Source organism: Microcaecilia unicolor, chromosome 3 (assembly GCF_901765095.1).
Source record: "Microcaecilia unicolor chromosome 3, aMicUni1.1, whole genome shotgun sequence".
In the NCBI taxonomy this organism is placed as follows: domain Eukaryota; kingdom Metazoa; phylum Chordata; class Amphibia; order Gymnophiona; family Siphonopidae; genus Microcaecilia; species Microcaecilia unicolor.
Window position 1 is genome coordinate 500,370,284 of NC_044033.1, and position 72,089 is coordinate 500,442,372.

Sequence of the window (72,089 nt, forward strand, 5' to 3'; positions counted from 1 at the left end):
GTAAAGAGATCAGAGATCAGTGTGCTGTAGTATTTCTCTATTAGCCAGACAATGATTTTAATTCCTGCTTAGTTTATTAATAACATTTGTAAATTTGTGATATTGGTAAATTAAGGGCCTGGTTTACAAAACCTCTCACAGATCAAAATACCGCTTATAAAATATTGGTATGCTCAAATCCACAAAGCAGTAGTACAGTGTCTGCGTTAAACAGGGGAAAAGTCTCAAATAATACAGCCTCCCATTTTGTTCTTGGGATTGCATGCAGAAAAAGTCATCATCGACTGAAAAAACCCAGAATTAATAGATTCTTTTTATTATTTTATTTTATTTTATGTTCATTTTGTGCTTCTTCGTTATTTTATGCTCATTGTATGCTCAAAATGTTTCTGGGTCAAACATTCAACTAGACCATAAAACTTATCTTGTCTATTTGTGATGGACTCCAGCTTGCGCGTTGATTCCAACGGTCCCGTTTCGTTGTTCTTCTTCAGGGAACCACACCGCAAGTATCCGATAATCAGTATTTATCGCTGGAGAGCCTGTACTCACACTGATGTCTTTTACAAAGACACACTACCAATTCTTGGTGCAACAAATGAGAGGAAGCCCATTCAATTCCTATGAGTTTCCTCTGATTTGCCATGCGGGAATTGTAAAATAAGCCCTAAAGTTGTTACTATGATTTCTATTTTGCAACATAGATATTGTGCAATCTTTTTTTCTTAGATAGCCTAGTATGTATATACTGAATGCATATTCTTTGGGGAAATCCTGAAAACCCAAATGGGTGAGGACTGACGATGGAGACTTATATACCCTCATACCATTTTATAATAGTCACTTTCCAAGTGTTAAACATTCTTTACAGAAAATGCTCTATCATATTACCCTCTATATGAAGAAGAAATATAAAAATTATTTACAATAGTTATTTTATGGGTTCTTATTTTAAAACACTTTGGACATTGATATGTGTAAAAAGCAAAGCCTTCAGAACTCTATGGTTGTCTTCCCATGTCTGTACACCACCTCTTCTAAAAATATAACAAACATATTGCATAAATCTACTTGACAAGCTGAAATTATAATGCATGCTACCATTAGTTGACCTCAGCATATGGAAAGTAATCATTGGATTATTTGCCTATTCTCGAACAACACAGAATTATCTGTGAGGTTGAACTTGACTTTGGTTAGATGAACCATATGGCTGCCAGATGAAAACTATACATTTGTTTTGAATTAATGCCCACAACTCTAAACACTGTAAGCATTCTGGTAACAACTGAACATTAAAAAAAATACTACAGGTTTAAATATTTTGTTGCTTGAGAAAAAATACACGGGCTTTATTTTTTTAAGTTATACAGAAAGTGGCTACATTTTGTTGCTCTAGGTATAACGTTTCTGCCTGCCCACACCGTCCTAAACCTGTTTCCAATGTAAGATCTTCATGAGTATAGCCCGTGGCTGTGGGTTATAGAGATAATTCTATAACTTGGCACCTCAAATTAAGTGTCACAATTTAATTTAATTTAATTTGACATTTATAACCCACTTTATCGATAAGTTCTAAGCGGTTTGCATTTAACAGTGTATTGCTATACTGGCATTTAGGTATACTTCAGATGTTATAGAATACAGGTGTAAACGTGCTTGTTGCATCAAAAGTTGAATGCAATCACTTCTGTTAAGTCAGTGGCTGGTGTAAACAAGCACACCTAAGTGCGCCACGCAACTTGTGCAACTGATACAGACCCTTTTACTAAGGTGCTCCAAAAAATGTCTTGCACTGTTGTAGACGCATGTATTGGATGCGCGTAGGTCCATTTTTCAGCATGCCTGCAAAAAAAGACTTTTTGGCCAAGAATGGACATGCAGCAAAATGAAAATTGGCACGTGTCCATTTTGAGCCTGAGACCTTACCGCAGCCCATTGCTTTAGCAGTAAGGTCTCACGCTTTAATCAGGCTGTAATCATCAGCACGAATACAATGCCAATGACTACCCAGTTAGCCCCGTGCACTGGAAATTTTCCGGGACATGTAGTGGGTGCACGTAAAAAATTAAATTACCGCCTGGGCCGCACGGTATCTGGGAGATAATTCCGAATTGGCGCATGTTGGGCGTACGTAGGCGCCTACACGGTTTAGTAAAAGGCCCCCATATTTTCCTATAAGTTGTGCATGAAGCTTGGTGCCACGCCCATGACTCACCCATGCTCTACCCGTGCAAATGCTCCCTTGCAGTTACACACCACAGCACGTACACACTACTCTGTAGTAGTATCTGCCAATGAATGTGGCACTTATACACACAACATGCATGTAACTACACATACCCATTTATAAAGTTGCCTCCTGTATGGATAAAATTAAGCTTATAACTGCCAAATTATTATTTTTAAGAAAACCTTATTTTGTCAATAATGATGCCAATCTTATAAGCCTTTAAGTATCAGGTCTATAGCATTGAAACATGTACTTTTGTTGTAGGTAAATAGAAAATATAATACTGCCTAGGTCCTAACAATGAAACCAGCACACCGTTTGTAATAAGAAACAGAAAATGAGCTACAGTGTTATGTGAATATCTGTATGCGAATGTCATTAGTCTTGGTTAATGTAGACGTATACGTTTATTTTTTTTTATGTAACACTCCTTGCCTTGGCACTTCTGGGTCTGGGGTCTGAGTGGGCTGGAGCCCCCACGAAGGGCAGACTCTGTTGCACTCTCATTCAGGGCAGTTCACACTGTTTAAAATAAAAAAAAAAAACATGGGAAAAAGAACACCATCAACTGAGAGAAAAGAGAAGAAAGCATTAAAAGGTGTCAGTTATTACTGTTATAACAATAGCATTTTCTACAAGAATTATAGTATTCTTAGCCTATATTTTTGGTAACTTTTTTGCATCATGGCATCAAAGAGGCCAGTTTTGGAAATATTAATGAGAATACTCATTTTTGTGTAATAAAAGAGAGTTGATTGAAGGCTTGTATTGTGCTTGATTTCTAATTATAGACTTTTTAGAAGAGCAGTAAAAACTTTTTTGTTTCAAAAATATGTATTACGTAATGGGTTTTGAAATGGAGTTTTCTTTGATAATGTGCTTAATTGTAGCTCCTGATTGATTGTCTGGTCTCTTTAACCTGTAATCCATGTAGAACTTGTTTTCAGTAGCAGTGGCATAGCCAAGGGTGGGATCGGGTGGGCCCAGGCCCATCCACTTTGGGTTCAGGTCCACCCAGTAGCAGCACATCTATAATGCGGCTGGCAGGGATTCTCAAGCCCCACCAGTCGAAAACTTCCAACTGTCCCTCTTGCATACCTTTTAAATAGCAGATCTTTGCCTGCAGCAAGCAGTGACTGATACATACTGTTCGCACCGGCCCCAAGGCCTTCCCTCTGATGTATTCCCGCCTATGCGGAAACAGGAAGTTGCATCAGAGGAAAGGCTGTGGGGCTAGCATGAGCAGTGTGTATTAGTTGCTGCTCGCTGTTGGTGAAAATCTGCTATTTAAAAGGTATTCAGGGAAGGGCAGATGTTTGAGAGACCATATGGATGCAGGCAAGAGAGGGAGAGACCAAATCACGTGAGTGACAAAGCGGAGTTCTTCTGCCCACCCATCTTGGGCCCAGGCCCACCCAAATTTGGGAGTCTGACTACGCCCCTGTTCAGTAGCCACAGAATATAAGACCTCATATGTTATGTTATGTTGTGTTATATATGTTTGTAAAAGCAGCAATGCCTCCAGTGATTTAATTTTTCACATAACATGTTTGAGATGATGACAGTCTCTCAGATTCTCTGCTAATGATCATTTCTACACTGGTAATGTTCCAAAAAGACCTCTTTCTGGAGTTCAGAATAATAATACGCAAAGACAAGTCCAAAATTTGTACTACTCAAAAATTAATGTTTCCCACAAACATAATCCCTCAATTTCTGTCTCACTTCTGAATAACAATTTAGAAAACAATGGCATACACTACCCCTTCTGAGTTACAATCAGTACAACCTCTCAATTTGTGTCACAAATTGAGGGATTTAACTCAAAAGGCTTGGGGTATGGCATTATTAGCCCTTATTGATATCTATCTATCTATCTATCTATCTATCTATCTATCTATCTATCTATCTATCTATAGATATAGGACAGACTATCTGGAAGATAAAATCACATCCTGGGTAAAAAATGAATCAATCTGCCATTCTTTCAAAAAGTACACTCAATGAAATTACATGGAAATACTTTTAAAACAAATAGGAGGAATTTTTTCACTCAAAGAATAGTTAAGCTCAGGAATTCATTGCTGGAGGATGTGGTAAAAGCAATTAGTGTATCTGGGTTTAAAAAAGGTTTGGACAAGTTCCTGGAGGAAAAGTCTACAGTCTTTATTGAGATGGACATGGGGGAAGCCAGCTTGCCCCAGGATTGTTTGCATGGAATTTTGCCACTATTTGGGTTTCTGCCAAGTACTTGTGACCTAGATTGGCCACTGCTGGAAGCAGGATACTGGGCTAGATGGACCATCGGTCTGACCAAGTATGGCTATTCTTATGTTCATGTCTTCAAATAGCTGGCCTCCCACTTAGTCACCTTTCCCCTCTCCAGTCGGTTCAAAACTCTGCTGCCCGTCTCATCTTCCGCCAGGGTCGCTTTACTCATACTACCCCTCTCCTCAAGACCCTTCACTGGCTCCCTATCCGTTTTCGCATCCTGTTCAAACTTCTTCTACTAACCTATAAATGTATTCACTCTGCTGCTCCCCAGTATCTCTCCACACTCGTCCTTCCCTACACCCCTTCCCGTGCACTCCGCTCCATGGATAAATCCTTCTTATCTGTTCCCTTCTCCACTACTGCCAACTCCAGACTTTGCGCCTTCTGTCTCGCTGCACCCTACGCCTGGAATAAACTTCCTGAGCCCCTACGTCTTGCCCCATCCTTGGCCACCTTTAAATCTAGACTGAAAGCCCACCTCTTTAACATTGCTTTTGACTCGTAACCACTTGTAACCACTCGCCTCCACCCACCCTCCTCTCTTCCTTCCCGTTCACATTAATTGATTTGATTTGCTTACTTTATTTATTTTTTGTCTATTAGATTGTAAGCTCTTTGAGCAGGGATGTCTTTCTTCTATGTTTGTGCAGCGCTGCGTATGCCTTGTAGCGCTATAGAAATGCTAAATAGTAGTAGTAGTAGTAGTAGTAATTCAGCATTCAGCATTCATTGCTCATATATGAAATATTAGGTATGCACCACTAATCTTAAATAAATACCACCTCTCCCAACATGAATTCATATTTCAAGTATCTGCATTAGGGTTGAGGCACCTAAATAAATAAAAGTCATTAGATAATCCATTATAAGCAACAAGTCTGTTTTCAAAAATAAACGTACTTATTTGTGTCAATACCATAAATTAGAGCAAAATTCACTCCAGCCTTTCAGTGCCAAGAAGAAATGGCTGCTGCATTTCCAAGAGATTTAAACCTTCAGCAATGTATAGCATATGTCATTTTGTGACACTGGCTTGATCCGCCCATCTAACACAAATGTCATTCATTCATTCAAGTGATTTATTTAGCCTGTTCAGAGCTACTGTATCCAAATTATCTATCCAACACTGCTGCTTATAATTAAGACACTTCTCATAATTCCCACCCTCCCTATCGAAACAAAGTCCATAATTCACCATTTTATGTCTCCAAATGAACGTTTCTTTTTGATCCAATGGTGGACCAAAGGAATAGTCTCACATCAATGTTGATCCAAGACTTATTTTTATTCAAGTGTATTTTACTTGATCTCTTTGTCCGACTAACATAAATCACATCACAGTAAATAGTTAAGTTCTGGAACTCGTTGCTGGAGAATATAGTAACAGAGGTTAGCATATCTGGGTTTAAGAAAGCTTTGGACAGGTTCCTGGAGGAAAAGTCCGTAGTCGGTTATTGAGATAGACATAGGGGAAGTCACTGTTTGCCTTGGGATTGGTAGCATGGAATGTTACTACTATTTGAGTTTCTGCCAGGTACCTGTGACTTGCATTAGCTACTGTTGGACGCAGGATACTGGGCTAGATGGCCCATTGGTCTGACCCAGTACGGTTATTCTTATGTTCTTATATACATGTTTATGTTTCATATACCTTCAAGCTTATACAAATCATGGTGGTTAACAATTATAAAAATACATATCATGTAGCAGAAAATAACTCTAATATCAAAAAGGAAAGATCTAAACCACAATTAAACAGATCAAGCAGTTCACCATAATGTGTATGTCTAATAGCACTATAGTAGTAGTTTTTGATGACCGGCATTGAATACCGGTTAATTTGTGTCCAGTTTGAACATAACTGGCTAAGTCAATATTCAGACTTAGCCAGTTACGTTCAAACTGGGAGAGGACAATGTTGAGATCCCATGACACAGTGGGAAATTTGACAGGGAGCTTTGTCAGCATCAAATCTCTCATAAAACGAGCAACTAGAGGCTGTTCAGAGATTTGCTTACTTTTTACATGGAGATGGTAAGCACTAATTGCACTGAGACTGACCCTTACAGAATTGGTTTTCAAAACATACTCAGAGAGGTGGAGGAGGTATTCAAGCAGTTTTTATGTATGACAAGTAAGAGGGTCTAGAGCCTTGCCTTCACACTAGACAGCAAACCTCTTCCACTTAAAAGAATAACACATCTTAGTGGAGTCTTTCCTGGAAGCAAGCAAGATTCTGGAGATACCCTCAGGCAGATTCAAGGACTGAAACTCTATGCCCTCAACATACAGGCTGTGAGGGCCAGAGACTGGAGTCTGGGGTGCAGAAGAGATCCCTTGTTCTGTGTGATGAGGATTTGAAAACAATCCAATCCCCACAGTTCTTTAGAGGACAACTCCAGAAAAAGAGGAAACCAGATCTGCCTCTGTCAATAAGGGGCAATTAGGATCAACATTGTCCTCATCCAGCTGATGAAAGCTCCTTTTCAGCTGCTTGACTCCTGTCATCTGACCTGGAAAGTTGTGTTTTTGGTGGCGGTCACTTCAGCTTGCAGAGTCAGTGAGCTTCAGGCCCTAATAGCTGATCCACCTTATAGAAAGTTCCATCATAATAGAGCAGTTCTTCGCACACACCCTAAGTTCCTTCCTAAGGTGGTGTCGGAGTTCCATATTAACCAGTCAATTGTTCTGCCAACATTTTTCCCAAAACCACACGCCCCTCCTGGCAAAAATGTACTGTATACCTTAAACTGTAAGCAAGCTTTAGCCTTCTATCTGGAATGGACTAAAGCCCATAGACAGTCCACCCAGCTTTTTGTTTCTTTTGTCCCAAACAGGATGGGTGTAGGCATTGGCAAGCACACAGTTTCCAGTTGGCTAGCAGATTGCATGTTCTTCACTTATGCCCAGGTTGGGCTGACTCTTGACGGTCATGTCAAGGCTCATAATGTCAGTAGCCCACTTGAGGTCATCCTCCATAGAGATTTGTTAGGCTGCAACGTGGTCTTCAGTCCACACATTCATATGAATTTAATATGATGAAGTAGAAGCTGAGGTATATTTCAAACCCTGATGCAGTAGCAAAAACATGGGCCCTGTTGGTGAGGGTCCTACAATGGCTTAAATAAGCTATTAAATAAGCTAAGTAGTCATATATATATATATATATATTTTGCCTTGAAATTTTAATATGTTAAAAAATGAATAAGTTAAAATAAACAATGATTAAAGAGGAAGACCGATGACTATATCAGTGAGTCATCAGACTGAGTCTTGGTGTGAAAGAACAACAGTTATGGAACACCATGAGTGGGCATAATCGAAAGAGACGCTCAAGTTTTGCTGAGGATGTCCTCGCAAAATGTCCCGGTGGAGGGGCGGGGAAACCCGTATTATCGAAACAAGATAGACATCCATCTTTCATTTCAATAAATCTTGACATTTAGGTCATCCTTAGAGATGGTCTCTCCCTAGACTTGGTCATTTTTTATTTTCGGCAATAATGGAAACCAAGGATGCCCATCTCAGAAATGACCAAATGCAAGTCCTTTGGTCATGGGAGGAGCCAGCATTCATAGTGCACTGGTCCCCCCTGACTTGCCAGGACACCAACCGGGCACCATAAGGGGCACTGCAGTGGACTTCACAAATTGCTCCCAAGTACATAGCTCCCTTCCCTTGTGTGCTGAGCCCCTCAAAACCCACTACCCACAACTGTACACCACTACCATAGCCCTTAGGAATAAGGGGGGCACTTACATGTGGGTACAGTGGGTTTCTTGTGGGTTTTGGAGGGCTCACATTTACCACCACAAGTGTAACAGGTAGGGGGGGATGGGCCTGGGTCCGCATGCCTGAAGTGCACTGCACCCAATAAACTGCTCCAGGGACCTGCATACTGCTGTGATGGACCTGAGCATGACATTTGAGGCTGGCACAAAATATTTTTAAAGATGTTTTTTGAGGGTGGGAAGGGGTTAGTGACCACTGGGGGAGTAAGGGGAGGTGATCCCCGCTTCTTTCCAGTGGTCATCTGGTCAGTTTGGGCACCTTTTTGTGCCTTGGTCCTAAGAAAAACAGGACCAGGTAAAGTCGTCCAAGTGCTCGTCAGGGACATCCTTTTTTTCCCCATTATGGGTCGAGGACACCCATGTGTTCGGCACGTCCAAGTCCCGCCTTTGCTATGCCTCCGACACGCCCCTGTGAACTTTGATCATCCCCACAATGGAAAGCAGTTGGGGATGCCAAAAATCGGCTTTCGATTATACCGATTTGGGTGACCCTGTGAGAAGGATGCCCATCTTCCGATTTGTGTCAAAAGATGGGCATCCTTCTCTTTTGAAAATGAGCCCTCATGCCACTCAAACTTAGACTCTGTTTTCAAAATTCAAGAGGCAACTGAAGACCTGGCTATTTCAATGTACCTATGACCTCCCTAACAACCTTGCAGTACTTAATCATCTACTTGCGCTCTCTCATCTTCCTTTACTTCTCTCCCCTTCCCTCTGTGTCCTACTTCCCTCTACCCACTTTATACTCTGTTAGAGAGCTTATTCTAAACTGCTTACCTACACTATAGGGCTCATTTTCAAAGCAAATGGACATCTTGAAATGCCTAAAAAAATTGTCCATCTGCTAAAAAGTCCAGATCCCAATTTTTTAAAGTCAGAATTTGGACGTTTCACACTGCAGTTTATGCATATACAAAGGGGGCGTGTTTGGGTGAGACTAGGGAGGGCCCAAAAGTAGGGCATCCAACAGCAATTATTGAAAAGGAAAAAATGTCCATGACTTGAAAAAATAAAACATTTTTTTAAATCTAGTCCTGTTTCAGTCACATCCAAGTTACAAAAATGTGCTCTGCTTGAGCAGCTGACTTCTGAAGAGATTAAGCCATGACCCCTCATTAATCCCCCTGGTGGCTGCTGTCCCCTCCCTCTCCCCTGGAAGTGAAACCAGAAAGGAAAACCAGGCTCCATGCCAGCATCAGGTATTATAGCCATTCTGAACAAAGCCAGAAGCAGGTCAGAGGAGTAGCCTAGTAGTTAATGCAATGGACTTGTAAACCAAGGGGTACAGGTTCAAATTCCACTGTAGCTCTATTAATTTTTGCTAAGATTGGTGCAAGACAGATGTCCCTGTAACTTGTCCCCCCCCCCCCCCCCCCCCCCCCCCAATTTATAATTTAAATGTTTCAGTTTGTAAAACGGTTGTTCAGGATGGATGTCTCCAATATAAGGACGTCCTTCTCACATATTTTTGAACAGGAAATCTGGGCATATTTCCTGTTCAAGTCTATCTTGGATTTTTTTCTGAATTGGATTTTTTTAAAATGCTCCTCCATATGTGTAATTGATGGTATATTAAATATATTTATTTGTTTAATTTTACAAGCACTTCACAATTATGATGGCAATGGGACATGATGAAGGAGAGATGGAGAAAGCATGAGGTCCCTTGAGTCTGATGCACAGTTACATAGGTAATAGTTGGGAAAACACTGATCCACCCAGGTTGTCCAGACACTCCCATTCACACTGCAAAGGATACATTCCAACTGTCAGTCTTTGAACTGTGGAACTCATTGCTGAAGGATATGGTAACAGCAGTTAGCATATCTGGGCTTAAAAAAGGTTTGGACAAGTTCCTGGAGGAAACATCTGTAATCTGTTAATTGAGATGGACATCAGTTGCCCCAGGATTGGTAGCATGGAATGCTGCTACTAATTGGGTTTCCTCCAGGTACTTGTGACCTGGCTTGGCCACTGTTGGAAGCAGGATACTGGGCTAGATGGACCATTGTTCTGACCAAGTATGGCTATTCTTATGTTTTTATGTTCTTATGTATTCACGTGACCAAATATAGCCACTAAATTGGGGCTGAAAATTGCGGATAGCCGGTTACATTGCCTGATATAGCCGGCTATCCACTAGTTGCTAACTGGCGATATTCAGCTGGAGGTAACCAGGTATCCCCCGCTGAATATCACTGGCTAGCCGATTATGAGGCATGTAACCGGCCAGATGCCAATCCTAGCCGGTTGAATGCTTTTGAAATGGGGGGGAAGGGGGTTGTTCCTAAAATATAAAAACATGAATAGACCAAACTGAAAATTCCCAGAAACAACATGAGAAACTAAATAAAGCAACCATTTTAGGCTGCATACCTCTAGTCACTTCACTGGCTTCCTATCCGTTTCTGCCTACAGTTCAAACTCCTCTTATTGACCTATAAGTGCATTCACTCTGCAGCTCCTCAGTACCTCTCCACTCATCTCTCCCTACATTCCTCCCCGGGAACTCCGTTCACTGGGTAAATCTCTCTTATCTGCACCCTTCTCCTCCACCGCTGACTCCAGACTCCGTTCCTTTTATCTTGCTGCACCATATGCCTGGAATAGACTTCCTGAGCTGGTACGTCAAGCTCCATCTCTGGCCGTCTTCAAATCAAAGCTAAAAGCCCACCTTTTTGATGCTGCTTTTAACTCCTAACCCTTGTTCACTTGTTCAGAACCCTTATTTTATCATCCTCACTGTTAATATTCCCTTATCTCTTGTTTGTTCTGTTTGTCTGTCCTAATTAGATTGTAAGCTCTGTCGAGCAGGGACTGTCTGTTCATGTTCAGGTGTACAGCACTGCGTACATCTAGTAGCGCTATAGAAATGATGAGTAGTAGTAGTAGTAGTACAAATAGGGCTCCTTTTACTAAGGTGCGGTAGGACTAACGTGGGACTACTGCGCACTAAAAGGGCACTACCATGAGAGTCACCAAGACATCCCATAGTAGTTTTCTGCTCAGTGCATGCTAATCCTGTGCTGAAAACTATTTTTTATTTTCCAACACAGGAAGCATGCCCATGGATGGAGAGTAGGCATGCCTGCTCTAATCAGACATTACTGTCTGCTACCTGATTAGCATGGGAGTAGCACAGGAGCTCTTACCACATCCTAAATAGGTGGGGAAAAATTAGCATGTGGCCATTACAAAAAAATATGGCAGGATGGCCATTTTACTGCCGCACCAAAAGTAGTCATAGCGCACAGAAAACTCATGGGCTGACACCAGTGCGGGCCACTTTTTAGTGTGACTCGGTAAAAGGACTCCTTAGTCAATGACAGAAGAAATTCCTCATTCCCATTTGAGCTAATACTTTTCCCTCCCTCTTCCAATGAGACATTATTCCTACTCTTAGCATCCAAAGGAGAAAAAATTGATTACCCTCTGGTACAAAGACAACCTATCACTCATCATTTTATGCATCTACTTGAATCCACTTCTGATTTGTTTACAATTTATTCAGAGAACTGAGGACTTGAAAATTTCATGTAGTTGTTTACAGGAGATTTTTTTTCCCCCCATTAGAAGCACAAACTTCAAAAATATCTCAATGTCAAAGGAAAACGTCCTTTATAAAATAACTCATGGAAGTACAGTATGAGAAGCTTTCAGCTTTAGGCATCAATGAATGCTCTCAGTTTTCCTAATTTGCATATGTTGGAAGGTATCTTAAATTAAAAGCCAGCTGATAATAATTGCATAGAAAACAGAGAAAATCCAGATTTTGCTGTGTGAGGAAGTTTCTGAATAAGACATCAAGTCTCCTGCCATCGGAGAATAATTTATTGATACTTGTCAAAGGGAAGTATCAGTCTAACAGAAATCAAGACAAAAGGAATGGTTGATGAATTTCCTTTGAAGTGCCTTTTATAAAAGTCCTTGGTAATACATATTGATGAACTCCAAATTGTCTTGCCTGAAGGGAAAAGAAAGTAGACTGCTTTACACTGTTATAAATATTCATCAAAAGGAGCAAGACTTATGTTTCCATGCGTGAGTTGAATGATTATAGTTGTATGATTGCCTCAGTATCTAGATAATTAGTAAAACAGCCCGTGACAGTTGGAGAACTTTAAATTTGGTATTTAACCATGCACTTTGGATTGATTGGTAACATTTCTACTCCATTTCGTTTTCCTGTTTGGTAAGCTGAAATTAAAAAAAAAAAAAACAACCCTTCAAAGAAATAATATTAAAACTCAAGAACTATTTGCTACAGTATTCAAACTAACACTGCGGGACCCCATAGCATGGATGACTGGCTAGAACAAGTGGCTGAAAATGGACATGTATCTTTTGGTCTGGGCAAGCGACGATCCTAGCTGGCATGACACCCGGGGCGGATCGCCGATGCGCCCCCCCACGGGTGCAGCGCAGCCCCCCCCCCCCCGGCAAAATGACACCCCCCCGGGTGCACGCCGCTGGGGGGAGGGTGCTGTGGCGCGCGCCTGTCAGCTGAGTTCGCTGAGTTCGCTAACTTCGCTGCAGCTCCCTCTGCCCCGGCCGGAACAGGAAGTAACCTGTTCCAGGGCAGAGGGAGCTGCAGCGAAGTTAGCGAAGTCAGCGAACTCAGCTGACAGGCGTGCGCCGCGGCACCCCCCCAGCGGCGTGCACCCGGGGCGGACCGCCCCCAACACCCCCCCTTGGTACGTCACTGGTCTGGGCAAACATGAAAGGGTGATATAGCGAAGTCTGTGGTTGGCAACACTGTAATAAAATGCGGACAAGCTCAAGATAGATGGAAAACATTGGTGGCAGCATGGTTGCGAGGTCAAGAAGGAATTTGTATGACAATTTGCCCAGGTAGTAGAGAGCCAGAAAGAAATCATCTAACCTTGGCAGACTTTGAATACCAATTGGTCTGTTTTTGTATCATTTGCTAGTTAATCTGCTTTTCAGCATTGAAGAGCGACCTAGATTTAGAAAAAATGCACCTAAATCTAGGTTATCAAAATGGGTTGCTTGGATTTAGGGAACTCAGGAAAAATGGTCCTCCTTGCTATGGTCTCTTCAGGCAACTTTCACAGGAGATGCAATTTCCTTGAAACATTGATTACTTGTCATGACCAGATGACAACTCAGAAGAGAATACCAGGAGTCTTTTGGCCTAAGTTGTGTTGTTCACCTATAACATCTGCTTTTCCCTTTGTATTGAGTCTTCAGGTACTCAGAAGCAGTGGCATGGGAAGGGGGGGGCAGTGGGGCAGTCCGCCCCGGGTGCATGCCACCGAGGGGATGTCGGCTTCGCTGGTTCCCTGCTCCCTCTGCAGGGAACCAGCAGAGCCGACGCAACTTCCAGCAACATGCACTCGAGGCAGATCGCCCCTCGCCGCTTCCCTATGTAAGTACGAATGCGCTCCCGGGGGGGGGGGAATGCGCTCCAGGGGGGTGCGCTCCAGAGGGGGAAGGGTGCTCGCCAAGAGGGGGGTGCGCCGTGCTGTACCCGGGGGGGGGGGGGTGCGCAGCGATGACCCGCCCCGAGTGTCAGCCGCCCTCACTACGGCACTGCTCAGAATTTCCCAGAACTTAAAGCACAAGCCCAATACGTTCCTTTCACTACTACTACTTCTCATTTCTATAGCATTACTCGACGTACGTAGTGCTGTACACTGCACATAAAGAGACAACCCCTGCTCAACAGAACTTACAGTCTAGTGTTTATTTATTTACTTATTGGAATTTATTAACCATCTTTATAAAGAGATTCACCCAAGGCGGTATATAGCAGATAAAATTTAACATAACATTTACAATGTTGTTAAGAGCATAACATAGGTAAAACAACCAAATATAAACATAACATAAATGCAATAAATGAGGTAAACTTGAAACTGCAAACTGAAACCTAATAATAGGACTAACATGAAACAGTATCAAAAATATACTCATTTAACAGCATTTCAGAACAATCATATAACAGAAATATGATAAATGTCAGTAACAAAGAATAGCATGATATCATGGAAGATCATTCCCTAAGAACTTAGATATAATACAATGTTAGCACAGTAGCAATCAAATACCTAAAAAGCACACATTAGAACACTCAAATAACAGATATGATGCTAATGCTTTCTACCATACAGCTTACCATGTATCCGAGGGACTAGATATGTAGATGGGGGTAAGATGGGTAGTACAAAGTCAATTGGGATAAAGAACTTGCCTCGAGTTTAACTTGCCTTGATTGAACTCAAGGCAAGTTCTTTGTACAGTTCAACAAGATATGAGGAACTGGTCTAAGTTACAGGGTGTGCAGCAAACTAATCCAGGTGCAGAATGAGTGCATAGTCAGTCACCATCCAGCTTATTTTCGAAAGAGAAAGACGCCCATTTTTCGACCCAAATCGGGAGATGGGCGTCTTTCTCCCTTGGGCGAACAAATCGGTATAATCGAAAGCCGATTTTTGTCGTCTTCAACTGCACTCCGTTGCAGGAACAAACAAAGTGGATGGGGGCGTGTCGGAGGCATGGTAAAGGCAGGACTGGGGCATGGTTATTGGCCGAGGAGAGATGGGCGTCTTTAGCTGATAATCGAAACAAGAAGGGCGTTTTTGACGAGAATTTGGTCCGCTTTATTTGGACCCTTTTTTTTCAGGTCCAAGTCCCAAAAAAGTGCCCCAACTGACCAGATAACCACCGGAGGGAATCGGGGATCACCTCCCCTGACTCCCCCAGTGGTCACTAACCCCCTCTCACCAAAAACAAAAACCCACTTTACAAACTTTTTTTCCCAGCCTGTATGCCAGCCTCAAATGCCGTACCTACCTTCATGACAGTAGAATGTGTTTTATCCTCTGACAGCCTTTCCCTGGTTCTGATGTGGCTCTCGGGTGAGTGTGACACCTTTTCTGTTATGTGCACTGCAGAGTCACATCAGCAATGCATTGTCGTGGGTGTAGGGAATTGGGCTCCGTGATTCCACTAGCTTGTGTTAAATGCTCACGATGTTGGTAGTTGGTAGGCTCTACTCCCATGGTGCTTTTCCCTCTGCTTACTGGGTCAGAGTGTGCCCTGTTTTGTTTCCGGTAGTCCATGAGGTAGTGGTCGTTTTTGTAAACCAGTTTTATCTCCCTTTCATGTGTTACCCACTTTACTGAAAGTGGACATTGTACAGCATTCTGCCATCTCTGACCTACTGCTAATCTCAGTACCAGGGAGACTCTTTGCCAGTGGGGCACAACCTCTGATCTGCAGTTAACTGTGAGTAAATGTGCTTATTCCAATAAAGGACATTTTCGGAGACATTAGTCTTCAGGTGTCAACTGGTGTGCCAAGGTTCTACAGCAGCAACAAGTCCTAGAGGCCTGGAGCACTTTTAGTGGGTACTGCAGTGCACTTCAGGCAGGCGGACCCAGGCCCATCCCCCCTACCTGTAACACTTGTGCTGGTAAATGGGAGGCCTCCAAAACCCACTGTACCCACATGTAGGTGCCCCCTTCACTGCTAAGAGCTATGGTAGTGTTGTACATTTGTGGGTAGTGGGTTTTGGGGGAGGGGGTTGGGGGCTCAGCACCCGTGGTAAGGGAGCTATGCATGTGGGAGCTGTTTCTGAAGTCCACTGCACTGACCTCTAGGGTGCCCAGTTGGTGTCCTGGCATGTCAGGGGGGCCAGTGTACTACGAATTGTGGCCCCTCCCATGACCAAATGGCTCGGATTGGGACGTTTTTGAGCTGGCCGGTTTTAGTTTCCATTATCGCTAAAAAAACAAAACGCCCAGCTCAGAAACGAACAAATCCATGGCATTTGGTCCGTACAAAACATATTTTTGAAACAAAAAAAAGACGTCCATTTTTTTCAAAATACGGTCTGTCCCTCCTCTTCACGTACCCGTTTTCGGACATAGACGCCCATGGAGATAGACGTTCGCGTTCAATTATGCCCCTCCATATGTACTAAAGGCTCAGAAGAAGAGCCAAGCTTTCACTTGCTTCCTAAAGTAGAAGTAGTCTTGAGTTAGACCTAGCCTCTCTGGGAGAAAGTTCCAGAGTATGGGGCCTACTCCTGAGAAGACTAGCTGGGGGTATCACATCGTACAATTTCTTTTGTTGAGGGAACACATACTGATGCTCCTCGATAAGACCTAAGAGGTCTCAAAGATGTGTAAAGAGCTAACTTATTCTTTAAGGAGTCTGACCCAGTTTAGCATTAGATGCCAGTTGCCAGATAATAAGAGGCCGGAGAAGCACAGAGATGAAGGTCAGAAACATTGGCAGGCAGAATAATCAGACAAAATAATCAGCATTGGTCAAGGCTGGCAGAATAGAAGATCCCTGCCATCCTTATAGAATACCCCCTTTCTTTTTTTGTTTATAACTTTATTTTAGCAATTAACCACAAAATTCACATGGGGTAGAAACAAACCCCTGTTTTTATCCAGGTAACCTATTTTCATAGTTGTGAAAGCATGCTATGGATAAGCTCTGTTATCCTTAGACTCTAGCTTCCAATACATTCTGTGAATCTTTTCTCACCGGAAAAAATTGCACAGGCCTTGTATTGTTTAAAGATATATGCAGATATCACATCTTCTTCCCTGTTCACCATACTTTCCTGTTTATTTCCTATTTATTTGTGCAGGGTCTCTAACTTCCACAACTTATTTTGGAATAAGGTCACAGAATTAATCTACTTTACAATGTTAATTTTGTTGTGTGTTTTGCACTCATCAAAGGGTTTTGACTCTGATTTCAAATAAGATACCACATTAACAATGTCCTAGCTGCTCAATACCATCGGATTAAGTAGTCTCTTTATCAAGGTGTCCTGTGCCTGAGGGGCTTCATTGCTGAGATTTAATCTCACATTTCTAGCCATTCCATATATCTTATTTTCAGAGAGCTGCATAAGCGGAGGATCTGCCAGAGCATCCGCTGATTTTACATTTTCCTACAGCAAAAGTATGAAATACAAAAGGATAGCAGCCATATCGTTTATTATTCAAGGTGCTGTAATGTGGAACTCTCTCCCCATAGACATCAGGTTAGAAACCAATTATGAACTGAGATGGAGGAGTAGCCTAGTGGTTCGTGCAGTGGACTTTGATCCTGGGGAACTGAGTTCAATTCCCACTGCAGCTCCTTGTGACTGTGAGCAAGTCACTTAACCCTCCATTGCCCCTGGTACAAAATAAATACCTGAATATATGTAAACCACTTTGAATGTAGTTACAAAATCCTGAGAAAGGCCATATATCAAGTCCCATTTCCCTTTCCCATTCTATATAAGGTGTGGCAATAATTGGAATTTTAAGCTTCCTTCTTTTTAGGCATATTCTAAAAAGAGGCAAGTGTAAATTCCTATGTAGCTGAAAAGGGGGTGCAGCCATGGGGGGAGTGTAGGCGTGTTGGGGGCATCAATCAAATGTCCACATGTTGTTATAGAATTTGGGGGAACATGTGTACATTTAGGCGTGGGCACTTACCCTAGGTTTTCAGTGGCGTAAATGGCTGTGCCTAAATTTACACACATTCCCCCAGCCTATGCGCTATTCTATAAACCACATCTTACTGTAGATGTAGTTTATAGAATAGCTCTATGCATGTTATTCCGATGTGCCTATATTTTAGACGCCATATTCAGAATCCGGCCCTACATGCATTCCACAAATATCAGTAAAACTCATTTATTTAGTACATTTTTTAAGTATCATGGAATTTCTTAGAAATGTCTAGTCTTCTTTGAAGTCATCCTCATTCAATCAGTTAATGATAAATGAAGATTATAAGCTTATCTTAGCTGCCGTACATAAAATAGAAAGGCTAATAATTAATCACCATCATCTACTGAGCTAACTTGTCAGAAGGAGGGAAGGCAAAATAACCACTGGGCTGCAAACGTCTTAGACATCCCACTCAATGAACCTTCACTCAGCTTACTCTCAGGGTTTGCCAAGTGTACAAGCATTCACACCATCCTCTTGGCTTTAATGCAGCTACATAGAAACAGAGAAAATGAACACAGATAAAGACAATATGGAGGCATACATTCAAAGCACTCAGACTTACAAAGTTCTATAGGTTACTATCCAGCTTATTTTCAAAGGAGATCGCTGGCCATCTTCCGACAGAAATCAGGAGATGGCCGGCGATCTCCTGAACCCGGCCAAATCGGTATAATCGAAAGCCGATTTTGGCCAGCGCCAACTGCTTTCCGTCGCGGAGTCAGCCAAACTTCAAGGGGGCGTTTTGGTAGGGTATGGAAGGCAGGATGGGGGCATGGTCAGGAGATGGCCGGCTTCGCCTGATAATGGAATAAAGAAAGCCAGCCCTGACAAGCATTTCGCCGGCTTCACTTGGTCCCTTTTTTTTCAGGACCAAGCTTCAAAATGGTGCCCCAACTGACCAAAGGACCACCGGAGGGAATCGGGGATGACCTCCCCTTACTCCCCTAGTGGTCACCAACCCTCTCCCACCCCCAAAAAAGTAAAAAAAAAAAACCTTTTTGCCAGCCTCTATGCCAGCCTGAAATGTCATACCCAGCTCCCTAACAGCAGTATGCAGGTCTCTGGAGCAGTTTTTAGTGGGTGCAGTGCACTTCAGGCAGGTGGACCCAGGCCTACCCCCCCTACCTGTTACACTTGTGGTGGTAAATGGGAGCCCTCCAACCCCCCCCCAAAACCCACTGTACCCACATGTAGGTGCCCCCTTCACCCATAAGGGCTATGGTAATGGTGTAGAGTTGTGGGGAGTGGGTTTTGGGGGGGATTTAGGGGGGCTCAGCACACAAGGTAAGGGAGGTATGCACCTGAGATCAATTTTTGAAGTCCACTGCAGTGCCCCATAGGTTGCTCGGTTGGTGTCCTGGCATGTCAGGGGGACCAGTGCACTACAAATGCTGGCCCCTCGCATGACCAAATGCCTTGGATTTGGCTGGGTTTGAGATGGCCAGCATCGGTTTCCATTATCGGCGAAAACCGATGCAGCCATCTCAAACCTGGCCATCTCTGACATTTGGCCAGCCCCAACCGTATTATCGAAATGAAAGATGACGGTCCATCTTTTTCGATAATACGGGAAAGGGAAATAGGGAAATAGGACTTGATATACTGCCTTTCTGTGGTTTTTGCAACTACACTCAAAGTGGTTTACATGGTATATACAGGTACTTATTTGTACCTGGGGCAATGGAGGGTTAAGTGACTTGCCCAGAGTCACAAGGAGCTGCAGTGGGAATTTAACTCAGTTTCCCCAGGATCAAAGTCCACTGCACTAACCACTAGCCTACTCACAGAAACAGAAGCCTGCGTGGCCGCATTGCTGATCTGCAAGGGCAGGCTTCTACATGGAATGTTGCTAGTTGAATAGCAACATTAACATCCCATGTAGAATCTCAAATAGTAGCAACAGAATCTCAATAGTAGCAACATTCCATGTAGAAACTCCAATGTAGCAACATTCCATCTAGAATCTCCAATAGTAGCAACATTCCATGTAGAATCTCCAATAGTAGCAACAGAATCTCAACATTCCATTTAGAATCTCAAATAGGGAAAGGGAAATGGGACTTGATATACCGCCTTTCTGAGGTTTTATCAACTACATTCAAAGTGGTTTAAATATATTCAGGTACTTATTTTGTACCAGGGGCAATGGAGGGTTAAGTGACTTGCCCAGAGTCACAAGGAGATGCAGTGGGAATGGAACCCAGTTCCCCAGGATCAAAGTCCACTGTACTAACCACTAGGCCACTCCTCCCACACTTAAAGTTAGACACAGTTAATAGAATAGCATTTATTCTGGGGTTTCGCGCCTAACTTTAGGTACAGCCATTTGCACCAACTGAATCGTGGTGCAAATCTTTGCACCTACATTAGATGCATATCCCCATTGTTCTATAACAACACATGTTAATTTTAGGAATGCCCTTGTTAGGCCCATTACCCTCCCATTTCCACGCCCCCTTTTCAGATTGCATGTAAATTTTAGATACGGATCTTGTGCCTAAATTTATACGTGTACATGCCAATTAAATCTAATTAGTGATAATAATTGCTTCTCAATAAGACAATTATTTATGCTGATTAGTTTGTTTTTCAATTAAGTTGCTCGTGTAAATTGGGCACCTGCTCAAATTTGCATATGCAATTTTGGTGGCTTTTATAGAATTAGGGGGGGGGGTCTGTATTTTCTTTCTTATAGCACTGCACTGGAATTATTTCCTACATAGTAATATAGTAACACAGTAGATGACGGCAGATAAAGATCTGTACGGTCCATTCAATCTGTCCAACAAGATAAACTCATTGTATGAGCTACTTTATATGTATACCTGACATTGATTTGTCCTTGCCATTTTCTGGGCACTGATCGTAGAAGTCTGCCCAGCATTAGCTTTGCTTCCCAATTACTGGTGTTGCCACCCAATCTCTGCTAAGGTTCTGTGGATCCATTCCTTCTGAACAGGATTCTTTTGTGTTTATCCCACGCATGTTTGAATTCCGTTACCGTTTTCATCTCCACCACCTCCTGCGGGAGGGCATTCCATGTATACACCACCCTCTCTGTGAAAAAATACTTCCTGACATTTTTCCTGAGTCTGCCCCCCTTCAACCTCCTTGCAGGCAAAGATTTCTTATGAGAAATTTAAGAAAGAAATTAATACTAATTTTTTTAAGAAAGCCTACGGGGATTTTATGGTTAATTAGGTAGAGTGCAGCCATACAGACGTCTGTGTTTTTTCTTTAATCTTGCACTGTTTTTAATTCACTTTGATTTGTTTGATATGGTATTTGCTTTTAATTTGTTAGTTATCTCATTTTTTTGTTTATTGTCATGATGTGTGACTTTCCTACTACAATGTATATATATATTTTAATAAGTTGTAATTGATTTTATTTTATTCCAAATCATGTGTACGTTGTCCTTCTTATTGATATATTTTATTTTTATTATAAATCACTTTGATATAAAATGAAAGTGTCACATCAAAGCATGTAATAATAATTTATTAGCGAGTATTTAATAAACTAAACTAACAGTGTATGAGCAGACTGCTGAATGTACCAACTTGTCTTTAAGATTGTATTCACATGTAAAGAAAACTTCAATATAACATTTTAACCAATATAGCATTGGTAAAGAGTGTATATATCAATTGGACTTGTGACTGTTTAAGAGAAAGAATTGTTAATGTGTCTCTATGCAAAAATAATGCATATTTATAAGCTTTTTTTTTTTTACATAAGAAAAGGATACTCTCTAGCTAGGAAGTGTCTAGCTATCTGATTAGTTAGTTTAAACCTTAAAATCTTCTATAGATGATCATAAATGTCTCAAACTTAAACATTAACACAGGCAAATTCATTTTCAAAAAGTGCTGATGTCAGCTACTAACATGAAGTAAAATGTTCCTGTCAGTGGTTTTCTGATAAATGCAAAATTGAAAAGTAGCTACTGAAGAAGAGATCGCAATACCCCCCAAAAGGAAACCCTTCTTTCATGAGCTGTAGGAGTAAATGTCTGATGTTCATCACAGCTACTCAGTCAGTAATAGAAACACTTCAACTGTGCCATATTCCTTTTCTACCCCAATCAAATCTTGAGAAAGGAATGCAAAAACCACTTGCTACCTACATATATGTTAGCAATACCAGGGACATGAACAACAAGAAAGGGGTGGACCAATATAGTTCCAACATACGCTATTCATTGTAAAAAAAAAAAATCTTTGCATAACTGCAACGATGACGACACAGTTCTGCCTGCTTCAGGAGTCAAGAAATAGCTTGAATTAAGGTTGATAAGTAATGGTTGATTGTCACGAAATACAATGCCTAGCCACCTGACTGGGGTTACCCTGTGGCCACTTAGAGGGTCTATCCCCAGCACAGCTCAGGTATGCCTGCACCTGCCGCTTGTGCTCTACACTAGCACCCTCCTCCCACCGACTGGGTCACAACCGCCTCTGGGTGAATATTCCGCTCTCAAATGATCCCTAGTGATTTCTAGCTTACTGGGGCATCACTCCTAGTGGTCCCACAGTTCCCAGAAAACACTCACAGACCCAACACACAAACCACCAGGATTCTTTATCAGTCCAGAAAGGCAGAGGCATTAAACTGAAAATTGTTTATTGTCTTAAAACATTGAACAATGAATTAAAAAAGTGCAATCAACAAACAATAACAGATAACTGAAATATAGATCAATTATAAAACTTTCCAAATATTTGTTTACTATCTAAGTAGTACCTGGGAAGATCAGGGCATATAGCTGCTCACAAGTTATCAAATGTAACAGATCTTTCTCTCTCTCTTTGTGTCCTGGCTAAGACTGGGATAAAAGCCAGTAAAATCCAAATAAAAATGAGCTCCTGGGCCAATCAGAGCCCATAACAGCAAATTTTAAAAATAGTTGGTTTTATCACTGCAGGCATATATAGTGAGAAAAGTTTTTTCAACATTGGCAACATATAAGTTGGCTAAATCTGGGACCATGGCCACTCCCATTGTGGTCCCCTTGATTTGTTGATAAATAAAAAAACTTCTTGAAAACAGAAGTTATTAGTCAGAGCTATAGTTGCAAGAGTGACAATAAGGTGATTGGGTATGCATCTATGGGTGGTTCTGGTTCTCAACATTTCTTCACTAATAATCAATGACTCTAATTGTGGGACGATGTAGAGAGCTTCAATGTCCATAGTCACCAAGATAATACTAGAGAGGTCATCTTGAAAATCTTGGATTAACTGTATCATGTGTGAAGAGTCTCAAACATAAAATGGAATATTGGGTATGAATGGCTTGAGGAAGAAATCCACAAAGATGGAAAGAGGTTCTAAAACAGAGCCCTTGGCAGAGATAATTGGTCTTCCCAGAGGACTGGTAAGGAATTTGTGTATTTTTGGTAGGTGTGATAGGCTGTTGTACTTGTAAAAATTGACATTCTTTCCGGGTTTAAAAAAAAAACAGCTTTGTCAGCAATCTTAATAATGTTTTTGATTTCTTGTTATAAACGAGGTGTGGGATCTGATGGAAGTTGTAGATAGTAATTAGTATCTTTGATTTATTTTGTTAGCACGATCTATTAGCACACTGTCAACATTCCCTTTACATTGCCCACCATGTATAGACCATTTCTCAGCCATTTGGTTTTTACACTGTCTTCTCCTCAGCGATTTTATTTCAGGCAACACAATTGTTCTCCTTGATACACGTTTTTCCTTTCCCCAACACTAGTCTTTATTTTCTTTCCACAGTCATCCTTTTCATGTAATACCTATCACCAGTCTATTTAAAGGTATGTATATCCCTGTAGACACTAGTTGATACCTTTACCTTCTCAGCTTTGTTTTTTCCTATCCTCTCCTTGTCTATTCACGGTGTTTCTTTTTCCTTGAAGAAACATTCTTTTGACTTCTTTTTGACTTATTCACCTCCATTCCCTTTGGTCTCTATAAACATTTGTCACATGTTTTATACATATTTTTCATACATATTCTCTCACACATCTCTTCACGCTTCCATTCATCAATGCACACTTCATCTCTTGCTTCTCTCCCTCCTTCACATGTTCATGGGTACTTCCCTAGTCTTTTTTTTGTTCTCACATATACTGTATGTCCTTCTCTTTACATCCTTCTATATATATTAATAGTGTTGCCACTTTATTGTAGATTTGATTTGGTATTTGTTTTCACACATTCTCCGGTTTCATAATCAAGCAACCATCTCATACAGGTTAGCGCCTTGTGATATGTTTTACATCTTATGATTGTCTGTACATTACAATTTATGTACTGAGACCATCTATCTAAAGATATGATATTGTATGTTTTAAGTTGATCTCTTTACATGACTGCTTGACATTTCTGATGTTGTTATGTATTTGTGTGTGTGTGTGTGTGTGTGTGTATATAAATAATTACATAGTAACATAGTAGATGACGGCAGAAAAAGACCTGCACGGTCTATCCAGTCTGCCCAACAAGATAACTCATATTTGCTGCTTTTTGTGTATACCCTACTTTGATTTGTACCTATGCTCTTCAGGGCACAGACCGTATAAGTCTGCCCCGCACTATCCCCGCCTCCCAACCACCAGCCCCACCTCCCAACCACCGGCTCTGGCACAGGCACAGACCGTATAAGTCTGCCCAGCACTATCCTCACCTCCCCAGCCCTGCCTCCCAACCCCGGCTCTGGCACAGACCGTACAAGTCTGTCCAGCACTATCCCCGCCTCCCAACCACCAGTCCCGCTTCCCACCACCGGCTCTGGCACAGACCGTATAAGTCTGCCCAGCCCTATCCCCGCCTCCCAACCTCCAGCCCCGCCTCCCGATCTTGACTAAGCTCCTGAACATTCTGAAGCTCACTCTGTGCCAGGGAAACACTGAACCCCTGTAGGGTAGGCTGTCAGAACCACTCACTGTCACTCATGCACCACTCACTCTCACTGATAGACCCGCCCTCAGCCACACCCCTTCTGCACATAATTCGCAACCCCAACGTTCTAAATGAAGCTGCCACTTCCGTTTTTGAGGTGGCAGAGATCGGAATTTTTCCCCAGGAGTGTGTGCCCCGCCCTCATGTCACAACGTCATGACGTTGAGGGCGGGGCTACAACACTTACCCACCTCCCTCCGTCTGACATCAGCTGTGCCTTTCACAGGAGCTCCCAGCCTGCAGGATATCACAGATTTGGGAGGAGGGAAACAGCAGCAACAACAAAAGCCCGAGGATGAGGAGATAGCAAATGGCATGGATGCAGTAAAAGTGAGTTCACAAAGACCTGTGACCTTACTTCAGCAGAGACGAGGAGAGGGAGCTGCTCCCTCGCCCCATCCCTTTTCATGCACCTCCTCACCCCTCCTCCAGCGACGTGTTCCGGTGCTCTGAAGACACAATGCAACTCCCTTCTCCCCACTCCCAGCTCAAACTCTGCAAAGCCCTGCCCTCTGGGATTCACTGCCACCCCCCTTTGTACCTGAATGCCTGCCAGCTCTGCAGACACAATGCAACTCCCTTCTCCCAGTCCCAGCTCAAACTCTGCAAAGCCCTGCCCTCTGGGATTCACTGCCACCCCCCTTTGTACCTGAATGCCTGCCAGTTCTGGAGACACAATGCAATAAACAAAACGTATCTATAAACAATCATTACATCACTGGTCTCTACATCTAAGCAATGCTAAGAGTTCCTAGACCATGAAAAGAAGGAATAAAACAATCATCATCCATGCTGTCACCATCAGCTGGGGGGACCCTGTTCACAGTGAAAGCCAGGAGCTTCTTTGACCAGGAGTCTGGTTCTACACAGTGCATCCACCCATAGATGAGCTTCCCACTTCACTGCCAGAGGGGCCCCCCTTTTTTATTAGGTTTAGAACTCATGGTCAGAGCTAAGGAAAATTACAGAATGCTTGAGAAACAAGCCACACTGTGGGAATGTGGTCATATTTTTCCCAGTCCAGGTGGCCAGTCTGAACTCGAAAACAGGCTCCACCTTTCTCTTCACATAACAGATGAATTAGAGCTGTGTCTTATCTTTTACATTCCAATTTATTTTCACACAATCAAAGTTAAACAATCATTTTTAAACAGAATTACTTCTAATCACAAATACAGACCCCGAGTGCACTTGTTGGTCAAGGCAGATAGAGTTGTGGGACAAGCACAGAGCAGCTCTGACGGAGAGGAAGAGATTGTAGAACTTAGGAACTTATGAGTTGATGTGGATGGGCAGACTGGGACTACCATTATTTTCTGTGGGGTGAGTGGTGGATGCTTGGAATGCCCTCCCGCGGGAGGTGGTGGAGAGGAAAACGGTAACGGAATTCAAACATGCGTGGGATAAACATAAAGGAATCCTGTTCAGAAGGAAAGGATCCTCAGGAGCTTAACCGAGATTGGATAGCAGAGCCGGTAGTGGGAGGCGGGGATAGTGCGGGGCAGACTTATACGGTCTGTGCCAGAGCCAGTGGTGGGAGGCGAGACTGGAGGTTGGGAGGCAGGGATAGCGCTGGGCAGACTTATACGGTCTGTGCCAGAGCCGGTGGTGGGAGGCGGGGATAGTGCTGGGCAGACTTATACGGTCTGTGCCCTGAAGAGGACAGGTACAAATCAAAGTAGGGTATACACAAAAGTAGCACACATGAGTTGTCTTGTTGGGCAGACTGGATGGACCGTGCAGGTCTTTTTCTGCCATCATCTACTATGTTACTATGTAACTCCCTTCTCCCAGTCCCAGGTCAAACTCTGCAAAGCCCTGCCCTCTGGGATTCACTGCCACCCCCCTTTTGTACCTGAATGCCTGCCAAGGGATTTACTTGGGCTTTTCATTCTTAAGGGGGTAAAATCCAAATCCTTTCTATTTCGAATACCTGTATTTTTCAAGTTATTGAAGTCTACCTCTATCACAAACACACACACACACACACACACTCATTCAAACGCCCCTCCCAACCTCCACCCTCCAGCCACAAAACAAACACACAAAAAAAGAAAATGTCACACACACACACTCGCACATTCACTCTCTCACACAGTCACTCTCCCCAACATACACACTCCGAGGAAAACCTTGCTAGCGCCCGTTTCATTTGTGTCAGAAACGGGCCTTTTTTACTAGTATACCACAGAGCTGGACATTTCTAGAGAAACTTGGGCCATCGTTCTCCCTTTCTTGACCCTTCACTTCAGATTCAGCAATTCTTCATTTATTTGGATTTTACTCACACCTTTATCAGTAGTAGCTCAGGGTGAGTTACATTCAAGTACACCAGAAATTTTTCTGTCCCTGGAGGGCTCACAATCTAAGCGCTTTTTTTTACAAAGCCACGCTTGCGATTCCCGCACTGCAAATGAGAGGAAGCTCATAGAAATTCAATGGGCTTCCTCTTATTTGCCATAGAATGGCTTTGTAAAAGAAGCCCTAATTTTGTGCCTGAGGCAATGGAGGGTTAAGTGACTTGCCCAAGATCACAAGGAGTAGCAGTGGGATTTGAATCAGACACCTTTGGATGGCAAGAGTGGTGCCCTAACCACTAGGCCACTCCTCCACTTAGGTTCTGAGCAAAGCTTGCATTGACCTCAGTCATAGATGGGCTTACTAATATTCCAGAAGATGCTGTACTGGCTTCCATGGTTGTTCTTCCTGTTTTTATCCATGCATTTCCCGTATCCTTCTTGTTTGACACCTTGAACAACTCAGAACCTTGTATAGAAATATAATTTCCTGTCCCCGCCCATCTCTTCTCTCCTACATCCATTAGCAGCAGTGAGTTAGAGAGTATATCATAAATACAAACTGAGTTCTATGGGTACAGAGTTGAAAACCAGGCATGGATTTAGGCACAGGAAACATGGACAACTGCCTAGGGTGCCAAATGTTGACGGTGTCATTTTCTCAAGCCAAAGAAGAACCTGTAGCTGTTTTTTTTAAGGCCAGGTATGGGCTGCCTCAAAGGGCACCCCTGGGGCAATATGGTCTTCATCTGCTCCTCTTCTGGGTCTCCAATCTTTAGGATCTCTAACATCTCTCTCCCTCTTCTCTCTGATCTTAGCTATGATCATCAAAATCATAAATCTGACCCTGGGTAAAGCTACAGATGTAGGATCTGATTTCACTGTAATACAATAGATTAGATGGCAGTACAGTCAAGGCATGTGAAATGTGACGTATCCTAATAGGGGGAGAACTCTATATATAGTGTCAAACGTTTGGCTCCAAAAAGATCCACGCTGAGCCCCTGTTTTAAAAAAGGGCACTTAACATTTATACAGTAGGGGCTCTGTGCACAAGTTGTGCCTAACTGTGGATGTGGGACTTGCATAATTCCCCCCCCCCCCCCAATTAGGCGCGGATGGCCATTATTTTTTTTACACCATGTTAATTTCTTGAAATGCCCCTAACCCACCCATGACCCTCTCATGGACGTGCCTCCTTGCAGGAAAGAAAGCATGTTAAACATTTCTGCTTAACCGTGCTGGGGACCCTGAGAACTCCGACTCTATTTAGTTTGTTGTTTATCCGTGAAGCAGCCCCTATGTGGGTGAAACATGGTTCATGTCGGGTTATTTTGTTTAATAAAGACATTCCACCTGATATTCTGTGCTATTTAACAGACCAGAACAGCTGCTGACCGGTTAAAAGGCGCTTAACCAGCTATCTGCCGCTATTCAGCAGGGGATAACCGGCTATTCTCTACTGAATATTAGCGGCTAGCAGATAGCCGGTTATAGCGCGATATAACTGGCTATCTGTTTACTTTTAAAGCTTGTTTCGTGGGCATATTTGGCCGAATGAACATGTGGGATATCTTTGGCTGGTTTAAAGATAACCAGTTAAGTCTGAAAATTGACTTAGTCGGTTATCTTTAAACTGCCCCAAAATCAACCAAATATTAAATGTTGGTCATCGGAAATTGCCCGGCATTGAATACCCAGGCTCAGCGCCAACCACGGGAGTTAGCCAGTCTAACTCCCACAGTCTGAATATTGGCCCCATTGTAACCCATACCATTCTTTGACCCGCTGGTTGTGCTATTTTTAAATGATTTGCCACATCATAAATAATGTGTCACATTTTCAATGTATTTGGTTTAGTTTCCGTGTCTCATAAATTCAGACTCGATATGAGAGAAGAGTGCCCAGGAATAATGCATTCTAGAAAGATGGACACATTTAGAAACTTCAATAGTGAAATATTTCATGGAACCAAGTGAGAATGTTGGTATATGTTATTACAATCTGGTGGTCTCTTTCACATGCTTGATTATTCATTCCGTGCTAAATCAGTGGTTCATAGTTTAGTGGGAAGAGTATGGAACATTCCATTCCTTCCTACAAAGTATCCACAAGGTCTGTTCAGAGCCCAAATGAAACCAAACCTGACCACAAAAATTGAAAACATGGATGTGTGCTGAACTAAACAGATTAAATTCTTGGCTATATTACTCTTTAAAAAACAAACAAACCTCAAATAAAGTGCTACCATGGCATCATTCAAGCAACTTTCATTTAAAATCCTAAAAAGAAGGAATACCTCCTGATGATCAAGTGTTAACTTGCCCTGTATTTGAAATTTTACTTATGGTAGAAATGACTGCCCATGCAGCACATAGAGCAATGAAGGTTATAATCACTATCAAAGAACATTTATCTAATTTTGCACTTAATGACATGCTGGGAATGACCTGTCTGGCGAGGAAATAATGGATCACTGAACTCTGAAATACAATGAGGTGCTTATGAATATATTTCAAAATGAGCCACCAAGTGGTTTGTGCTTGTAGAGTGCCAATTACATTTTAAATGAAATGCAAACACATGCAAAGGACATTATTCTTAATTTTCTCCATTACTCATGCACAGGCTAAACTACAGATCATGGGCACATTATTTAGAAACAAAAGACTTATCAACCAATATTCAAAGGCACTTCTCTGGTTAGCAGGTGCCGCTAAGAAATGATGATGAGCGAGTTATTCAGCAATGCTATGTGGGCAGTGCCAAGGCGATTCATGGACATAGCTTGGGTGGAACTGGCATTACCTGGTTACTAGCAATGTATTTGTTATGTGTATTGGATATCACTTTCATCCAGTCTCTGGCTTTTATCTGATTTTTGGTACCTTATAATTATTTTTCTTGTTTTTACAACTCACCGCTGGTTATGCTAATTGGATATACTTTTATTTGATCCCTGATGTCTTAAGTTTCTTTTAGGTTTTTATGATTTTAATAGCAGTTCTTTTATTTATTTATTTATAGACTTGCTTGTAGACTCCTAAGGCAGGCACACAGCTGAAACACTGTGCCATGTCGAGTCTAAGTCCTTGATCAAATAAAGACCTTTTTGCTTGAGATTGTCTCATTGTTTGGTTTTTTTTGGAAGAGTTGTGTTGGTTACACTCCTTGTTTTTCCTTGCCGATTGGCTGTAGTGTCTCACATCCCTCTACTTTTGTGGTTTGTACTAGCAGCAAAATTCAACAGTAACAACAGCAGACCATCACACTATTACACAGCGGCTTTAGTGTAGAAAGCTATAACGCACAAATAAAATCATAATGGCCATTGTAACCAGGTTTCACCTACAAGGCTGCATCAGGGGCAACTGTTGACAAGACATAAAACAATTGTCATGGCTTCAGCGGCAGTGCCTCACACCCCGACTTGCCTCCTGTCCCCAGGGATCGGGTCCTGCGGAGCTCTTGAGGTGTTCGGTGAGCTGTCTAACAGGGTGGGCCATCTGAATGGCAATCTCTAGCACCCTGTGGCACCCCTCTGGCCGGACGGCCTGCTCCCATGCTGCTGTCTCCCTGCCGGCCGATGCCAGCTTCCTAAGGCACATATGTATGCCAAGAGCTGCTTTTAAAGGGACAGCAGTATAGCGATCTAGGATGCCTGCAGAGGCCCTACTTCCTGTATATGGGGTATTTTAAGGAAGCTCTATATTGCAAATGGGAATCCAAACTTAATTAAATTACAATTCTATCTACCTAGAAAGTTTGAACTTATTAGTTTGCGGGTGTCTCTCATCTGATATATTATTATTAACCAAATCAGAACCTCAAATCTCCAGAAAAGGGGAAATATCAGTGTATCAAAAAGCCCCTATCTATATAGGAGTCCGTTCATATCATTGGTTCCATAAAGGGGAAAGGGAGAAAAAACAATCAATCGCAAAAACTCACAGTGAGTGAGAAAATCGATTGATTTAAAAAAAAAAAAACCCTTACCACCTTATTAATCACCTAGTGAGAGACACCAAACTACCTAAGACTGAATCAAACTCAAGTATCGAATCACTGCTTCAGGATTTCCTCTGGTCTGTGATCCTGAAGCAGTGATTCAAAATGTTGGCCACTGTTGATCACGGTCGGGGCCCTGGGAAGAAGACAGAGACCTGGCAATTTAAGCTAAGTTTATTACTTTGATAGCATTAAGCTGCTTTACGGAGGTTTTTGCCGATGATGAAGACGAAGTCCTGCTCCTGTAAGACATTTTAGAAGTCTAGGAGCTTCTCGAGGCTTTTCCTCCAGTAACATTCTGTGTATTGATATTTAGTAAGAGAACCCCATACATCGATTGTGCAATTTAGCAGATTTGGGTATCTTACCCCTTGACATTACTATTTAGTTTATATGTTCTAGTTTTCTCATTAGCATGTGATCTTTAGTGCATGATCCCCTACCGCCACCCATTATGTAGATGGCATGAGCTTATGCGTTAAGCATGTGCTAATCGGTGAGCATGCAGCAATGTAGCTGTGCTAATCGATTAGCACAGATCACACCCACTCTCCACCACCAGTGCTACAGAATACATTTTGCTTTTTAACATATGGTTACCTCGTGCACATCCAAAAATTACCACAGGATGCATCAGTGCGCCCCACGGTAAGCCATTTTTTTATGTAGTAGGCATGTGTTAGTGCTGAGGTCAAAGGTTATTTAAAACTAAAAGTATATAACAATACATTAAATCATTCTAAACATTTATTCATTACCACACCACTGAGAACCTTACAAAAGTAAAGGTGTCACTAAACTGTCTGACTGGGTTAGGAACTGGTTGAATGGAAGGCAATAGAGGGGATTGGTAAATGGAAGTCATTCATAGGAAAAGGATGTTACCAGTGGTGTGCCACAAGGTTCGGTTCTCGGGCCATTTCTTTTTAAGCGATTTTGCTGAAGGGATGTCTGGTAAGGTTTGGCTTTTTGCGGATGACACCAAAATCTGCAATAGGGTAGATACACCTGATGGTATAGATAACATGAGGAAAAACCTAGCAAAGCTAGAGGAATGGTCTGGAATTTGGCAGCTTAGACTTAATGCTAAAAAATGCAAGGTCATGCATTTGGGCTGCAAAAACCCGAGGGAATGGTACAGCTTAGGGGGTGAAGAGCTTTGGTGCACGAAAGAGGAGTGGGACTTACGTGTGATCGTACATGATGATCTTAAGGTGGCCAAAGAGGTAGCAAAAGCTAGAAGGATGCTTGTGTGCATAGGGAGCGGAATGCCTAGTAGGAAAAAGGAGGCAATGATGCCCCTGTATAAGACTCTGGTGAGATCTCATTTAGAATATTGTGTACAATTCTGGAGACCGTACCTTCAAAAAGATATAAACAGGATGGAGTCGGTCCATAGAGTGGCTACTAAAATGGTCAGTGGTCTTCGTCATAAAGCATATTGAGACAGACTTAAAAATCTCAATATATATACTTTGGAAGAAAGAGGGGAGCTATGATAGAGACACTTCTTCTTTTTTCTCATTGTTTTTCGTGGGATTCTGTTGTTCATCCACCTCGGTGGATTACCCATCTCTGAATATCAACCCATCTGAAATATCAACTAAGCATATTCTATAATCAGTGCCTAAATCTAGGTGCCGATTATAGAATATGCTTAGTCGGTCCTGATTTCAACGTTGATTTTTTAGGCGCCATATATAGAATCTCCTCCTCTGCGCCTAACTTTGTTGCTGGCATTTGCACCATGTTTTATTTGGTGTAAATACCTGCGACTAAATTTAGTCATGTGTATGGGTGCTAGGCAAATTCTATAAACCACGCCTAACTTTAGGTGTGGTTTACAGAATACGCCTAAGTATATTTTTCAGCTCTGATTTTTACAGTGCCATATATATAGAATCAAGCCCAAACTGCTTAGCTTTTTATTGTAATGATTTGCAGTATATCAAATAGATATGATTTTTTGAACTAATATATAAGGCAGCTGTAGTGAGGGTTTAAATTGAGGGGGAAAATCATTCTCCTTCTAGTAGGAGACAGCTTTGTACACCTGGCAACAGAAAACAGTAACACAAGAAATTAGAAGTTTAAGGTGGGTAAGAAGTGCAGTACCCCTCAATCTATGTGGAGTTCCTAGTTTTACCTTACTGTTTTCCTTTCAACTGACCTAGCAAATCATTCCCAGCATAGCTCTGTAGTCCCCCTTCTTGGCTTCTGTTTTTATTTATATGTGATTTTTTTTTTTCATGATTGCTTGATTTATGTTTATTTTGGTGATCTATTTTTTTAGCTACCTATAGTTTGTTCTATGTATAAAGCATTTTAAGTACCATGTTTATTTGCTTTAACTGTTGTACATATCTTGACATATCATAAGACACCTTTAAGAAATATAAATGAATAAAAGGTTTTCTACTGCTTTGGGACTCCTCATCCCTGAACCCAATTGCCTCCTGACATCCTGAGTTCATCCATGTTGATTAATTTCAAATCTAAACTAAATTCATTATTTTAGCTTTGCCTTCAATTAGCTAATTGATTTGTTTTCAGCATGCTTCCCACTGCTTAATGTGCCGCTGTCTTCCAATACTGTATGCCACTCTGTCTCTAAAGTGTATTGCATAAGGTTGTCAGTTAAGTGACAGAAAATAACTATGAATAGACACAGAAGAAATGGGCAAAGGAGAAAAGGAGGAGTGAAAAGGAAGGAATGGCAGAAAGAAAGATGAACAACAACAAAAAAACAATCAAGCTACAAAACCTGTCAGCTTGGATTAGGATGCTTGTAGCAGTCAGAAGCCGTCTTGCAGCATCTTGCACAGACTATGAAGACTCTTTAGCAGGGTTTTTCTCATCAAAATTCTCACACTGCCTTTTTCCTCTGTTGCATATGACAAAAGCACAGAAAACCAAGAACCAAGGAAGCAGCAGGAATCTTAAGAGAAAGAATGTCACAAGTTGACCATCTGTTCCACATGATGAATCCATGACATCCTGTCAGGTTTGCAAATGTTATGTGTCTCAGAGAGTCAATTTTTATGCTAACACATACTTTCTCTCTCTCTCTTTATATATATATATATATATATATATATATATATATATATATATATATATATATATATATATATATATATATATACACACACACACACACACATATATATATATATATATATACACACACACACACATATATATATATATATATGTGTGTGTGTGTGTATATATATATATATATACATATAGATATAGATAGATAGATAAATATATAGATATAGATATATAGATGTATAGATATATATAGTTTATATATATAGTTTCAGATAACTTGGAGTAAGGCATTAGTGAAAGGCACTTGAATTACTCAGAGTTCCCAGTGGATATATAAATCAGCTGCTTTCAGTAGACACTAATGAATGTGACATTGATTTTATTCCCTTATTACTATATATTTAATCATATTATTTATTTCTATTTAAACACAAACAAACAATTATAGCCTGCCAACTTACAATTCTTGATGGGTAACATTAAAACATACATAATAAGGGCCAGATATTCAAAAGGGTTTAATCGGCCAGGAGATATTCTGATATCTCATGTAACATTATTTTGATAACTGTCAGGCTTGGAATTAGAATAAAAGAAATTAAAATAAAAGTAATAAAGCCTTTAGTTCCTGGAGAGCTAAATGTGGGATTTAGCAGTATTTAATAAATCAAACCCTTAAGTACATTTCTGGGAGGTATACCTAAGTATGCGCAGTAACCCTACATTTGGCCTTCAGTACCAGTCCTTGAGGGCCGTCAGTGGACCAGGTTTTCGGGATTCGAATCACTTTCATTCATTTTCATTAAGGATATCCTATAAACTTGACTTGTTGGTTGTCATCAATGATTGGATGTGATGACCAAGGACCTAGTAAGACAAACACAAATACATAAGGGTTATATAGGGCCCTAATTTAAATTTAAAAAAAATTCCAGATTAATTGAAATGGCCAGCAATCCTCCCCTAATCAGTTCAAATTAGTCTAAACTTAAATTGTGTACTCAAGTTCAAATGTTCACTTATTACAAAATAGTAATCAAGATGGCACTTATCTGCTAAATCCTTGTCAGCTAGTAAATCCTTTTAAGCTGGTGAAGTGGTCCCACAGACAGTGACCAGCATTTCACAATAGCTGCATCAAGATTTACAGGACCATATCTTCTACAAAATAAAAAAAAAAAAAACTCATGTCAGAATAGTACAAATAGCACACCTCTTAACTCCCAAACATCCCCTTAACTATCAAAACATTTAGCTCAGCACAACGTTAACACAATTAAGGGTCATTTTACTAACCTGTTTTTGCCGTTTGCTGAGGCCCTTTTTACCGCAGTGGATTAAAAAGGCAAAACAAGAAATGACCATGCGGTAAGATTGCACTTACTGCATGGCCCTGGGGGGGGGGGGGGAGTGCTTACCACCACCAGTTGAGGTGACGGTAAGGGCTCCCATGCTAAACTAGTAGTAACTGGCCAGTGCACGGCACTGCCCGACTACCATTGGGTAACCTCCTGCAGAAATATCTCATATAATAATTTGCACCTCCAACATTCCATGTCTGGCTGCCTGGGTTTGTAACATCTCCTGACGTCAGCCAGCCTCCAGCGTTCCATTCCCCCTCACCCTACCGCTGCGCTGAACCATTAAGCGAGTCTATGAAGATATGCTATAAACAAGGGATTTTCTTTAACACAAGGGTCCTTTGGTTAACAAAGACTGCCAGCGGACATAATATACAGGAAAATTGATTGCATGGAAGTTTCATTTTGGAACTGGCACAAAACATTGTGTGGATACATAGAGAAAATTGCTGCTGGAAATTGGGACTATTTGGGAATATATGTATAATTAAGTATTCTCATAGGCGTGGAGTTGGATAGTGAAGTGAAGGCATGAATGAGTGAGTTCTTTAGACACCAGTTTTATATGTAGTGTGGGTATGTATGATACATCGATTGTTAATAATAAACTATATGTATCACTTTATCAGGAGTATGTTTATAATACATTGTGACATGCGAGTACTCTGCTGTGAATAAATATCCCCTATTGTGATAGCTGAAAAATAGGTGCCAAAAAAAATTGGCGCTAAGCTCTACTCTATAAAGGATGCTCTGGGCTGATCTTTTTATTGTTTTTTGATAGAATAGCCTGTAGCATCGATTCTTGCCCCCAAATTTGGGCAATAGCATTTACTCTGGCTGAAACCTGGTGCAAATGTTGTAATTAAACTCTGGAATTCGTTGCCAGAGAATGTGGTAAAGGTGGTTAGCTTAGCAGAGTTTAAAAAAGGTTTGGACGGCTTCCTAAAGGAAAAGTCCATAGACCATTATTAAATGGACTTGGGGAAAATCCACTATTTCTGGGATAAGCAGTATAAAATGTTTTGTACTTTTTTGGGATCTTGCCAGGTATTTGTGATCTGGATTGGCCACTGTTGGAAACAGGATGCTGGGCTTGATGGACCTTTGGTCTTTCCCAGTATGGCAATACTTATGTACTTATGGCCACGTGACAAGTGCTTTACTTGCCGCACAGCCATTTCCTGCAGGAAAAAGAGACTTCCCTTTTACCCACTCTGGTATAAGGGGACCGCAGCGCGCATGAAAAACACACGCCAATGCCAACTCAGGCCCCCTTTTGCCACAGCTTGGTAAAAGGGACCCTTAGACGGTTAAGTAACTGCATATCGACACTTAACCACATAATTGCTGACTCTGCCACTGGACCACCCATAAAATCATCAGTTGTGGCTTTAGCAGTTACTGCTGATATTCAGTTAAGCGCTGCTGTTTAAATCACTGTGAATATCGACGCACTGTTTGAGCTTTATTTGTAATTTATTTATTTATATGTTTAACATACAGAACACTTGAGGAAATATCACAGCAGGTTGAAATCACACATTTGAAAACCTATGCTATCATGTGTCCAACACAGGTTCATTAATTTAGTTTTCACTTCATGTTGACCCTCAGAAGGATCCTTTCAGAATTATCCTCTTCCCTATGTTTTGTTCATCATTAAAAGGCCCTTTCACCCCCTCCGAAGGGACACCACCTTGTAAGTGGTGGAGGGGCTTCCGTGTTTCAATGACTCAGAGGGCTATGCTGAAGGGTTACCCATATCAGACAGGCCTCTGAGGAGAAACCAGACAAAGAGTGTCCCAAACTGGAGGATCCAAGATGTCGTCGAGGGAGGATGTACGTTAGTTGAGTTCCCGTTTTACACCAGAATACCTGAAGAAGTAGGCGCGCTCCCCAGAGAATGGGGAAGAAGAAAGGCAAAGCCGTGGTGTTGTCCTCCTCGAACACGGCTGGGGTTCCTACCAAGTCTCAGTCTACTTTGGAGAGATTCGGGGTCATAACGTCGGGGATATCAGTTCCTGCTTCGGGGAACAGCAAGGCTTTATTGCCGAATCTCAGTGGAGAGGGAGTGACTTTGAGTCCCCCTGTTGGCATGACCTCTCCAAGACACGGAAACAGTAACGCTTTGCTATGGAGGTCGACAGTGGAAACGCCCGAAGTGGGTTAGGATTTTCACGCGATCCGAGGAGGTCCTGGCGCAGCATTGACTCCGGATAATAAACCAACTGGGGGATTGGAGAGTGAGCTCTTCCCCCCCCCCCCCCCCCCCAAAGATATCTGGAGCAGTTTCTGTGGAGAAATTGGACCTGGTGAAGCCAAACAATGTCACAATGGACGCACCATGGGAAGTGCTGCAGAGTGTGAATAACTCTCTTCTTCAGATGTCAAAAATTTTTTAGGAATAAATATGTGATTATATCAATACTTATCTAACAAAGTGGAAGTCCAAGATAAAAAAATAAAGACTTTGATTTCAGAAATGGTTTCTCTATGAAAATCAGTTAATCTGGTAATGAAGGACAATTATGTTTCTTGTAAAAAATTGGAACTTCTGGAGAACCAATTAAGGAAAAATAACTTGAGAAAGATAAATTTTCCTAAAATACCCTGTATATAGAGTTATATTATTTGTGACTTTCGCCTTTGATTTAGATAGGAGCAATGTTTTGAAATTGTATTTCCGACTTATGGCTGATAGTTTTTTGGGGTTCAAAGATAAATATATTTCCTGACATATCAAGGGAATCGCAGACTAGGAGGTGTGAACTCTTGGCTTTTAAGCCAAGAATCATTGCCCTAGGTGGGACCTTCCTAGAGCGATTCCCTTGTAAGTGTTTTATTTCCTGATTACTTATTTGTTGAACCCAGGAAATTATAAGAGTTTGTGGAGTTAAAAGAACAGATGAAGAACCCTCTGCAGCAACTTCCTTTATGTTACCACTGTACCGGCTGCAATTACCGATTAACCTTCCTCCCTCAGAAAATATGAACTGTAAGATTAACCATTTCGTGTTTTTCTTATTTTCTTTGAGATAGTTTTCCTGATCTTGGATCCCCCAATTGTGGATAATAATGTGGACTAACAAAGATGATATTTTTCCTTAATGTTTGTTTTAATTGATATTTTCTCATTTCGTTCCCATTTATGTATTGGACATAAATGTAATATAAAATGAATAAATAAAATAATTTTAAAAAAGGCCCTTTCACAAAGGAGTGGGAAAAGAGGCCTTAGGACACCCTTTTTCAACTGCAGCAGTGAAATGGCTGGTCATGTGCTAATGTTGATCCAACACAAGGTGGGTCCAAAAATAGCCTCAATCCCCCCAACATTCAAAGGCATTTAACTGGCGAGGATTGGCACTTAGCCAATTAAACATCACACGGCCGGCTATCCGCTGATATTCAGCGGGATATTTCTGACCATATCCCACTGATCTTTGTCGGTTAGTGGCTAGCAGATGGCCGGTTATATTGGGGAATATAACCGGCTAACTGATGGTTTTTAGCACATTGCCGCCTAACTTTAGCAGCCATATTGAACCAGCCAGCGTTGAATATTGGCTTGGCTAGTCAAATTCACACCAGCACAAAGTAAACTGGATATTCAATGTCGGTCACTGAATATCCAGTTTTAGCGCCAACCATGAGAGTTAGCTTGACTAACTCCCACGGTCTGAATATCGACCCCGATGTGTGTTGAGACTATTTTTGCACCCACATTGGTGCAAATCTGGAGAGCCTATCTATTTGCACACGCTAATGTTGTCATTAGCACAATGCCATTAAAACAAATTAGCATCTGAGTACTTACCAACACCTATTTTGTAGGCGGTAAAGGCTCATATGCATGCCCACTCTCCACACTAAACATGCCCCCTCTGCCATAAAAATGAAAATATTTATAAGTACATGGTTTTCGGCGCACTGTATGCATGCCTAATCTCAGACTTATTGCAGGACTTATAAGTACATAAGTATTGCCACACTGGGACAGACCAAAGGTCCATCAAGCTCACTGTTTCCAATAGTGTCCAATCCAAGTCACAAATACCTGGCAAGATCCCAGAAAAGCTCTCCGTTTTATGCTGCTTATCTCAGAAATAAGCCATGGATGTTCCCAAATCAATTGAATAATGGTCTATGAACTTTTTATTTAGGGAACGGGTCAGACCCTTTTAAACCCCGCTAAGCTAACCGCCTTTACCACGTTCTCTAGCAAAGAGTTCCAGAGTTTAATGACACTTCTCATAGTAAGCTGTTTTAAGCTGTGGTAAACACTCACGTACCACAGCTTAGTCAAAGGACCTCTACGTTGCACTTTCAACCAATAGCATTCCCTACATTCCTCAGATTTATTTATTTATTTATAACATTTCTAGCCCACATTTCCCCACCTATTTGCAGACTCAATGTGGCTTACATAATTCCGTAAGTGGTGATTACCAGTTCCGGATAGGAGAAATACATAGTTGGGGTAAAGGGACAAATTAGGTTAGGTTATAGGAGGAAAGTTCGTCCTATGATAAGAGCTAAAAGTAATAGGTTAAACTTCATTCATGACAAATAAAGCTTGAATAATTAGGATCATTAAACTGGAAATCAAGATAATTAGCAAAAACAGTAGAGATATAGAGAATCCATGTTGTATAGTTGTGTTTTGTTAATTTGAATTTATGATGAGTTGTTATTGTATGCCTTCTTAAATATATAAGTTTTCAATAGTTTACGGAAGGTCACTATGTCGTGTGTTATCTTTATGGATTTTGGCAATTCATTCCAAATTTGCGTGCATAAGATCATCAACTCAACCACTTTTATGGAACCTTTTGTCTACTCTTTAATGGTCTAATGCATCAGTCCTCTTCTACTTTCCCGGACGTGTATCATTTCTCATGGCTTTATGCTTAACTGAAATCAGGGGATAACTCTTCTGTGAGATCCTTCTCCAACTGCTGTGGACTATATTTAAACATTTTGATTTAATGCTCTAGCATAAGCACAAATTTCCAGCTGGAGAAAGAAGGCAAAAAGGGGGGAGATCTTCAATAATTTAAGATGCTTTAACTGCTGACTGAATTATTTAAACCATATTTTGATTCTACCGCTGCTTTAAGTCGAAGCATGCTCATGAATAATGCATGCAAGGACACAGACTCCCCTTCTTAGAGACATCACTTTAGCTAGATTTGCAATAGTTTTGCTTGACAAAACACTTAAATGTTTTCTTTCCTGGGGATATTAAGCACCTTCTGGTGACCTGCCTTCCTCTTAATTGGATAGCTGTTGACCGGTTAGCTATCTCCTACCTCTCAAGTGTTATCCTAGGAGTGCCTGTGTTAGAATATCATGTCTCCTTCACGAATATGGGGCAAACAAACATTTCCAAACTGCCATGAAGAATTTATAAGTCTGGGACTTTTCATTCTGGTTGTGTTCCGTGATATTCAGCACTTCCGTAGAGAGGATAATAAAGAGAAAATAAAGTTTACACAAATTGACCAGCTCATGGTGATATGTTCAGGCAATCATACATTCTCTAATACGATATGGTCTTTCACTTTTGTTTACATCTAAAGAGTGCTCAAGTAGAGTCTGACTTTTTATATCGCATCAGATGACATATTAGATGTTTCTTCATTTCATCAGGTCTGATTAGATGAATATCGGAACTCCAGTTTTTTTATATACTGTGTCCCAAAATGATTGAACAACTTACCTTTGAAGGGCCGCTTGATAACAGTGATCATAATATGATCGGTTTTGATATTGGCATTGAAGGAAGTGAAACTAGGAAATCAAGTACGCTAGCGTTTAACTATAGAAAAGGTGATTACGACAAAATGAGAAAAATGGTGAAAAAAAGACTGAAAGGAGCAGCTCGCAGAGTAAAAAACTTGCATCAGGCGTGGATGCTGTTTAAAAACACCATCCTGGAGGTTCAGGACAAATATATTCCACGTATTAGAAAAAAGGGAAAAAAGACTAAACGTCAGCCGGCGTGGCTAAACAGTAAGATAAAGGAAATCATTAGAGCCAAAAAACAATCCTTCAGAAAGTGGAGAAGAGAACCAACTGAAAGTAACAGGATAGATCATAAGGAATGCCAAGCCAAATGCAAAGCGGAGATAAGGAGGGCAAAAAAGGACTTTGAGAAGAAATTAGCGTTGGAAGCAAAAATACATAGTAAAAACTTTTTTAGATACATTAAAAGCAGGAAACCGGCCAAAGAGTCGGTTGGGCCGCTGGACGAAAATGGTGTTAAAGGGGCGATCAAGGAGGACAAAGCCGTAGCGGAGAAATTAAATGAATTCTTTGCTTCGGTCTTCACCGAGGAGGATTTGGGGGGGACACCGGTGCCGGAAAGAATATTTGAAGCGGGGGAGTCGGAGAAACTAAACAAATTCTCTGTAACCTTGGAGGATGTAATGGGTCAATTCAGCAAGCTGAAGAGTAGTAAATCACCGGGACCTGATGGTATTCATCCCAGAGTATTAATAGAACTAAAAAATGAACTTGCGGAGCTACTGTTAGAAATATGCAATCTGTCCCTAAAATCGAGTGTAATACCGGAAGACTGGAGGGTAGCCAATGTTACTCCGATTTTTAAGAAAGGTTCCAGAGGAGATCCGGGAAATTATAGACCGGTGAGTCTGACGTCGGTGCCGGGCAAGATGGTGGAGGCTATTATTAAGAATAAAATTGCAGAGCATATACAAAAACATGGACTGATGAGACAAAGTCAGCACGGATTTAGTGAAGGGAAGTCTTGCCTCACCAATCTAATGCATTTTTTTGAGGGGGTAAGCAAACATGTGGACAATGGGGAGCCGGTTGATATTGTATATCTGGATTTTCAGAAGGCGTTTGACAAAGTGCCGCACGAAAGACTCCTGAAGAAATTGCAGAGTCATGGAATCGGAGGTAGGGTATTATTATGGATTAAGAACTGGTTGAAAGATAGGAAGCAGAGAGTAGGATTGCGTGGCCAGTATTCTCAGTGGAGGAGGGTAGTTAGTGGGGTCCCGCAGGGGTCTGTGCTGGGTCCGTTGCTTTTTAATGTATTTATAAATGACCTAGAGATGGGAATAACTAGTGAGGTAATTAAATTCGCCGATGACACAAAATTATTCAGGGTCGTCAAGTCGCAGGAGGAATGTGAACGATTACAGGAGGACCTTGCGAGACTGGGAGAATGGGCGTGCAAGTGGCAGATGAAGTTCAATGTTGACAAGTGCAAAGTGATGCATGTGGGTAAGAGGAACCCGAATTATAGCTACGTCTTGCAAGGTTCCGCGTTAGGAGTTACGGATCAAGAAAGGGATCTGGGTGTCGTCGTCGATGATACGCTGAAACCTTCTGCTCAGTGTGCTGCTGCGGCTAGGAAAGCGAATAGAATGTTGGGTGTTATTAGGAAGGGTATAGAGTCCAGGTGTGCGGATGTTATAATGCCGTTGTATCGCTCCATGGTGCGACCGCACCTGGAGTATTGTGTTCAGTACTGGTCTCCGTATCTCAAAAAAGATATAGTAGAATTGGAAAAGGTACAGCGAAGGGCGACGAAAATGATAGTGGGGATGGGACGACTTTCCTATGAAGAGAGGCTGAGAAGGCTAGGGCTTTTCAGCTTGGAGAAGAGACGGCTGAGGGGAGATATGATAGAAGTGTATAAAATAATGAGTGGAATGGATCGGGTGGATGTGAAGCGACTGTTCACGCTATCCAAAAATACTAGGACTAGAGGGCATGAGTTGAAGCTACAGTGTGGTAAATTTAAAACGAATCGGAGAAAATTTTTCTTCACCCAACGTGTAATTAGACTCTGGAATTCATTGCCGGAGAACGTGGTACGGGCGGTTAGCTTGACGGAGTTTAAAAAGGGGTTAGATAGATTCCTAAAGGACAAGTCCATAGACCGCTATTAAATGGACTGGAAAAATTCCTCATTTTTAGGTATAACTTGTCTGGAATGTTTTTACGTTTGGGGAGCGTGCCAGGTGCCCTTGACCTGGATTGGCCACTGTCGGTGACAGGATGCTGGGCTAGATGGACCTTTGGTCTTTCCCAGTATGGCACTACTTATGTACTTATGTACTTATGTACCTTACAATCTGAGATCAATTAAAAGTCTGGAGGCTTTTAAGAATCTCTCAAAACATTTTTGTTCCAACAAACCTATAACGGAATTCAGTAATTGAAGGCAAAGGAGTTTTGCAGCAAGCTGAAATTCAGTTTAAGAGGTTTTTTATTAAGCTGTGGTAGCATTTTTAGCTTGTGGTAGAAATCAGCTGGCGGTAAATGCCGAGATGCCAATTATATTCCTATGGTTTTAGTACAATGTAAATCGTACATAACATTAAACAAAAAAATAAAAAAGATGCATTATGGAAATACATAATAGATTATAGTGTGCCAAGGAATTATACAATTACAGTTATAAAAATAATTCTAAGATAGGTAGTTGTTATCATTTATGTAGTTTCGTTTGTAATGGAATCAAGATAGGAAACAATTGGAGACCATACAGTACTTGTTTTAATTATTGATCCTGTGAAAGTGGCGGAAGCCAATTCTAGCTTGTGGTACATTAGAACAGATTGCCACCAGAAATGTTCATTTAACATTGAAGAGGTTTTCCAATTATTTAGAATCATACGTTGTGCTATAGTAATTAATATGTCAAACAATTTTTAATTATTGGGATAGAACGTGAATTCTGGAGAACAGGATTTCAAAATTATTAATGAGGAAGTTAGTGGAATATCAGAATCAAATATTTTACTAATGGTGGTCCATATTGATTTCCAAAATTTTTGAATATGAGGGCAATCAAATAACATGTGCAGTAATGTTCCACATGTTCCTACGGGCGTCTCAGTGTTTACTGCCAGCAGATTTCTACTGTGAGCTAAAAACACCGAGGCTTAGTAAAAGACCCCCTAAATTTATATAATGATGAGCTAGTTTGCTTTGTGTTGTTTTGTTTTGTTTAAATTTTATTGTATGGGTTTTATGTACACCATCTAATATTTTAGATAAACGTTAAAATTAAATTAAATATCCACAATGATAAGGTCTTTACATATTTAGGGGCAATACCTCATTGCAGTCTGTATTTCAAGTTGGTCCGTTTATATTTGAAGAGAACTGCCTACTCAGTCCAGGTTTAGGCTATGAATCATTGTGTAAACCCATTTTGTCAAAATATTTTATTGGTTTTCCAAATGTAACAATAATAAGGAACAGTAAAGGAAAAGGCAAAGGAAAAAATAGGTGAATAATGGAATAGTAAGCATGTTTGGTACCATTGCATTGCAGCAATTAGTACAGCAAGACTTTTTGACTTGACATTCTGCTCATTTGCCCCATCCCCCTATGCCCTTGTCCTTTTCACTACCCTGTGAACCTTTCTCTTGTTTAGTTGCTACTGATTTTACTGGCGGGCTATTCCAAAATCCCATCAACCCTCTGCACACTACTGAAGACTGAAATGTTTCTATTCTAATCCAAAGAATCCAGACTCCTGCTTGTTCTCAGGGAAAAAAATCCTGTAGCAAAGGTTAGAAAAATCTGTGGCACATCCATGTATAGGGTGAGGCAAAAAAAAAAAAAAGTAACCCCCCCCCCCCAAAGGTTTTTATTGTTTTCTCAGAACCGCTTAGAATGTCAATGTGAAATTTTACATTTTTATTTGTTGTTACTATCTACGTTTATCTGCCAAGTGGAATGAGATTATCTTTAAACACGGTGAAGTTACAGACTTTTTAGTGGGACCATTGCGAGCCTGCAAGCAGGCCAAACAAGAGGTGGGGGAGGGGCATCCAGATCCAGTGAACCTTAAGTCATATCCTCAGAAGAGTTAGAAATGATGTGAAACCCCCTAGGAAAAATAGCTCCATCCTTTTAGAGCCAGAGAGTCCTAAGGGTACAAAAAGGAAATAATTCCAGCTGAACTAGCAGAAAACCAGCTGGTCCCATGAAGGAGGCAAAGACTTTCCTGGTTCCTAGAGGGGGCAGGGTGTTCAATGGTTAGCGAATCCTAGCCAGCCCAGGAAGCCAAGAAGGAGAGAAGCCTGACCCTCGAGGGAAAATGATGAGCATGGCTGGGAACCAATGAGACAAAGAAATCCCCGTGAGGCTTGGTCCAGGAAAGAAGGAAGGGGAGATGTCCCAGGTTTACATAGTCTTGTGCATAGGCCAGAATGGGAAGACAGGGAGCAGAGCTGGCAGAGTCAATGGAGACAGAACCCAAGCCTGGCCTGGAACTCAAGGATAAGCAAAGCCCTTAATTGAAACTGAACTGGTGGATATTCCCATGGAGTCCTGGAGAACCTGAAGAGTGAAGCATGCACAGCAGGAGCCATATTTTTTTCCCCTTGTTGTTTTTTGCTTGTTTTGTTTTGGAAAAAGAGGGCAGGACTCTGCTGATTAAAGTTTGGTTGGAATGCTGCCTGCCAGGGAGGTCCTGGGGAGGGTCCTAATACTGAAGGATGTGGGTTGAGACCTCCCTCATCCCTGTTTTGTGGCCCCACAGGGACAAAGGTGTAGATAGCCATTATGAAGTATTTTTGGGTAGGACTTTATTTAATCCCAGAAGAGAACAAGGACAGAAAGAGACTGAAACAAATGCAACAATTCCAGAGGAGGACTGAAACAAAACAGTCAGTTCCCTGGAGCAGGGAACTAGCGAAGATAATTTTTCTTTTTTTCTTTTTTTTTTTTTCTCATGGAGCGTTCTATTTCTTTGGGGGACTGAAATGGGTTAGCCTATAGAGGCAGAGAGGTGCTACCTTTGAGACTGAAAAGCTGAAATAAACTGAAATGGAGAAGTTAGCACTCCAGACGGAACTATAAAGAAAGGCAACTGTTTGAGTTGTATAAACTGTACACTAGGCAAGTTATAGAGTCGGAAAGAAATTTCAGCAATTGAACTGTGCCCTCCTTTTAACTTGCTAGATCTTATACCTACAATTGATTGCTCAGTGGCTTGCAGGATTGAGTGCCACTAGGAGCCTAATGCAGAGGAAGGTCAGGGCCCATCCCCCACCCTAAAGTAGGGGGACACCACCAAGCAATTTTTGCAAGTTCAAAAATGTTTGCACTGTTAAACTACCATTATTTGGAAAAAAAAAAAATTAAAACTCAAGAGTACCAGCTTACTGTTAATGATGTCACAGTGATGTAAAAGTTTGTCTGGGGAGCAATGTTGGAGGCCTATCCCAAGCTCTACCCAAAGTCATAAACAATCGCAAAACTCAAGGAAGTGCTGCAGATGATCTGGGTTTGCCTATCACGGAGACCGATTGACAAGGCTGTTAAGAACATCCCAAAGCGAATGCAGGTCTGTGTTAAAGCTGGGGGTAGACACTTTGAGCATTCACAGTGATTGCAACGTTTTGACACGTTGTTAATTGTATCATTTGAATGACGTAATTTTACTGCATTTTCGCCCGAACATTTTTAACGCACAAAAATCACAGGGTAGTAATGCTAAAATGCCAGTAACATCAACATAGCTTAAGATAATTAAATGTTGTTTAATAGTATTATGTAAGTATGATGACTAAATAAAGTATGAAAATTACTTGATGCAACTCAAAGTGGTTGCTGAGAAAATGGCAAAAAAACTCTAGGGAGTTACTTTTCTTTGCCTCACCCTGTATATATATATACACACACACACACACACATATAGATAGATAGATAGATAGATAGATAGATAGATAGATAGATAGATAGATAGATAGATAGATAGATAGATAGATAGGGCTAATGACCATGGTAACAACACTCTGGTCTATAAAAAAATGGGATTTTACTATATTTAATTACCCCCAACCTACAAAAGTCATTCGATACCCCCCAAAATAGATCAGACACAAAATTCCACTATCTACCTATATTCCTACCACTTAAAAATATTATTGAGACTACCATCAAAAAGTCATATCAATATATCTCTTACAAGGAGAAGTGGTCTTTGCTGTTGACCTACTTACAGTAGGTGATGCATATTGAGAAGTTCTTTCCCCTTTTCTCTCTCTCTCTTCTTTCCCCTTTTTTTTGATAATTGTATGCTATTACAATGATTTATACTTTGTTATGCTGTTATTAAAACAATAAAAATACTGAGACCAAAGGGAAAAAAAAAAATATATATATATATATATATATATATATATATATATATATATTATTGAGAGATGTGCTCAGAAACTAACGTTAATGCTCAGTGCAAATTTAGGGCTTCTTTTGCAAAGTGGTGCTACCGATTAGCAGCACACTGAATGCGAAGAAGTCCATTCTCTGCACGCTAATGGGTAGTGCCGCTTTGCAAAAGGAGCCCATAATGTGGTGGCATTGATGATTTCCATCATAGTGCATTTATACTAAACATTAAATGTTATTAATCTCGCTTAGATTATTGCAACTTGGTTCTCATTGTTCTCCCACTAAGCCATCTCTTTTTACCCCTTCAACATGTTCAAAATTCTGCTGAACGTCTTATATTCCGCCAGTGTTGCTACGCTCACATTAGCCCTCTGCTCAAGTCACTTCATTGACTTCTGATCCATTTCCACATACAGTTCAAACTCCTCTTATTGACTTACAAGTGCATTCACTCTACAGCTCCTCAGTACCTCTCCACTCTTATCTCTCCCTACACTCCTCCCCGGGAACTCCACTAGGTAAATTTCTCTTATCTACACCCTTATTCTCCATCACTAACTCCAGACTCTATCTTGTTGCACCATATGCCTGGAATAGACTTCCTGAGCCAGTAAGTCAAGCTCTATCTCTGGCTGTCTTCAAATCTAGGCTAAAAGTCCACCTTTTTAACTCCTAACCTTTACTCACTTGTTCAGCACCCATTTGTATCATTTCCACCATAGTAATTCCCTTATCCTTTATTTGTCCTATTTAGATTGTAAGCTCTTTCGAGCAGGGACTGTCTCTTCATGTCCAGTGTACAGCGCTGCATATGTCTAGTAGCACTATAGAAATGATAAGTAGTAGTAGTAGTAGTAGTAGTAGTAATGAACAGTCAGTATTACACTTGGCTGAAAAAAATCTTTGTTCTTATTTTCTCTGTGTTGAAAAGGTCCCAACGATGCCTACTATATTGATGAAGTATGAACAAAAATTCCAGGACCGCGACACAGATCTGTGTTTCACCAATTTGGCTCCTTCAAGGGGGTTTCCATCCAAAACTTACTGGAACTGCCAGCAGGTACTGCTTTCTAGGTACCACTGCTGTTTTGCGTCAGTAGAGGAGGCATTGTTGGGACCTTTTCAACACACAGAAAATAAGAAGGAAGATTTTTTTCGGACAAGTGCATCATTGACTGTTCATTAATAACTTTTGTATAAATGGAGAAACTATTGTGCTGTGGTGGAAACCATTGATGCCACTGCATTATGGGGTCCTTTTACAAAGGCGCGCTGAAAAATGGCTTGCGGTAGTGTAGGCTTGGGTTTTGGGCACGTGTCAATCCATTTTTTAGCACGGGGGGGGGGGGCGAAAATGGACATTCGGCAAAATCAAAATTGGCGCACGTCCATTTTGGAACTGAGACCTTACCGCTAGCCATAGACCTAGTGGTAAAGAATCCAGGCGGTAATGACCTACACGCGTCATATGCCACTTGGCGCGTATCTGTTCCGCACGCCAGAAAATAAAAAATATTTCCAGACGCGTGTAGTGGACGTGCGCCAAAATTTAAATTACTGCAAGGTCCACACGGTAACCAGGCAGTAACTCCAATTTGGCATGCATTCATTCGGCGCATTTAGGTGCTTACACGGCTTAGTAAAAGGGGCCCTAAATTTGCACTGGGCACTAATGTTAGTTTCTGAGCACATCTCTCAATAATATTTGTAAGTGGTAGAAATATAATTTAAGGTAGATAAAGGAATTTTATGCCTGATCTTTCTATGGAGGGTATTGAACAAAACACTGTTAACATGCTTAGTGCACGCTACTTCATAAACTAACTGCACATCATGGAATGGGGTGAGTTGTGGTTGAGGAAAGGCATGAACGTTACCTTGAAGTGAGCATATGGTAACTTAGAGGGCAATTCTGTAACCCGATGGTCGCATTTACATACGACAATAAGCATAAAAATACATAATACTAGCACGTTCACGAGTAAGTATACACTAAATGCATTTGTGCAAGAATGGACCAAAGTGTCATATGGCAAAGACAGTGGGAAGTGGACCAGGCACTCGAAGGATAAATCAAGAAGACTTTTGAGTTCTTAAGAAAATAAAGTTTACTGATAGAAGACTCAACACAGCACTGTGTTTTGGCCAGAGGCCAGAAACCACCACTTACTCCAAAGGCACGATTACCTACCCACTGTTTTTTCACAAAAGGTCTTTATAAAGACCACTTATTTACAATGTCATTTGACATATTTATTTATTTATTTATTTGTTACATTTGTATCCCACATTTCCCACCTATTTGCAGGCTCAATGTGGCTTACATAGTACCGTAAAGGCGTTCGCCAATTCCGGTATGAACAAATACAGTAATGTTGTGGTAGAATAAGGTTCGTGTGTACAGACACATTAGGGAATCATAGAAAGGAAGAGTTATTATATGTCCTTTACGAGCTTTGGTTTCGCCATCGGATGGTTACATTCACCAGATTAAATTGAAAGACTCCTGAGGCAGGCCTCTGGCCGAAACACAATGCCGTGTTGCGTCTTCTATCAATAAACTTTATTGGGAGGAGCAAAGGAAGGCCATGGGTGGTTCTGCCACTTACATATGTAATTTACAGAATACAGTATGTTACACACCTTTGCTACAGTTACACATCCGGATTGATGCCAGGCCTATAGGTGGTGCAAATGCAGGCATGTAAATGCAAGGTGAACTGAGCATGAGTGATGAGTCCCAGCATTGGCGGCTGGAGGGAAGCCACTGACTTCCTGTTTCCTGCAGCAGCAAGAGGAGGAGGGGAGCATCTCAGCAGCAAATATATTTGGTTGGTGAGACCATTTAACAGATGCTGCAGGTTTGGAGGGGGCCTGAGCCCAAAGTGGGGGACCCAGGCCCCCAAGGCCCCCCACAGCTATGTCTCTGCTTCTTCCCCTATAATTTTATGATGCATTGCATAATTATTTATTAGTTGAAGTAGCAATGCTTGTTACATAACAATTCTTTTGTCTTTCCCCATTTTTATCATCAGATTTGTGGGGCTAGTCTTGTGCTTTTATTTGTTAGTTGATGGTTGTGTGTTTGCAGCAGGTAAAGGGGCTGACACTTGGACTGTGGGAATAAATGGGTGAGGGATTCAAGGGGTGCATAAGATCCATATATTTGTGGGTTGTGTGTGAAAAATTATGGCTGGGAAATATATGGACTTGAAGGGAGGAAGGAGTGCAAAAGAGCTGGTGGAAAGGAGGAAGATAGGTTTTTACAGTCTAAATGCAGGATCCTGCATGATTTATCAGTCAGTCTTAGCTGCCATACTCTAAACCATTCTTGGTTTGCTAGGACCGTCCTCATTTTGCTCATATTTTCATGCTTTCTAGGGGTCTCCCTGTTTAAGGTTATACTATCATTCACAGAAAGGCAATGTAACAATTGACTGAAAAGAATGTTAGCTGAGATATTTCATACACTACAGCCACAGCAGAATGAAAATCCCATAGGCTAGCAAATGTAGCCAGTTCAAGAATTTGACAAGACTTGAAATGATAGAATATGCCCCCGAGCTTGTCACAGCAACCCTGAGGTTTCCATTTATTTATTTACCTATTAAATTTGTTCACTGCTTATTTCATACAGCTCTAGGTAGTTTGCCAAACCTATTTGACATCAGTTTGTGCCTTGATAAGATTTCTTGGTCTTAAAATCTCACTCTCTCTTACACTTGGGCAGCTCTTTGCTGTGAATAACTTTCTTGCTTTCTCTCTCCTTTAATGTTCATTAATCTCTTTTTTTCCATCTAATTGTGCTCAAATGCAACATTCATACCCCAAAAGGCAATAGGTGCATCGTTCTTTACATGACCCGTGCAACAGGTTTTTGTGGATTTGTCTTTTCATCACTTGTGTTACGGCTTTCAGAGCATAGAAGTTTAATAAACACCTGAATGCCACATTTCTCACATTAGCATGCTATTTCCATTTTCTGTGCTGCTTGTCTAATAAATATGCAAAGGTTTGCAAAGCGCCCTCAATTGCACTGGTATTTCCATATCACCATTTTTGTTGACTGATAAAGTTTTGTTGCAGTTACATGGTTTGTTTGTCCATATACTTGCTGGAATGCAATTGGTCTTAAATACCCAGACAAAAGAAAGCAGGCAGTGATAAAATAATTGGAATGTGCAACAAGAAAATATTTTTTGGTTCATTTTCAGTTCTTTTGGCAGTTTTTCCTGATGTTCAGACATTTTTGGGTTCATTTCACACAATCTTTTTAATAAAAAAAAAAATCTTGACTGTAAAATAGGACTTATTAAAGATTTGCTAATCTATTCTTTTTCATACAAGTTCTATAACGTTTTTGTTTGCAATATGTGTTTGTGCGTGCTGATTTTTTTTTTTTTTGTTAATGAACCGGAGAAAAGATTTCTATGATGCAGGAAAGCTGAAATATCTTGTTGGCACACTAATCTCTCATAGTTATCCTGCTAATAGTTGGGTTTTCGGGTATCCACAGTGAATTAGCACAAGATAAATTTGGATGCATTGGAGACCCAGTATATGCAGGTACATCGTATGCCTATTCATTGTGGCTGTCTTGTAAGCCTGGTTGACTGTTGGGCTCATTTTTGAAAGAGAAGGATGTCCATCTTTCAACATAAATCGGAAAATGGACGTCCTTCTCCCAGGGACGTCCAAATCGGTATAATCGAAACCCGATTTTGGACGTCTCCAACTGCAGTCCGTTGCAAGGACGGCCGAAGTTCAAGTGGGTGTATTGGAGGCGTTGCGAAGGCGGGACTTGGGCGTGCCTAACACTTGGATGTTCTTGACCAATAATCGAAAAAAACAAAGACGTCCCTGACGTACACCTTTTTTCACCCAGACATGTTTTTATTACGAATTAGGCACAAAAAGGTGCCTGAAATGATCAGATGACCACCAGAGGGAATCGGGGATGACCCCCCCCCCATTACTCCCCCAGTGGTCACTAACACCCTCCCACCCTCAAAAAACATCTTTAAAAATATGTTGTGCCAGCCTCAGATGTCATACTCAGGTCCATGACAGCACACGAAGGTCCCAGGAGCAGTTTTAGTGGGTGCAGTGCACTTCAGACAGGTGGACCCAGCCCCCACCCCCCCCTACCTGTTATGTTTGTGGAGGAAACAGCGAGCCCTCCAAAACCCACCAGAAACCCACTGTATTCACATCTAGGTGCCCCCTTTCACCCATAAGGGCTATGGTAGTGGTGTACAATTGTGGGTAGTGGGTTTTGTGGATGTTTTTTTTGAGGGGCTCAGCACACAAGGGGGCTATGTACCTGGGAGAAATTTATGAAGTCCCCCTAGGGTGCCCGATTGGTGTCCTGGCATGTCAGGGAGACCAGTGCACTACAAATGTTGGGTCCTCTCATGGTCAAATGGCTTGCATTTGGCCATTTTTGACATGGACGTCTTTGGTTTTGAAAATCGCTGAAAGTCAGAAACATCCATGTCTAGGGACGTCCAGTTCTAGGGCTGCCAAATTTAAGGATTTGGACGTCTCTGATGGTATTTTCGAAAATGTGGCCCTGGATTTCGCCGTTTTGCGAGGTCGTCCAAATTGCAACTTGAACGTCCCTTTCTAAACTGCCCCTCCACAGGATCATCAGATAGAGTTTGGGTAGACTTGCCCTAGTATCATGCCTTCTTTCAGCAGCAGAGGGTTTGGCTTGACTGGGTTTCTTGTTCTTAAACCTTGTAGTGTTGTAGAAGTAAAAGCATGTCTCTTATTTAATTTTTTTTTTAAAAATCAAAACACTTTTTTATAACCTGCATTTTCAGCAGTACTGTAACTCACCAAGTTACCAGTATTGCCTGGATCAATCATTGTAAAGCAAGCTATAGTAATTCCTAGTAGACTTTTGAGCTGCAATGATAACTTGCTTACCTTAAATGTATTACTCATACTGCAGAATGTCTGCTGAGTGTAAACAGATTTATTACATAAAAGTATGTCTAAGGTTTGTTTTTTCTTCTTTTTGTATTCTGTTTGCTTCTGGAAATATGAATTAATGTTGCTTGAAGTCTTGAAAGATGTTTGATTATGAATCTTTGCTGAGGTAACAACAGTAAAAATGAATCAAACGTAGCATAGAAGGATGAGAATATATAGGCAAGACGTATTAGCCAAGCATATACTAAGAGAGAGATGTGACATTTTAATTCTGCTAACTGTATATATGGAGAGGAGAAGGAGACAATAAAATGGACTTCTAAAAAAAAGAAAAATAGTGGGGGCTGAGACAGGGAGTGGTTAAGATGGCAACTGGAGGTGTTGCAGTGTTGCTGCATCTTTGATAAGTTGGAATGATTCCTTGCCTTCTTTTTCCTCTAAGCGAAATGCCTCATACCAAAAGGAAGGGGACGGTGAAGGCTGTTCCACCGCCAGCTGTAGTGTCATCCTGGATCCAACAAATGCTCCAACCAGGGGCATAGCCAGACAACAGATTTTGGGTGGTCCTAGGCAAGAAGTGGGTGGGCACCAAGTGTTCTTCTCCCCTCCACCACCACCACCAAAATCATATCTCAGCACGCTTCTTTCCACCTTGGCAGTTTGTAGCAGGCATGCGCTGAAAACTGAGAATGCGCAGGTGCCAGTATCGTGGAGAGTAGTGTTTTCGTTACCATCAGGGGGAAGTGTTCAGCTGGTGGACCTTGGGATCTCCACCAGCTACCACTAAACATGTGCTACTGTTGGGCGGGCCGTGGCCCACCCAGACTCACCTGTGGCTACGCCACTGGCTCCAACAATTGCTTGAATGCTACACTAACATGTCCCAGTCGGTTAGCCGAGGAGAGGGCCCTGCACAGAGGTTGGATGAAGAAGCATCTGGGGCATGATACATCCTTCCCCATCCTGGCAGCTACCACACCATCTGTCCAGCAGCAACAAGATCTGTGGTCATGGCCACTGTTTCAGTGGGAGACACAGCAACAGGGACCAGAAGGGACAGAACCCCACTCTTGGAGTTCACAGCTGAGCAGGAAAGCACTGGAGTAGCTACGGTGCAGCGGGCTTTGATCCTGTAACCTCCGCTCACAGGACAAATCCCTCCTCTCAGTACCCTTCTTCACCACCGCCAACTCCAGGCTCCGCTCATTCTGCCTCGCCTCACCCTATGCTTGGAATAAACTTCCTGAGCCCATACGCCAAGCCCCCTCCCTACCCATCTTCAAATCTTTGCTCAAAGCCCACCTCTTCAATGTTGCTTTCGGCACCTAACCTTTATACCTTTCAGGAAATCTAGACTGCCCCAATTTGACTGCCCCTATTTGACTGACTGTACATTTGTCCTTTAGATTGTAAGCTCCTTGAGCAGGGACTGTCCTTCTATGTTAAATTGTACAGCGCTGCATAACCCTAGTAGCGCTTTAGAAATGCCAAGTAGTAGTAGTAGTAGTAGTACCTTGAACAAGTAACTGAGGTGCCCTTTTACAAAGGCGCAGAAGCAATGGCGTAGCCAAGGGTGGGCCCGGGTGGGCCCAGGCCCACCCAATAGCAGCACACCTATGAAGTGGCTGGCAGGGATCCCCAAGCCCTACCAGCCAAATATTCCCAACAGCTATCCCTCCTGCATACCTTGTAAATAGCAGATCTTTGCCTACAGTGAGCAGCGACTGATACATGCTGTTCGCACCGGTCCTACAGTCTTTCCTCTGATATGTTCCGCCTATGCAAAAACAGGAAGTTGCATCAGAGGGAAGGCTGTGGGGCCAACACGAGCAGTGTGTATTAGTTGCTGCCTGCTGCTGGTGAAAATCTTCTACTTAAAAGGTATGTGGGGGAGGAGAGTTGTTTGAAAGACCATATGGCATGCAGGCAAAAGAGGGAGAGACCAAATCACTCGTGGGGCAGGGCGGAGTTCTTCTGCCCACCCATGTTGGGTCCAGGCCCACCCAAAATTGGGTGCCTGGCTACGCCCCTGCGCAGAAGCGCCTAAGGGTGTGCCACACACGTCAAAGTGGCATTACTGCCCGGCTAGCGCGTGTGCCTGGCAGTAATTCCGAGCTTAACACAAAAATCTCTCAGAAATGGGGGGGTGTCACGTGACTTCATCCAGCATGGATGCTTAGAGTTTTCTCTCCTGCCGGCTTTCAGTTTAAGATACGACATAGCAGCTCAATACCTCTTTTTGGTGTAAGAAAATTTGCCTCTTTGATGTTTAAGCAAGATGACATCAAAATCCAATAGGAACGAAGGCTTCTTTTCTCTCCATTCAGATTCTAAAAGAAATAAAACTGATCACTCCATGCTTGAAAAGGCCTTGCAGTCGCCATTACCACGCCACAAGGCAGAATATCTCGTGGACGACATAAAGGCGCTGCATATTTTAATGCAACAAAATTTTAGCACCACCTCTGAAATCAAATCTGATTTAACAACAATTTCTACTCAATTTACTCAATTCAATGCCAGAATTAAATTTCTTGAAGATCGAATGGCAGCACATGATGCACTTCATTTGGAAATGAATCGTAAGCTAAGCAAAATTGAACTCATGCAGCGGGAGTTACAGGATCTATCTAACCGAATGAGAAGGAATAATATTTGAGTGCTAGGAGTACCTGAACAAGCTGAGGGTAAGGATATGATTCAGTTTCTGAAAATGTTCTTTATTAAGATCGCTACTCTCCCAGCTGACACAACTAGAACGTGCTCACCGCATCGCGTCGCGGCCTATTCCAGAAAAGAATTATCCACGTTCTATAATCGCTAAATTTCTTCGACATGACCAACCAATGTCATTATTGAATGCTACTCAATCAAAATCTCCTCTGATATATGATGGAATAAAAATTCTTTTGGTGCCGGATTTCTCAAAACCTACCGCCAAAAACAGGAAGATGTTTCTAGAAATGCGCTCTAAACTTAAAGCTATAGGCGCTCAATACGGCCTCTTGTACCCCGCAACTATGAGTGACTTTTAAAATAAAAATCCTAAACATTACAATGATCCTGCTGACCTGCAAAAATTTCTTGATAAAGACTCCTCTGACATTATGTGACAGCTTGATCACTTAACGTGCCTTTAAGTGCCTTGCTATAACCTGTTCTCTCTCTTATAATTTTCTAAAAGCTGTATTCAAATTGCTGCTATATGCATTATCATATTATCTCATGCTGGCTTAAGCTCTTTTTTAGTGTCTAACTGGACGCATGTGCCCCATAACTGTTTTTCATTCTTCTTTTCCATGGAGCTAATGGTTTGTTTTTTGTCTTCATTTTCTATTCTTATTAAAATTTTTCTCCATCTTGCTCTTCTTGCTCTTCATTTTGCATCTTTTTTTTTCTATTTTTGAGGATTTTAAGCCTACCAACTATTTACAATTTTTTTCCTCATGCATATATATACTATATTGACTAAATTTATGCAGAGCTTTTATACCACCAATGATGAAGCTACGAGTATTATCCCTTAATATTAAAGGGATCTCCAATCCCATCAAACGAAACTCCTACTTTACTTGAGAAAGAAAAATTCTGATATTTGTTTCCTGCAAAAAACTCATTTAGATGCATAGGAAGGTTCCAAACTTTTAGGAAAATGGTTTGATCAGTGCTTTATAAGTCCAGCAAATGGCCTTAAGAATGGCATTATTACACTGATTAGAAAATCTTTGCCCTTCCAATTAACTTCTCATATTACTGATTCTGAAGGCAGATGGTCTAGGGTAGAAGGCTGTTTAGAGGATAAACCTATAACATTAATTAATGTCTATGCTCCAAAAATTGATGATCCTAATTTTTTTCACAAAATCAGTGTCTCTGGATCGAGTGCCCTCACTTGTCACACCATTATTGGAGGAGACTAACTTTCCAATTGATCCTTATCTGGATCGATCTTCAAATTGCAGACCTGCCAAACTCTGAAATTCACTAAATGTACTCATGCAATCCAATGGATGGTCTGATCTATGAAGATTACTTTATCCAACTTCTAGAGACTACTCTTTTTTCTCCCCCCCCCCCCCCCATCACACTTATTCAAGAATTGATTATTTTTTGGGTACCAAGGACTTGATGCCTATGCTATCTGCTGCACAGATACATGAAATATCAATCTCTGATCATGCAGCAATATCTTGTGACTTTAATTGGTCTTCTAATAACACAAAATCTTCTGCTTGGAGACTTAATACTTCTTTGCTCTCAGATCCTGCATTTCTGCAACATATCTCCCAGAAATCTACTGAATTCTTTGCTAATCATGAAGACTCTGTATCATCTTATATAATAATATGGGAAACATTTAAAACATGGCCGAGAGGTGAAATAATTAGCTACGCATCTCATCTTCGCAAAACCAACAATGCTAAAATTATTAAATTTGAGAAGGAAATTCGCCAACTTGAAACGACTTTATATACATCATCATCTAAGCCTACAAAAACTCAGATCTCTTAAAATGCACTACAACTCTCTCCTATCAAGCATTTCCAATATCATCACTTTAAAAACAATGCTATGTATTATACAGAATCAAACAAATCTGGTAAACTGCTAGCATCTTATCTTAAAGGCAAAAGAACAAATAACTACAATCCAATCATCTACAGGAGCTTCCCTGACTTCTTCTCCTCAGGGCTGGGGAGGTGAGGATAGTGCTGGGCAGACTTATACGGTCTGTGCCTGTGCCAGAGCCGGTGGTTGGGAGGTGGGGCAGACTTATACGGTCTGTGCCCTGAAGAGCACAGGTACAAATCAAAGTAGGGTATATACAAAAAGCAGCAAATATGAGTTATCTTGTTGGGCAGACTGGATGGACCATGCAGGTCTTTTTCTGCCGTCATCTACTATGTTACTATGTTACTAAATACTTGAAGCATTTGAATCATTCTATATGCCATTGTATTCTTCAGAATACACAGGTCATGATACTGAAATCTCTAAATTTCTTACATCATTAAACCTTCCTTGCCTTTCTGAGCAACAAATTTCTCAGCTTAATCACCCTATTTCTCTTAAGGAGATAATCTCTGCAATCAAAAAAAAAATTGCCTTCAACAAAAGCACCAGGTCCAGATGGTCTGCCACTGGAATACTACAAATCATTCTCCACTTCTATCTCATCTCATTTGATGTTTTATTATCAAGCCTTACTAGACTCATCATCTCCAGGTCATTTCTTGGACGCTAACATTATAGTGCTACCGAAACCTAACAGAGACTGTACCCTTGTACAAATTTACAGACCGATTTCATTACTAAATACAGACTATAAAATTTATACAAAACTATTGTGTTATAGAACTGAGACTATTATCCAATCACTCATACATAGAGATCAAGCTGGCTTTATAAAATTTAGATATGGCGCAGATAACACTAGATTATTATCAGGCCAAGCCACTTACCAGGAATGGTGGAACTTAGTGCTCCAAATCTACAAATACGAATCACACCTTGCAAAGACATCTTCTCACTTTGCTGCATATAGGGAGAAATGGCTACCACTTGTATCATATTTCAGCATTGTACAGCATTTCTCTTTTCTGCCTAGCTCTTTTCTTAACTAAATTTTAAACCTAGATATGGATAGTTCTTCTTACATGCGAGCTCCAGTATTGCCTTACTTTGTAAAATGTTACTTGTTGTTATGTTGTGAGCTCTTGATTGTATTTGTATTGAAATTCAATACAAGAAATTAAACTTAGATTATTATCAGGCTTATTTTCAAAAGAGAAAGGTGCCCATCTTCCGACACAAATCGGGAGATGGGCGTCCATTACAACATGTTGAAATTAAAACGTTTACTGACTCTAGATGTTAGTGCTCCTGAAGCTGCATGGTGATTAAACAGTTTTGGAATGCATCACCAATCACATATTATCCAGAGATTGGAAATACACTTACCAGATCAACAAAGCATTGTTTTATACCCTAATGAAGTTGAGGCTGCAGTACAAAGAGCCAGAACCAGGGACACCACTTTAACAGCGTGGTTTAAACTTAATGCAGAAGACAATCCTCCAAAGACCATTTTGTATGTAGATATTCCTATGTACTATACTTTTGACAAAAGAGAACGAAAGTGGAAACGTAGAAAAGCAGGACATGACAAAACAATTGGGAGAATGTATGCAGTTCATTTTTCAGCGGACCCTGAGCGTTACTATTTATGGCTAATTCTACTACACAAACCAGGGGCTAAGTCCTTTGAAGACTTAAAAACAGTTGTATAAAGGGGCAAGATGGTGGCAGAGTAAGTCGCAAGTGAAGCAGCTCTTGTACTTTTTTCCTATTTACCTTTGTAAAACTGATTTCCGATGCCTAAAAGAAGAGGCAGGCAGTGCATCAGCCCTGCAGTGCTGCCTATGCTGGTTTTAGGACCTCTTGACCGCTTCATGATACCAGGTGTAATCTCGGGAGTCTCTCATTCGCTGTCGCCTAGTATGGAGAGAGGTCTCTCATCTTCGCGACTTGAAGCAGAAACATCTTGGAGCCCTGAAGAGCGTAATCCTCCCCCGATGCCGGCAAAAACCCCGGACGCAGCTCAGGAGACTCAGGACGCTCGAACGTCGACGGGGTCTCCTGGAATGGGCGCTGTTGCGGGACTGCAGACGCTGACTATCCCTGCACTGGTTTCAGCAGCAGGAGAACAAGGGGAGAGTGTCACTGAAGAAAACCTGGCGACAAGAGAGGGCCAGCTAACCTGATTGAACAAGGCTTACCAAGTAAGTCCTTATTGCCTCTAAAACCAAAGGAGATAACGTTAGAATCTATTTGGGAAGCTCTAGTGTGTCTAGAAGCTTCCTTTGCCTCGAAATTCATATTTGTTAACCAACAGATTGAACTCTTGTCTCAAAAACTACCAACTATTGATCAAAGGATGGAAACTTTGAGTAAAAATACAGAAAAAAATTCTTTAGCTATACAAGGTTGCCAACAGCTGCAAATTAATCTGATTAAGGAAAATCTTCTTTTACAAAATAAGGTGGAAATGCTTGAAAATCATCAACGTTCAAACACACTAAGGCTGTTAAATTTTCCAAAGCAGCCGTTAATATCACCTCTTATTACCTTTAAAAAATATCTCTCAGAGGTCTTAAAAGTACCTGAGCAGTCATATCCTCCTATTTCAAAGATATTCTATAGTACACCTTTTTTCAAGAGAGACTCTGAACAAGCAGAAAGAGTAGAGCCCCCAGTAGAAACTGGGGCTATAAATTTGACACAAATGATAGAAGATGATATGGCGGGTCTTACAACTACAACACTCAAAGTTACATTCATTCTACAACCCGACAGAGATTGGATACTAAAGCAATATTTTTTACATAGAGAACAGAATTTCCTAGGACATAAAGTATGAATATATCCTGATATCTCGAAGGTTACGCAGAAAAAAAGACAAGAATTTCTCAAACTTCGCCCAAAGGCTCAGCAATTGGGCGCATTATTTTGGTTAAATTTTCCGTGTAAATGTGTTATAAAACTGCATTCTGTTAAATATATATTTTACGATTCTAAACAATTGAACTCTTTATTGGAATCTAAGTTAGTTAGCTCACTCGTTGCGCCACCAGGTCCTGTAATAACTTCTACACCGTAAAGTTAAAACACTTGGACTTCCTGCTCTACCTCCTTTTTCATCGTTGAAAAATTGTAAATTTCCTGATGTATAGTCAGTAACCCCCCCCCCCCCCCCACATTGTGGACTAGAGAAAGGATCATGATTTGATTTGAGTTAATTAAGATTGTTTTAAATAATTCCTGTATAATTATAAATGACCAATTGTCAACTTTTTTGGTTTCAAGAATTGTACTTGAACGATAATGTAAAATGTGATAAATAAATAATAAAAAAAAAAACAGTTGTATGTGTTCTTTATAATACATTTCAAGATGCAGCCAAGAAAATGTGGCTCATCGATGATGAAGCTCTGTGGGAGAACACCTTAGACGATGTACTCACATGCAGCATGCCACAAGAAATCAGACACCTTTTTGCATACATTTGTATTTTTGCCGTACCATCAAATGCTTTCCAAATTTTCCAAAAGTACAAACTTAATATGACACAAGATTTTCAACACATTCATGGTTGCAAAGGTGATTGCTCGATTTGTGAACAATTGTGCCTTCAGAAAATCCAAGCCGGTCTGACTACACATGGCAAAAAACTTGAACACTTTGGTTTACCAACAGTCATCCACAAAATAGAAGATCCTAAACTTGCCTTCAGTGTTGGAGATGAAAAGCAGAAAGCTGAACAAATGGTAGAAAAACTAAATAATGAGCAAAGGGAAGCATTTCACACTATACTTTCTGCCTGCAATACAAAAAACATAACCCACATGTGCTTCTTCCTAGACGGTCCTGCTGGAAGTGGAAAAATGTATACGTATAATACTATCCTGAGCTCCATCCGAGGAGATGGAGGAATTGCACTACCTGTTGCTTCTACAGGAATTGCTGTAAATCTCCTTCCAGGAGGACAAACTTATCATTCACAGATTAAGTTACCTGTTCCTCTACTGGAAACGTCAACATCAAGTATCAGATTAACATCAAATGATGCTTCCATCATTAGAGATGCTAAAATCCTTATTTGGGTTGAGTCAACTATGGCACCCAGTATGGCACTTACTGCTGTAGATAGAATCCTCAAAGACATCATGAACAATCAGAAACCATTTGGCGGGAAAGTTCTTCTCCTTGGTGGAGATTTTCGACAAACTCTACCAGTGGTACCACATGGTGATCGAGCTCACATTATTGAAGCCAGCATTAAGTTAAATAAACTATGGAAAAAAATTGAAATATTAAAATTAAACAACAATGTCCGCTCTGTAGACCCAGGTTATAACACCTGGCTTCTTACTTTAGCAGACGGAAATCTTCCATGTCCAGACGGTTTCAAAGATATTATCGAAATCCCACAGAAGCACATTTGTGACGGCGATATAGTTAATGCCGTTTTTGGAGAAAAAATTACGGCAGATACTGTTTACAACTTTGCTAAAAAGGCTATTCTTTGCCCAAAAAATGCACATGTTGACAAGATAAATGAGGCTGTTCTAAATATTTTAGAAGGTGAGACAATTACTTATTTAAGTTCAGACTCCATTCATGACTCCAATGATGAGGAACATCAGTTATATCCTGTAGAATTCCTTCATGAACAAACTCCAACTGGCATGCTTTGCCATAAACTGCATTTAAAAATTGGAGCCATAATTATCCTACTCAGGAATTTAAATACCAAGCGAGGTTTATGTAACGGAACTCGCTTAATAGTGAAAGACTTGAAAACTAACCTCATTATTAGTCAAGTAATCACTGGGTCAACTGCAGGGAATACTGTTTTTATCCCACGTATTGAACTAACACCATCTAACACTGACCTCCCATTTACATTACGTTGAAAACAATTTCCTGTGAAATTGGCTTTTACAATGACAATTAACAAATCACTAGGACAAACATTTGAAAAAGTTGGCATTTTCCTCCCAGAACCAGTGTTTACACATGGACAACTGTATGTAGCATTTTCAAGAGTTCGAAACTCTTCTGATGCAATTGTAAAAGTCATAGATGTTCCTGCACATGGAAAGCTTTTTCCTCAATGTAACAAAGTTTTCACCAAAAATATTGTTTATAAAGGAATCTTGCAAATGTGAACAAGCATTATACTTCTAATAAAAACTTTTACATTTCTGCGTACTCTTTAGCTTTTTGGAAATATACTATAAATAAAAATTAAAACAAAACACAAAGATTTAAAAAAGAAAGAAAGAAAACAATCCACATGTCATACCGCTGGACCATATTACTCATTATACACCCTTCCCAATTATTCTTTATCATCACAGCATATTTTTTTTTTATTACATTTGTACCCTGCGCTTTCCCACTCATGGCAGGCTCAATGTGGCTTACATGGGGCAATGGAGGGTTAAGTGACTTGCCCAGAGTCACAAGGAGCTGCCTGTGCCTGAAGTGGGAATCAAACTCAGTTCCTTAGGACCAGAGTCCACCACCCTAACCATTAGGCCACTCCTCCACTCCATAATTCTTCCTAACAGTTCCCTTAAAAACATAATTGCCATTAGATGATAACCTTGCTAGCGCCCATTTCATTGGTTTGAGAAACGGGCCTTTTTTTTACTAGTATACACATATATGCCGGAATTATGGTCATTTACATGCCTTCCTGGTGCCTTACTCTTGCTGCTGTCTTTATAGAAATACCAGGCCAAACACACTTCTACGAGAATCTAAAGGAAACAAAGAACTAGAGAATGCAACATGAGCTGCAGAACTGGGAATGTTCCACAAGAAGTTCCAATGCAGAAATGGTACAGGAAGCACCAAACAGGGACCCAACATGGGCCGTATTTTGGTGGAACAACCCGCCTGCCTCAAAGGTCAGGGTGTACTGATATGTGAGCTGAAGGTAGGGTGCAGTTAATGAAATGGTCCTGATTAGGTGGTGTATAAAGGGTCACTCTAATCTGAAGTGAAGTCAAAATCAGACAAGGCTTCCGGGTGCCACCTGCTATGAAACTTTTTGTGGAACATTCGCACTGCTGCAGCTCGCGTTGCATTCTCTGTTTCCTTTACAGAATTACCCCCTTAGGGCCTGATTCTACATATGGTGCCTAAAATTAATGCGCATTAGGCAATTATGCCTAAGCATATTCTAAATACCGTGCATAATCTATGCGCGGTATTTAGAATACGCTTAGGCATGCTTCTTGCAACTAAATCGACATGCGTCCGTTTACACCAACAAAAAGCTGGTGTAAATCCCTGCGCGTAGATTTATGGTCAATGGCCCATATTTTATAACAATGCGCATAGATTTTGGAACGCCCACAAAATGCCCTTTGTGGAATATTAGCTTAGTGCAGGATTCATGTCTACTTTGAGCGCTGCACATTTACCTGCTGAAACCTGTTATAAATACTGTTGTAAATGATCCTATTCTATAACATCGCACCTAAATTCTGGGAACATCTTTAACCCATCCATACCCTTCCCATGACCACACCCCTTTTGAGTTGCATGCCATAAAATTCAGGTACACACTTCAGAATAGGCGTTGGTTGGATCCAGAAAAGATGAATGATTATTGATCGTTAACAGCTCATTAACAACTTAGTTTGTGCATGGATCTGGTATCCACACTCAGATTTGGGTGACCCATATAGAATTTGGGGGTTATAGTGCGGTGAAAGTATGTCCTTTGAAGTAACTGCCCCCCTAAGAGTGACCTGACAGTCCCTGTGCATTAATTTTTGCAACTAAAATGCGGTAATTGTAAAACTTTACAGCACTTTAGTAAACAAGGCCACAACCTCTGCAGGAATCTTGTTATAGTTTACTTGAGGTCTAGAAAAGGACTGCACTGAACTAAATTTACTTACAGCAGTTTAGTAGATCAAGAACGCTACTGCTTTCCTGTCCAAGAGAGACAGCTAATAATTGTTATCTGTAGTTCTTGGCTCTGATAAATCCCTTTTAAAGAGTCTATCTGATTCTGAAGCATAAACCCTAAAGCTGTATACTATAATATTGATTCACTGTGTTTTATTATCATGTAGTTGTTATAATAAAGAGGATTAGTTCTTTCTAAAACAGCTGCAATGTAAGCCTCAGAATCACTGCTGTATATGTTTGTATGAGAGTCTAAGCATTATGTGATTCACACAGAGCAGGTATAAGATTGAGGACTTCATGAACTTGATTTTGCCATTAGTGAGATAAGGGAAATTCAGAATATTCTCTTTCTTGCCTGTAAAACATAGGAATGGCATTGGAATTACTTTGGATGTTTAGGCCACTGCAAATGGATTTTTAGTAAGTCCTTTTTTAAACATAAGCCCTCTGATATTCAGCCGGCAGCAAACAGCATTTTGACTGCCCGCCAGTGGCTTTCAACCTGCATATTTAGTGCATGCCGTTTCCAGCAACCAGCATTGAATATCTGGGTTTTTCAGCACTTCCTAGTGCACAAGCAGTTAAATTGATATTCAGATGGGCCTGCATTTTATTTATTTATTATTTATTTATTTTATTTTTAATTTTTTTATACCGCCTTTTTGAAAGAATTCACTTAAAGCAATGTACAGTAAGAATACATCAAACATAAGCAATAGACAATTACAGCAGTAAAAATATTAAAATAAACAATACAAAGCATGGCATGGAGGGCCATTTTCGATGACGTCTAAGTCCGACTTTGGACGTTTTGCAAAAAAACATCCAAAATCCGAATAGCAAAGAAGGTCATTTTCAAAAAAAGAAAAATGTCTTATCTTTTGTTTTTGAAAATAGAAGGTTTTGTGATTTGGACGTTTTATTTTTTGGTCCATTCTCAGAAAAAAAAAACGTCCAAGTGCAAAACACACAAAATCAAGCCATTGAGATGTAGGAGGAGCCAGCATTTTTAGTACACTTGTCCTCCTGACAGCCCAGGAAAGCAATAGGGCACCCTAGGGGGCACTGCAGTGGACTTCATAAAATGCTGCCAGATACACATCTGACCATTGCTCCCTTACCTTGTCTGCATTAAAATGAGCGTGCACAGCATGACTGAAAACAGGGCAGGCAATGTGATACCAGCGCGGGACAAACGCTTCAGATGGCAGGGATTGGGGACCCCCACCAGCCAAGGCAGTTTCGCTGTGGCAGCAGCGGCGGCGGGGTGGGGGGGAAGCTGCGGCGGCGGTGGGCGGTGGGGAAGCAGGCCAAAATGTGCCCCCTCCAAACACACTTTGGGCTCTGGTCCCCCCCCCTCCCATTGAGATCTGGCTATGCCCCTAGGTGGTAAGAACTCACACAGTAATCATGTACTAATCGGTTAGCAAATGGTAAAGCAGGTGCACTAACTAATTAGTGCAGACCTACCCACTCTCCGCCCCCCCCCCCACCCCCAGACATGCCCCATTCCAGAATACTTACACAATATTTTTTAGCATGTGGGTAGTACACACAGATCCTATACTTGACGCAGGATGCCTGAGCACATCCCACAGTAAGCCCTTTCAATCTGCGGTAAGTGCATGCTAGCTCTTACTGCAGCTTAATAAAAGGACCCGTAAACACATTCATTACATATACCATCCCCTACATTCAACACTTTTGGAGTCCTAATTACTGTAGTCCTCATCCTGCTCAGTGTGCTGCGGCAGCTAAGAAAGCAAATAGAATGTTAGGTATTATTAGGAAAGGAATGGAAAACAAAAATGAGGATGTTATAATGCCTTTGTATCGCTCCATGGTGCGACCGCACCTCGAATATTGTGTTCAATTCTGGTCGCCGCATCTCAAAAAAGATATAGTGGAATTAGAAAAGGTGCAGAGAAGGGCGTCGAAAATGATAAAGGGGATCATGGGATGACTTTCCTATTAGGAAAGTCTGAAGCATCTGGGGCTCTTCAGCTTGGAGAAAGGATGGCTGTGGGGAGATATGTTAGAGGTCTATAAAATAATGAGTGGAGTTGAACGGGTAGATGTGAAGCGCCTGTTTACGCTTTCCAAAAATACTAGGACTAGGGAACATGCGATGAAGCTACAATGTAGTAAATTTAAAATGAATCGGAGAAAAGTTTTCTTCACTCATCGTATAATTGGGCTCTGGAATTCGTTGCCAGAGAATGTGGTAGGGGTGGTTAGCTTAGCAGCGTTTAAAAAAGGTTTGGACGGCTTCCTAAAGGAAAAGTCCATAGACCATTATTAAATGGACTTAGGAAAATCCACTATTTCTGGGATAAGCAGTATAAAATGTATTGAACCTTTTCAGGATCTTGTCAGGTATTTGTGACCTGGATTGGTCACTGTTGGAAACAGGATGCTGGGCTTGATGGACTTTTGGTCTGTCCCAGTATGGCACTACTTATGTACTTATTTTCTTTACGCTGAGTAGAAGTCCTCCAACTGAATTGCTGCCAGTGGGGCTTCAGTGTTGTGCTTTCAATTGCTAGGGACAGACAGGTTCCCTGGGGTCCTGCAGAGCTTGCCTGTCCCTCTCTCTAGGAAATGTGATAGTGAAACAGCACCCCCCACTGGCAGGACTGTAGGAGAAGGACTTCCGCTCGGCTTAGAGGGAGCAGTAGTCTTAAAGGCAATCCACTTTTTTAGGCTAAAACGGTTTAATGTATATGTAATAAACTGCATTTAAACTTTAAGTGGGAAGGTTGCTATTGAATTTTGAATGCATAGATTTTTGAAATCGCTGAGCACTCTTTCATGTGCCCCTCTTGAATTGGGTCGAAGCAAGCCCTTGTCTTATTTTGTTTGTTAATGTAGCTCATCCATATTCATGCTTTCATGGTTTCCCTGTCTAATGTATACTTTGCTGTATTGTTGCTCCCGGTGAGAATGAATCAAAATCCAATGAAGAGATGACCTGGAGCCGTCTGCTCCTTCTGAGCTGTCAATCTGCTTCTCTGTGCCACTGTGATCAACTGCATTCATAGTGGAGCTTGACAGACACTCAAATTTTCTGTTATCTGCTGATAAAATGGGAAGTGAAATGCTTGAAACTCAACGCTGTTGCTACCTGGTTCTGCACCATTACACCCAATCTTGGTTCCCAGTGCACTCCAGTGCTGCTTTTCCTCTGCTTAATAGCACAGAGTTGGTTAAGAATCTTTGGGGTCATTTATTCAGAATGGTTTAAAGGCTCCTGATAATGCCAGTGAACATTAGCCCACGCTGCCATGACACTATCCAATACGTTTCAGGGCGGTATGGGGCGAAGTCAAGGTGGACCCAGAAGTTACCTGGGCACTGCAGATACCCACTGCTGAAGCCCAAATACCTAACTGGACACATTGGACTGCATATAGGGGTCATTTTACTAAGGTGTGCTGAAAAATGGCCTGCGTGTAGTGAAGGGGCATAGCCAGCCCTTCAATTTTAGGGGGGGGGGCAGAGGTGGACCGAGGGGGCAACATATCTTCCCTACCCCATCCCTCGCATTAAAAATAATACCTTTGCTGGAAGGGATAACAAAGTCAGCACTGTAAACGCTGCAATGGGTATTAAAATATCAGTGCACCTACTGGAAAACTAAACAAACCTAATAACTATAGATTGATCATACACAGATATTCAGTGCTAAAAGAATACCTGATCTCTTTCACACAAGCAGAACCTCGTCTAAGTAAACACAAACTAAACAAAGAAATATGTAGACAAAAATTAAATTAAACTCCCTAGAAGCCAGACACTGCACACAACGCAACAGCTAGATAAAGAGGAGCAGTGATGCATGGAATTAGAAAAGGTGCAGAGAAGGGCGACGAAAATGATAAAGGGGATGGGACGACTTTCCTATGAGGAAAGGCTAAAGCGGCCAGGGCTCTTCAGCTTGGAGAAAAGGCGGCTGAGGGGAGATATGATAGAGGTCTATAAAATAATGAGTGGAGTTGAACGGGTAGATGTGAAGTGTCTGTTTACGCTTTCCAAAAATACTAGGACTAAGGGGCATGCGATGAAGTTACAATGTAGTAAATTTAAAACGAATCGGAGAAAATCTTTCTTCACTCAACGTGTAATTAAACTCTGGAATTCGTTGCCAGAGAATGTGGTAAAGGCGGTTAGCTTAGTGAAGTTTAAAAAAGGTTTGGACGGCTTCCTAACGGAAAAGTCCATAGACCATTATTAAATGGACTTGGGGAAAATCCACTATTTCTGGGGATAGTATAAAATGTTTTGTACTTTGTTGGGATCTTGCCAGGTATTTGGCCACTGTTGGAAACAGGATGCTGGGTTTGATGGACCTTTGGTCTTTCCCAGTATGGCAATACTTACGTACATGTCCCTCTGTACTGTGCAAAATATAAAGTGAACAGGTGTCAATTGCAAAAATTGGCATATCACATTTCAAATTAAAAAATGGAAACAAAACAAAACAAAAAAAGGAAAATAAGGTACTACCTTTTTATTGGATTAACTTAGGGAAGGAGGCATGTGGCTTCTAAAAACTGGTCAAAAATGTTTTTCAGTTAGTCCAATAAAAAGGTTTCACTATTTTCCATTTCTTTATTTTATTTTTTTAGGGCCCTGTTTACTAAGGTGCACTAGCATTTTTAGCACATGCTAACCATGTAGACGCTCATAGGAATATTATGGATGTCTATACAGTTAGCACATGCTAATGCTTAGCGTTCACTAAAAACACTAACATGCCTCTAGCATGGCTTAGTAAACAAGGCCCTTCATTTAGTAACCTCTAGAATAGATTAAAACAGCTACTGCACTATTTTATCATAAATGCAAAATTTTATTTATTTATTTGCTGCATTTGTACCCCACATTTTCCCACCTATTTGCACTATGTTGCAAAAGGTATAATCATAAACATATTACTGTGTAAGAAATTAGGTAGATAGGTCAGTAGAATTATTTACATAACACAAAATAAAACAGGTAAGATATAATGACCAATAGTGATAATGCGATTAACATAATCAAATTAGAAGGGATCAGTATTAGTTGGTTTAGATCTAGAATGGAATCAAGTCATTAAGGATGATTTTTATTGTCTCTTCGAACAGGTGCGTCTTCAATAACTTCCGGAAGGTTGTCAAGTCATGCGTTGTTTTTATGGCATTCGGTAGTTTATTCCATGATTTTGTACAGAGGTATGTGAAGGTAGATGTGTGTAGTGATTTGTATTTGAGTCCTCTGCAATTGGGGTAGTGGAGGTTTAAGAAGGTACGTGATGAACTACCTTTGTTGTCTGGCCATTTAATTTTTCTAATTGTGTTGGTCCTAGTCCTTGATTTCTGCGTTCCTGTCTTCTCTAACTCTCTTAATAGGGATTCCTGTCCTTTTGTTTATTTTTCAGTGCCCTCCGGTCTTCTTCGCTTCCACTACATCCATCTGCAATATTGATCTTATTCTTTCACTTTTCTTCCATTTATTTTTCTACCTTTCAGTACAGATTTCATGTATTCTTACTATCCAGTCTTCAATCTCCCCCTTTTAAATACATCTGTCTACTGCTTTCCATCTCTTTCCCTCACTCTGTCACTTCCATTCCTTTTCCTCTTCCTCTTATTTCACAGTCTTTCACTGGAAACCTCAAGAAGTCAGGTTTTGCATGGACAGCAATAGTAAAGAAATAGACACGGAAATGCAAAATATCAAAGATGTGCATTTCTAAAAGTTCCCAAAACTGTACAAGATAAAACACTTGAACTCTACTGATAATAGTCTAGTTAACCTCAATATTAAAAATGGAGGAAAAAAAAGACCTCGCATGCAAGAGGACACCATGGGGGTATTTTACAAAGCTGCGCTAGCGATTCCTGTGCAGTAAATGAGAGGAAGCCTGTAGGAATTGAATGGGCTTCCTCTCATTTACTGCACAGGAATCGCTAGTGCGGCTTTGTAAAAGAGGCCTCATATGATTAAGTGTCGCAAATCAGCTGTGGATATTTTTCATGGGTCAAAAACCTCCATTTAATATTTAGATGTTTTTATGTTATTTTTAAAATTATTTTGCCTTTTTGGCTTTTTCTTCAATTATATTTCCAAAAGCTGATATATTTCAATTAATAAATTCAGAATAAAATTCTTCTTTCTACCTTGTTGTCTGAACATTTTATTTTTGTAGTCACGCTGGTCCAGTGTCTGTTTTCTGTTTTTTTCCTGTTTTGCAGTATCCCCTGTCCATTTGACATTTTTTCTGTCTTGTCCACCATCCATCTTCCCTCTGTGTCCCTACTGGTCCCAGCATCTCCATTCTGTGTGTCCGTCCCTATCCTCCATCCACATTCACCATCTGCCCTCTCAGTGTCTCTGTCCTCCCATTACATTCAGCATCTTCCCCCTGTGTCTCTCTGTCTTGCTCTTTCCTGCATTTCATCCTGTTTGCCCCTCCCCACCCTACCCTAGCCCATTGTGTCCAGCATTGCCCCTGTATGTCCCTTTCCCTATGCTTTCTCCATGTCCTGCATCTCTTTTCTGTCTCCCTGACCTTCCACTCATCTCTGTCTTTCCTTCCTCCTGCACTCCTACTCTGGGGCCTGAATATCTTCCTCTTTCCCTCACCCCCATATCACGGTCCAGTATTGCTCTCTCTTGGGTCTCCAATATATCGCCCACTTTCTTCCACTCCATCAATCCTACCCCTCTCTCCCCTCCCCCCCCCCCCCCCCCGTATCTATCCTCTCATTCTCAGATCTAGCACCTCTCTCTCCCTCCCTCTACAAATCCAGTGTTTGTACCCTTTCCTTTCACCCCAACCTCACGGTCCCAACTCCGGTCAGATCTGATTCTCACTCTCCTCTCTGTGGTCAGATGGTGTAACTAATTTGTCTTGATCACTGAGGTTAGTCTGTGATTATTATTATTTTTTTTATTTTATTTTCATTTTTCGCAATTCATGATTTATGACGTTTATAAATAATATGGCATCTATTTACTTATTTATTTATTTGCGTCACATAT